A 72,089-nucleotide genomic window follows, 5' to 3' on the forward strand; every position below is an offset into this window, starting at 1 on the left:
CTGTAAATTAAAATTACCATGACCATTCTTTCTTTCTTTTTACTTTTTTTAACGGCTTTCAACGAAAATACGCTTCCTGAAAAGTCCGGCATTTCCTTTTTTACGAACATAACATTTTTGACGACCTACATTAACAACGGGCATCTGGGATGTCTTCTGTGAAAGAGAGTAGGACAAAATAAGCCAGATAAAAATGCCCGCCTGCTATACCGGGGGCACTTTTTTCCGGGAACGTTTTCTCCGGGGTCATTCTTTCCTATGCCCTTCTGGTTGCCACCCGTAAGGCACTGCAGAAAGGCTACTTTGCGATCATTGCAGCATGCCGATACAGGCAATTTTAGGGGAACATCTACACTCCCGTCACCACATTTACTACCATTCTTGAGCCCTTATGTGTCCTGCAGAGGGAAACCCATCAAAAGGTCAAAACACGAAAGGCCAAAAGATTAAAATGGCCAACAGACGAAGGGCCGAAAAATCAAAACACCGACCTATCTGAAGGCCGAAGAGACATTGTTCAATTTTTTCGCACAAGATTTCAACATAATGTCCGTCCAAGCGCGTGTAAACTGTAAACACTCTTTTTGAACTAACCATATAAAGAAAATCTAACCTAACCTTAGCCTTGAATTTTGACTTCCGGTTTGTTCGGGGATTCGATTTTTCGGCCTTATGGCTGCCACTCCCTGCAGAGGCAATGCCTGGAAATTATACTTTTCGCGGCGACCATCTAGAGACATGTATCGTGCATGGGATGGTTTCCCTTGGATGACATACTGAAACAACGCATTGCATGATTAATGCATAGTCTAGGTACTCGCAATTTTAGGTACTCGAAAAAAAAGAAAAGAAACAGTCACCGTTTTATGACTAAGAAGCCGAAGACCACCTTCCAGCGGTGTGGCCGTGTACCGAAAGGTCCATGTACCGAAATGTCCGTGTACCGAAATGTCCGTACCGAAAGGTCCTGTACCGAAATGTCCTGTACCGAAACGTCCTAGACCCCAAAGGGAGGCCTTCTGACCAAGATAAGGAAAAGCTCGGCGTCACTGGGGATTCTCCGCTGAACTAATGACTCTACGCTGAACGAAAGGTCTGGTGTAACGTGAAGTACCCAGTGAAAACCAGGGAGTGTCTAAAAATATAGTACTGCAGTTTCCGTGTAATAATCAGCGCATTATGAGACGGAATTTGTACTCCGAGACCTCCTCGCGCGTCAAGTTCCTTTCATTTTGATGAAAGATGAAAGTCACTGAAAAGGTTAGCCAGCTGTAGGGATCGAACCCACATCTTCTGGATTGCCGGTCCAGGGCTCTACCAATTGAGCTAAGCTAACACGCCTCTCCAGCGACTTTCGGGGTGCGTCATCTGAAGACGGAGTTCTGAAAGACGGAGTTCAAGGTCTTTTAGGAGCTTCCTTCTTCTCATTTTTTCTTTTTTTGAATAGCGATTGCTAAATGCAATGCATTTATTTAGGCTGATTGAGTGTAAGTATTGAGCCTATCAAAAGGCCGAAAATCATAACGCCGAACTGTCAGAAGGCTGAAAATGGAAAGGCCAAAGAGACACCGGGTGACCACTCCAGTGAATGACCACTGAATGGGATAGTGTAGATTACGAAAAAGTTTTGTGGCTATTGTATTAGAAATCAAATAACTGAAATGCATAGAATTTTGTGCTCGCAAATAGACTAGCCAGCGAGGATGAAAAACAATAATCAACAACATGTTTACTACGAAAAGAAAGTGGGTTGTGGGTAAAGTGCGGATAATTCTGCACTAAAAGCCCCTGAAATATAGGTGCAAGTAAGAACTGGAATCTATAGCCGATGAAGCCGACCGAGTTTTATCGTTCGCTTTGCGGATTTGTTAAAATTGGGGGACACAGGGTTCTTTTCTTTGCCTTTTTTTCGTGTGTTAATGAAAAATTAAATCTAAATTCCATTCAACGAACAACATAAAATGGATAGAGTTCACTGTATTAGTTCGCTAGCGATATCGTTCGCTGGATGCTAGTATTTCTCCACTGTCGGTCAGACACAGGTGTTACAGTTGTCCTTACATCTTTTTCTGGGCCGATGTTTATGAGGTTATAAAAGCTCTACACCCACTAATTCAGTTGTTTCATTGCGCTTACAATTCCACTTCTGCTGGAAATACGCTTCATCAACATAGAAAGTATTAGAGAACAACTACATCATCCTTGTCCCGGTTGAGTTGGGAACTACGTCCGACGATCCGACGATACCCACGTTCAGCGAGCGTGAAGTCAGAGCCTCAGGATAGTAGGCATATGCGTTTCATTTCATTGGTACGAATACAGAAGACAATGTGCCCATTGCGCTCAGTATTCTGTAGTACTCCCTTTTATAAAAGAACGCGACTACCATTTTTCCAACATATCTGCGGTCAAATGACGCATTCCAGACGTGCGCAAATTATGAAGGCATTGACGATATGGCTCCAGCGACACAACTACAGGCTGTGTGCACTTTAAAGGGCTGGTGTGCACGTATTTAGCAATTTCGTCTATGTCGCGCTGGGAACACAGCAAAACGTCCTGAGCTGAGTGAATTACTTGGTGATATGACTCCAGCGACCCAACTACCGGCTGTGTGCACTTTAAAGGGCTGGTGTGCACGTATTTAGCAATTTAGTCTACGTCGCGCGGCGAACACAGCAAAGCGTCCTGAGCTGACTGATTACTTGCTGATATGGTTCAGGCGACCGAAGTACCGGCTGTGTGCACTCTAAAGGGCTGGTGTGCACGTTTTTACCAATTTCGTGTATGACGCTCTGGGAACACCGCAAAGGGTCCTGATCTGACTATTACTTGGTGATATGGCTCCAGCGACCCAACTACCGGCTGTGTGCACTTTAAAGGGCTGGTGTGCACGTATTTAGCAATTTCGTCTACGTCGCGCTGCGAACACAGCAAAGCGTCCTGAGCTGACTGATTACTTGGTGAAATGGTTCCAGCGACCCAACTACCGGCAGGGTGCACTTTGCTACCGGCAGGGTGCACATTGAAGGGCAGGTGTGCCCGTTTTTAGCAATTTCGTCTACGTCGCGATGGGAACACAACAAAGTCTCCTGAGCTGACTGATTACTTCGTGATATGGTTCCAGCGACCCAACTAGCGGCAGGGTGTAATACCGGCACGAAGTAATCAGTCAGCTCAAGAGGCTTTGTTGTGTTCCCAGCGCGACGTAGACGAAATTGCTAAAAACCGGCACACTTACCCTTTAAAGTGCACCCTGCGGGTAGTAGTGCCACTGGAACCATATCACCAAGTAATCAGTCAGATCAGGACGCTTTGCTGTGTTCGCAGCGCAAGATAGACGAAATAGACGATTTTAAAAAGATGCGCGCGCCACCAAGCGCGTGGCGCAAGGCAGCATGGGAACTTTGAGGGACACTGCTCCGTCGTCTGCTTCGGATATGGTTTATATCGGCTGACGCTGATGCTGCGCACACCGGGAATGTTGTTGTTGTTCTTCTATACACTCTAAAATCTGTACCTGCTACGTACCCGACGAAATAAGGGGTTCGTAAGAAACAGAGGGTTCATAGACGGTGCGCCTTCGAGAATCGTCTCATTCATGAGGTTCGGGCTGCAGCGTGTATAGTTTTAAGCGGTACATAGCAGGTTCGTGAAGTCTCTGACAGCTTGAACCGCATAACAGCGCCGTGAACCACCTGTGAACCTCCTGCTCTCGGCCACGAAAACGAAAGAAAGAACAAGCCGATATGTGTACCTCTCGTCAACGGAAGACAATCTTTTGCTTTAGGACGCTGTTGGCAATGTTCCAGACAGCCGCTTGCTTGCGTCCGTGTTTTGTCATGTCGTCGTGCCGGCGCGGTCTGAATGGTATTGTTATACGCGTTTCATATTTCCAGACTGCAATGCGCTTATGTGAAATGGCACCGGTATGTACCTGGACATATTGTTATTTGCTACTTACTACACCCTCACCATTGAATTTTTTTGTCGCGGGGATCAAGGGAAACGATGTAGCCCTCGTTGATTTCCAGACTGCAATGTGCTTGTGAAGACATGCGTTGGTATGTAGCTGCATCTTTTTTACTCGTTGCTCGCTACACGGTCACCAGTCATATTCTTTATCGCAGAGATAAATGGAACTGATGCGGTTTTCGTTGAGTACAAGTACCACTGTTTAGGGTTGGTGTTAGGCAACAACTGTTTTGATACGTCGATAAAACTTCAGGTTATGGTATCTGGCATCAGGAGGAGCTTGGGAAACGGAATGCAGATAACAGGTGAGCGTGGAAGTCTCTCTAAGAGGCGAATTTGTTGATCGCACTTGTTTGTCCCTCCCATATAGATACTTAACGGTCTCTCCGTCGTTCGTCCTGCTAGGTTAAAGATAGAGGTCATTCATTAGCCCGTTACTCGAGCTTTGTGTCATGTACGCAAATAGATGTGAACGCTGCCTCATTGCTTGCTTTGAAAGAAATAAACGGTTTGAAATGATTCGTTTGCTTTGTCTTTGTGTCTATGGCGCCGAGGCGCCGACGGTTTAAAATTCAACGAGAGAGGAGGGAAAGGGTAACTTCTGGAAGACCTCTAAAATGAGAGGGTGATCTGTACCTTTTGATCTTAGCGGGTTTGTGGTACCCTCTAAATCAGGGGTTACATTATTGCAATTTTTTACCCTTTGAATAAGCGGTAGGCAGACGGTACCAGATTTAGAGTGTACCTCCGGCACTGGCCGTATCGTAATGCTTGAAGGCGCTCTGAGTTCCCATGAGCCCTTGCGTACCACAGGTGGCGCTTGCTTTTCTAAAATGGTCTATTGGTAAAAACGTGAACACCAGCCCTTTAAAGTGCACCCTGCAAGTAGTTGGGTCCCTGCAACCGTATCACCAAGTAAACAGTCAGCTCAGGGCGCTTTGCTGCGTTCCCAACGCGACTTATACGAAGTTGTTAAAAACGGGAACACCAGCCCTTTAAAGTGCGCCCTGCCGGTAGATGGGTCACTGGAACCATATGACCCACTAGTCCGTCAGCTCAGGACGCTTGGCTGTGTTCCCAACGCGACTTATACGAAATTGCTAAAAATGGGCACACCAGCCCTTTAAAGTGCACGCTGCGTGTAGTTGGGTCGCTGGAACCATATCTCCTTTCCATATCTGGAACCTTTCGTCCACGTCGCTGTCTGAGATTTGTCAGTCAATCGTAGCCATTGCAGGATCTTCCCAACGTTATGCCCCCTCCCCCGTACCAGCTCGCGTGGCAGTGGTTTATCCAGAAGCCCAAGCACGGAGGGGTGTTGAAAAAAATGGAGGGGGGAGTCATTATTATAGTTACGTCATTAGAGCTTAACATATCATTACCGATATGAGTCAAGCTGAAATCGCAAGGGCACCCCCTGTATGGGGTACACAGGTGAAAAAGTTAGGGGAGTGTCACTGAACATTTGGGGGGTGTTAGGGGGTGTAGGGGGGTCTGGATAAATCATTGTCGCGTGGCTCCAGTGGTTAGCGTGCCGGCCATGTCGCGTTGAGACTGGGAGGCACCCGTGCTCGAATCTTGGTGCCGGTCGTGCCCTCTGGGCTTTTTCCCGGGTTTTCTTCAGACAGCTTTCGGACATATGTCGGAACAGTTCCCTTCGAAGTCGGCCCAGGACGCACATTCATCAGGACGTCAGTCGTGACGTTGCCCACATCTGTGAGGCCGACAACGGCGAGCGCTTTCACCAGCACCACGACCCCTCCCCTTTTCGGTGTATAGTTACTTGTTAGTTTTCCTCCGTGGCATAATTCACTCTCTCATTACTTTTTCACTTTCGGACATCAAGCCTGACCTTCCTGTATTTTTTTTTTATTTCGGAGGATGCGTTTTGAGTGACGTTCTGCGTGACACCTCCGGAGAGCGAATGTTTATTCCGTGCGTTCAAAGAATATATGCCTTCCACGTTCCTTTAATACATCTTACATCGACTGCACGCGACACGGTTGTCTCCAGTTAGCGACCCGCTGTTTATCCCATCCTAAATCTCTAGGGGTTGAGAGACCATTCGTTTTGTTCAATAAACACGTACTGCATGAGGCCTACCTTTAACTACAATAGGGACACAGGATTTCGGAGAGCAACCTACAAAGCGCGGAGTGCGGACGATTTCAGAGAACCGAGTCGCGAGCAGCACGCTACTCTACTGTAATTACTTTCATTTTCAAGTATTTGCACTGCGTTTTAATCATGTTCCCTGCAGTAGTAAGCATTAGAAATGCTTCACATGTGTACTATACATAATTGGAATGTGTCGGCGAAGTTAATTCCGAGACCAACCATTGTGGCATCGCTCACGATCGATCGTATTCGGGAGAATTACCATTTCCACTGCCACAGGGTCGCCGAGGTTAACACATTTTTATTATTTCGTTATTGATTATGGCACGCTTACTGGTGCATAAAACGCACGCTAGTTAACGACACAAGCTCGTTCGAAGCTGTCTGAGCTAGCTTATGCAGATGATTCTCCCTTAGCATCATGTGCATACCATTTCCAACTAGGCTCGAACAAGCTGTCTTCGTCATTATAGCTTGCGGCAAAATCGACTTGCCTGGTATTATCATCAATACATCTGCTGACCTTCGCCTTTGCTGCTTCAGCATCTTGCAAGAGAAACATAACTGCCCTGTCCGTCTCGCTAACGGTTTCCAAACTGTCGTTCCTTCCGGGAGATCCATGGGCGGACATGTTTGGTGTGTGCAAAATAGCATAGTCATGTGTTACAGCTTCTGTGCGTAGATTGCCCACCCATTCGGATATGAGCCCTGTGCCACACAAAGCTCCACAGTCGCCTGTCATGCCCAGAGCGCCCTGGTTACTCGACCAATCGCCGCCAGTTTTCGGAGTGCTTGAAAAGGCATAACCGCCGCCTATGTCCTCCGCTATTTGACTGTTACACCAGTCGCTTGAGAACGCAGGCGAAGTACTCAGTACTTCGCCTGCTGAATATTCGCAGAGCTGGATATGCTGTGGCATATTGCTGGTCGTTTCGTGCACCGTACGGTTTATAATGAACTTGAGATCTTCGTCCGTAATGCCAAGCAATGCTTCTATGCTACTGGGTCTTCTGTCGACATTAACAGGCGAGCCCAGGCGATCGTTTTGTACGCGTCTATTTGTTCCGCTTGGAGAACGATCACCTAAACAAATATCGGCGACGTCGAAATAACCGGGGTTTTCCAGCGGTGACCTTGCTAGCCTTGTGTAGAAGTCATCTATCGTTGGAAAATCAACCGGTGTTGTAGATTTGCTTAAAGCCACTGGTGTATTTGCAGTAACGATGCTGCGAGAATGGTGAGAAGGTGAAACCATGCTCAACTTTTCTGGCGCAGGGTTGACGTTACTAGCCGTACATCCGCCAGGGTGAGCAGCGGCTGTGTCAACAACTGTGTCCGCAGCGCGACCAACACAAGAACCTTCCTCTCTTTCACTTAAACTCAGGCATTCATAGCCTTCTACCACATAGTCTCCAGAAGCTTTGGATGGTCGTTCAGATCCTGCTGTACTTCTAGCAGACGGTGCCCTAGAAACATCGACGAGATTCCTCCGTTTTTCTGGCACTTCGTTGTCTTGACCATTCAGGACGGTATCGTCGGCAGGACGTCTGCTGGTGGGAGCTGCCCTAGCACCTGCATCGTCCGGACTGTCGACGTTTTCCTCTTCAAGATTGTACAGTATGTCTTGGAAGATGTTATTCAACGGAGATTTTGGCAGCGATATATCTACAGGTGAAACGGAATAGCACCGTCTTGTATGGCGTAGACTGCAAACAGCAAGAGTAGGTCCGCTTATATCGAGCTGCGAAAAATGGCTAACTTCCAGATAGTAATTTCAATCAGTAGCGATAACTGTACCATATCGATAGATCTGCATTCTTTCGACATTGTGCCGCCACAACCTACTACATTATAGTGACCATGTGATATAATCGGCAAACCCAATGGGGAGCCGTCCGCACGATCCGCTACACTCTTATAAATGAACTTCACCGCATAGCACGCTCGTAGCCAACCATCATCTGGAATGATATCGTTATCTGCCCTGATTTGCTGAAAACGGGGGGCGTATGTGCCATTTTTGTGACAATTATGAACAGCATAAGTGTCACAAAAAAGGCGTACGCCTACTCGTTTGAGCAAATCAGGGCACATAGTGATATCATTCGAGTTGATGGCTGGTTAGGAGCGTGCTATGCGGTGAAGTTCATTTTTAAGAGTGTAGGGCGCTACTCATCGGCTCGCGAGATCTGCATCATGATTGGACGATGGAAATTGGACGAATTTTGAACGGGCAGAAGCGGACATACGACTACCATAGCAGACAACAGCAACAGCTCCTATGAAAACGCGTAGGATGAGGATGATGATAGCAACGCTAGAAAGAAGCATCTCTCTTGGGACATCAAAGATGCAAAATCAAAGAATTTGATCTTACGGGTTGTTTATATCGATGCCTTCCAGTCCATTCTTCCTGTACCGTGCCTTGAGCAGCTTGATTTGGGGATTTTGGTAAGCGTACACGGCAATGAAGCGAAGTTCTGGAAGGATAACGTTCACGGCAGTCGAATGTTTCATGCAGCGGAACTGAAGGACAGGTTGGTACATGCGACGCCGTTCCAATGCAACCTGAATGTAGATGAACAAAGATAATCGTAAGATGAGTAGAAACAGGGTCGATTCGTGTAAGGCTACACTCTTAGAAATGAACTTCACCGCATAGCACGCTCCTAGCCAGCCATCATATCGAATGATATCGTTGTCTGCCGTGATTTGTTGAAAACGGGAGGCGTACGCCTCCCGTTTTCAGCAAATCAGGGCAGCTAACGATATCATTGGTATGATGGTTGGCTAGGAGCGTGCTATGCGGTGAAGTTCATTTCTAAGAGTGTACTTGACAGCCCTACACTCTTAAAAATGAACTTCACCGCATAGCACGCTCCTAGCCAAACATAATCTCGAATGATATCGTTATCTGCCCTGATTTGTTCAAAGTGGTAGGCGGACGCCTTTTCTGTGACACTTATGCGGTTCATAATTGTCACAAAAATGGCGTACGCCTCCCGCTTTCAACAAATCAGGGCAGATAACGATATCATTCGAGATGATGGTTGGCTAGGAGCGTGCTATGCGGTGAAGTTCATTTTTAAGAGTGTAGCAGAAATCCAATATGTTATCATTTTTCCATTACAGAAAAGATTTTAACTTGCTGGCTGTGACACTTTTTGTATAGATGAATCCGATAGGTCCGTATCTTCACCACATATAGAGCACGCTGCTAGCCAACCATCACCCCCAATGACAACGTTCTCGTTCCTGATTTGTTGATAACGGGAGGCGTTGCCTATTATGTGGCGCTATTATGTACTGCATTATGACTACAAAATTATCTCCGCCTCCCGTTTTCAACAGATCAGCGACGAGAACGTTGTCATTCGGGATGATGATTGGATAGAAGCGTGCCATGTGGCGAAGTTCATTTTGAGTGTAAAGTAGAACGTTATGTGTACCTTCGCGTTGGCGTGTGATGGGGTGCTACAATTCTTCAGATGACGTAACAATGGATAGAGGTATCTGGATGGCGGTGTGTCTACACGCCCGTATCAAAAAAAAAAAAAAAACGTGCGTTTTTGTGTTAACGCTGCACACGTTATGAACGAGGAGAATCGAACAATAACTTGTAAGTAGAATTACGAATCCTAGAAGAATAACGCTGCATCTATTACAGCCGTAACTAAGTGCATGCAGATTGGAGTTTTTACCTCCTTTAATGGCTCGTTTAATGCTGAAGAATTTATGGATATCAATTCTTGGAACAACAAGACGAGAACCACGACAGGAGAGTCACCACGTGAATCGCCTAAGGTATTACACTCTTAGAAATGAACTTCACCGCATAGCACGCTCCTAGCGAACCATGATCTCGAATGATATCGTTATCTTCCACGATTTGTTGAAAACAGTAGGCGTACACCTTTTTCGTGACAATTATGAACAGCATATAAGTGTCACAAAAAAGGCGTATGCCTCCCGTTTTCAACAAATCAGGGAAGATAATGATATCATTTGAGATGATGGTTGGCTAGGAGCGTGCTATGCGGCGAAGCTTATTTTTAAGAGTGTATGTGAATCGTACCTTGCCTATGCTGTGTAATTGCATCCGACAGCACTCTGTCAGACCTGCGCTTTTAAAAATGAACTTCACCGCATAGCACGCTCCTAACCAACCATCATCTAGAATGATATCGTTATCGTTATCGTTGAAAACGGGAGGCGTACGCCTTCCGTTTTGAACAAATCAGGGCAGATAACGATATCATTCGAGATTATGGTTGGCGAGGAGCGTGCAATGCGGTGAAGTTCATTCTTAAGAGTGTGCTTTATATCTGACATGACATGAACGAGGTGAAATGTTAGGCCTTTCTCACGAAATCTGTCCCTTGGGATTTTCTAGTACAGCGTATGCAATCAAAAGCGCTAAACAGATACAGCACACGGACAAGACAGACAGAACATGAAGCGCACTTAAAAAAAAAATATTTCTTCGCATGCAGCTTGTGTCCCCTTCACCGAATTGCTGGCATGTTCGGCCAGGGTTGAACCGTCTACTTTTGGTTCAGTAGTAATGATGGTGGTAATAGTAGCAGGCAGCAGTATAGTATTTGTACTAATTGTAGTAGGTAGCTGCTCAAAGCTAGGGGTGGTGGCAGCAGTCCTTAGTAGTAGCAGAGGACAACAGGATGGAGTGGGGGACACGGGGGCAGTGTGTGTCCTAGGACGACTTCAGGGGGAACGAATGTCGGCGCAGTTTCCCCTGAAGTCGGCCCAGGACGCATACTAACCCCATGTCGCCCACTCCTTCCTGCTACACTCTCTCCACCTGTCGGCATCCTTATGCCGCTCATAGTCACATTTGCTTTGCGGCGCTAACACGGAACAAAAAGAGTTGGGGCAGCAGTAGTACACTCTTAAAAATGAACTTCACTGCATAGCACGCTCCTAGCCAACCATAATCTCGAATGATATCGTTATCTGCCGTGATTTGTTGAAAACGGGAGGCGTACGCCTTTTCTGTGACACTTATGCTGTTCATAATTGTCACAGAAAAGGCGTACACCTCCCGTTTTCAACAAATCAGGGCAGATAACGATATCATTCGACATTATGGTTGGCTAGGAGCGTGCTATGCGGTGAAGTTCATTTTTGAGAGTGTAGTAGCAGCAACAGTATAGTCTAGTGGTAGGTGGATGTGAGATCACCTACCAGCGGAGGCTGTTCAGACGTTTGGACTAGGGGACGGGAGCCTGGGCATGTCTCCTGTAATGCCATCAGACAATGGAATGGGAAACGGGAAATGTGAACAAAGGTTTGTTTAAAGTGCGACTCGAGTTCGGTTCTGCTTGTTCTTTTAGTGTGTTCTAGCTTTGTAATATGTGCCTCGAAATATTTACGGCTCTCGCTTTAGGGCTTCTGCTTAGATCGATCTACGAGGGGTGTTCAAGTCAAACCGGGCCTCTTCGTTTTTCGCAAAAGTAAAATGAACTTACAGGCGAGAAATTAGTTTTTTTTTAAAGATATTTTTCAACGTAATCTCCAGCTGCACTAATGCACTTGTCCCAGCGTTTCACGAGGGCTTGGATGCCAGCAGCGTACAAATTCTTGCCGGCGCGCAGCAGCCATGATCGGACGGCATTCTTGACCTCGTCGTCGCAGCTGAAGTGGCGGCTCCCAAGAAACGCCTTCAGTGGCCTCAAGAGATGGAAATCGCTGGGGGCGAGGTCTGGACTGTAAGGGGGGTGTGGAAGCAACTCCCAACCAACTGCCTGTAAGGTGCGTGTCGTGAGATGCGCGGTATGCAGGCGTGCATTGTCCTGTAGGAGGAGCACTCCTATGGTGATGAGGCTCGGCTGCGTTTGCTTCAGCGCCTTATGCACATCCCTGAGAACCTGGCAGTAATATGCACTATTGATGGTGGTACCGCTGGGCAGATAATCAACATGAACAACGCAGCCTTGTCCCAGAAAACCGTGGCCATGACCTTACCCGCAGACGGAGTGCTTGGAGACTGCTTGGCAGCTGGCGATCCCGGATGCTTCCACTGTTTTGATGCGCGTTTAGACTCAGGAGTGAAATGGTGCACCCACGTTTCATCGCACGTGATGATCCGATCAAGGAACGGCTGTCCTTCAGTGTTGAAACGGTACCTTAGCTCTTGGGAGATTTCCAGTCTTCCCTGGAGGTCAAACACGAAGAGCTGCCTCGGGACCCAACCGACACTGACTTTCCGAAACTCGAGGTGTACATGAATGATAGTGTTCAACGCTCCCAAACAAAGGTCCGTCTTTTGAGCCAGTTAGAGAAATGTTATCCGTTGGTCCTTGAGGATCAGGCGCTGCACAAGTTGGATGTTCTCAGGAACTCTGAGACTGGAGCTCTGAGCCGCCCCGGCCGGGACCGTCCTGTACTGATGTATGCCGTCTCGGAACCGTTTGCACCACTCAAACGCTTTGCCGCGGCTAAGTGTATCGCGGCCATACTGAGCCTGAAGTCGTCGGTGAATTTCAGATGACTTTACGCCTTCATTCACGAGAAACTTCATGACAATTCGCTGTTCGATATGCGCACTCACCTCGTTATCGGCTATCTTGTCCAGGACGTGTTTCTTGTTTTACACGGACTTTAGACCACCACGTGGTGAACGCGGAAGCTGTCACGTGTGAAAATGACGAAAAAGAAGTAGCGCGAGCTATTTCTAAACTTCGGAGGCAGACAGTCCGGGTTTGGCTTGAACACTCCTCGTACCTTCGACGGATCGCTGGATTGCTCACTTCTGGTGCTGAAGTGTCATTCGAATGCCTACAAAGTGCTCAGCTTTAATAGGGTTGTGGAGGAGATGGTATGGTTCTAACCTGCGGTGATGGAATGTCCCAGCGGACAGATGTTCGTGGCCTCACGCGAGGATGGTGCCGGTAGAACGGGCTGGCAGGTGCAGTGGCGCGCAGCAGCAGAGGCACGTCTTCATTGTCATCCACGGGCCGCCACATCACTCTCTCCCCTTCAGACGCGGAGCGGTGGAGAGCTAGTAGTTTAGGTTCGCGGATACATGAAGAGGAGAAAGAGGTGCGGCACGTGGAACAGGGACGGCTGGTGATGTGGCAGGGAGGTGGTGTTCCTCTACAGGGTTTTTGGGAACCGGTTGAACACGGCCAGTACGATCATTTAGGAGAGAAGGGAGGTATGCCGACACGATGGATCCCATCTATATTCAACAGCAGACAAGTATTCTGTGGATGGCGTAATGGCTCCTTACAAAGCTTTGTCCCTGGAAGACTTCGCCGAGCGTTAGTATTTCTTGCTCATCAGAGGCCACACAATCGCCATGGAAAATACAGGAGAAGTCTGTCGCCGCTGGTTCGAATGTCATTCCGTGGGGGAGGGGGGGGGGAGGGAGGGCTGCTGTGATGATTTGAACTGTTCAAAGGTTATATTTCGTATATTCTACAGTGTCCTGTCCGTGAACTACACAAATGGAAGTATGTTTGTTTCTGCGAACAATAATATCATGGGGAATGTCTCCTTCTGCTCTGGAAGAAAGATGGGACGACATGTGTCTTAACGGTGTTCCAGTCTGGTTCTCGCGGAAAATCTTTCTGGCGAGGACACGATCTGTTCCTTCCCTATCGCCCAGGCAGCGACCGTTATACACGCTGCTCTGGTAAGACTCTCTAATGACGACACATGGCAGCGATTAGGAACTCGTTGGCACTCCTGGTACTTTGTAATGTCAAGTTTGCAGGTTTCTTTGCAAGATTCGCTGCACTACACTCCAAACCTTTCGCATACCAAATGAAGTGCAAACGGCATACTAAATGTCTAAGGTTATAAAGCCGCAAAAACAACATTCCCTGAGGAAGGTAGCACCTCCTCCAGCCTGAAAAGTGCGGACGAAGACGAGGGCAACACGGCTTAGGACGACACTCCTCAGACTCAAGAAGACTCTACCTTCCTTACATATAAACGAGCTGGCATGCTCTTTCTGTGTTCAACGTTCCCTGTTATGTGTAAATTGTGTGAAAATCTGGGACTCATCGTGACCATACACAGGACGGCTTCGAAGAAGGCGGGACGGTCAGCTTTAAGCGATCGAAGTGTATGGGTTCACGCATCCATGATGATCCCGACCTCAGTCCCAAGTGATGCATGTACTCCGGAGCTGCGATATACAAGGAGAGAACGTGTATAAATGTTGAGGCTACCACTATCTATATTTACGATTCATTAACTTTTATGTACGCCGGTCACATAATTCATGCCCCTCAAAATTGGAAAGGGCTGGCTGTCGAAAAAAAAAACAACAAAAAAACAGCTACGTTTGGCGGAATGCGACGTGGCGTTGCCGAGCTCCGCTCCAGTAATTGTGCAAACATAGGCTACGCAATCTAGGTGCACCAGCCTACTCATACTCCACCCTTCATCCAGAGAGTGGCGTATGCCAGACTGCTCTGGGGCGTACGAGAGGGCGGCAGACGTGGAAGCAGATGGACATGTTTCGTAAGCGCCAATATGTTACATGTTTCCTTTAAAAGCACGCATTCTGGCAGGTGTTTTCGTAACATAACCAGTTCAGACGTCACACTCTGAAGCATGCGAGCGCATGCATTGTGACTCGGAAGCGTTAAGCGTCCGCCTGAGCCAGTCAGCACATCTTAAGATTTGTGGCCGGACTTGGCATGCAGGAGTTAACCTATCCCGAAGTATAGTTCACTTGATGTGCATGAATCCACATGAAGTCACAGCTTGTTTACTTGTTTGGTTCCACGTGCAGAATTCATGGAGTATCGAGACATTCAATGCATTTTATGTTTGTGTGTGATGGGCAGAACCGAGCTTTTTTTCGTATTTGTGGGCGACATAAACATCTGTTTGAAGAGCACAAACATTCTGCTTTGCTTAGTATTATTCAACCCCAAAGTGAACGTCATGCAAAGTCACGCGGTCGAGAGGATAATCGTGTTCAAGCCAGTACATGACATTCTCCGGTAGACATAAACAAGCCCCCACCACAACTTCCGATCCTTCCGCGACTAACGACGCTCGGAACCAGCCACCATGTAGAATTATATCTTCCGCTTTCCTGATTTGTTGAAAACTGGAGGAACTGGAGATAAACTGGAAGATCTTCCTGCGCTAAAGCTCTCAATGCAAGACGCACATAACTTTAGAAGTACAACTGTTGTGAATCTACGAAACACTCGTTAAACTGGGAAGCATCTGATCCACGCTGCTCAGTATAAACGCAACTACAACGCATTTCTAACGCCAGAAGAGGCAAAGGCGTCCGTTCTCTTTAGAGTCGAGACAAACATTACTTCATTCTAGAAAAACAGCTTATTTGCAGTGAGAGGGAGAGAGAGAGAAGGAAGAGTCTTCCTTCCCAGAAAGACAGGGAGCTACCTCACCTTCATGTCCCCCCTCATGGATGTCATTCTTCATGCTGTGTACATCCTCGGGGCGCGTATATTAAACACCAAGGGCTGCAACATTTCGTGGATCAATTCCGCAACACAGCGATTTCGAGCGTAAGGTCTCACGGGACTCGAATGCTCCTGCCACGTACATTTGTTTCAATTAGAATGAAAGTTTCGAACCACCAGGGGTTCAAACACACAGGTTCCGGTTACCGGTCACAGATATTGCAGGCTTTTTCCGGCCGCCAGTCCATCAACAACCATTCTTTATCCAGGTATACAACTATAGGCGCTGGGAAGCTTGAAGGGGCACTAAAGTGTAAAAATTCCTCCTGTCGAAACGCATGATGGCGTTGCCTTGACGGCAATACAAAAGGAACATGAACGTGACATCAAAGGAACGTGTTTGTGTCAAGGTAACATCGTCTTTCATTCCACGACCAGATAAGCGCTGTAGTGCCCTTTTTTACGTTCGTCCTTCTGTGTTTCCTTGACTCGGCTACAACTACAGCTGTATCTCAGAAATCTGTTGGGCATAGTGAACAAACCTCTACCCGAGAAACGTCACCATGACGTTGGTAGACAGACTAAAACCGAAACAAATCGGAAGGAGAGGGCTGGGTTCCACGAATGGGCACTTGTTCGCTGCCGTCACGCCGTGCCGCTGACGTTACTTGTTTACAAACGGGGAGAGGTCTATTGCGTCTTCCCTTATGTGGTAAAAGGCGTTCCTTTAACAGTGTATTTGTAAGTGCGGGTCGCCTGTCGCCTATGTATACACCGCGATGCGGAGAGGTGGCTCCAGAACGTCGGCTCGCACTCATTAGAAAGACTCTAAATCCCCATCGCACGAGGGAAGTATAATAGGGAAGGAATTCCTCTTGTCCCTGAAGGCAGGGATTCAAGGGCGCCAACCACGGAACTGGTGTTGGCCAGTTGAGCCGCCAAGGACAACCGAGGTTTGGCGGAAGCCAGCGCGAGTTCGCTGGGCAGTTTTGGCTGGAGAGTTGGAGTAGACGGGTAAATTGCATCCCTCATCGGCTGAGTGGATGAACCCTCCTACCTCCGCAGCCCCTACTCCGACGCTTTGGTAGCGCCGTTATTGTCATGTCGCGTAACAAGTGATTTTGCTATATGCTGGTACAATAAACTTGTGCCTCCATCGCTACCGACCAAGTCGTCCCCTGGTTAGTTCATCCCTGCTGCGGAGAGCACGGCGCGGGAAAGTGTATGAACGGGCTCGGATCATGAGGAGCAACTTATTACTGGCGCAGTCGACTGGATCCTGCCCCGAGTTCTTCTCAGCAAGTGCGCTCCATCATCTGCGGAAGCTCGAAGACATCGACATTGTGGTGTAAGGCTTCAAGCGGTTCCCTCTGGCAACGTGAACTTCGGCACCGGCACATACAGGGTCACTGGGTGTGACAAAGCATCGGTGGAGTGCTGAAGGCTGCTACGGCGACCACAGGAAGAGGAGGCAAAGCAGTGATTGGAGGTGAGCTCTTTCTCTTCGTTCGTTTTGCGGGCGACGGCACGCTAGCACTGCAATGGCAGGTCCCAAAACGCGAAGCGCGAAAGACGGGGAGACGGGTGATGGGTACCGAAAGTATACCCGATGGCGGAGATGTGAGCGACACGGAGACTGAAGCGTCGGACCTCCGTACGAAATTGGCAATAGAAAAAGAGAAGACGCAACAACTTATGTTGCAGGTCCAACTGGAGGAGTTGAGGCGAGCAGCTGATGCGCGAGAAGATGACAGAATGTCTCTGTCGAGAGGACAAACTTACGGGAACGACCCGTTGCGATATTTCTCTAAAATGCTTCAGGGAGCTATACCAAAATTTCCGGCAGACGCGGAAACGCCGGTTTGGTTCGATACGGTAGAGCGAGTCTTCGAGAAATACGCGGTACCTGCAGACGTCAGGGCACATTTAATGTACCCAGTAATCGCTAGTAAAATGGGCTATCTTTGCTCCAGGCTGGACGGCGAACAGTTCACGTTTGAGTCCCTTAAGTCGACAGTACTCAAAGAATTAAGACTTTCGCCTAGTGAATACCGGAGGAGGTTTCTCAGTGCCACGAAAGAAAAGAAGGAGACCTGGAAACAGTTCGCAAGGCGTCTCGGTAGTTACCTGACGTACTACATCGAGGCCAGAGAGATTAAGGACATAGACAAACTAGTGGAATTGCTAGTTGCAGATCAGCTGAAAACAACGATCGGCACAAACGCAATAAAGTACGTAACGCTTCGAGAGGGTGACGGATGGCTAGACGCCTTCAAAATTGCCGAGCTCTCGCCGTACACGACGAAGCGGAGAGGAAACTCCCCAACCCCGCGGCTACTCAAGTGTCGCATTCGCTCGAGGACCTCGACGCGGCGACTCCGAGACCCCAGCGTAACGAACAAGCCGGAGCATCGCAAGTGCGCGAGCAACCAAACGCGAGAACCCAAGGCCGGTTTCGCGGGCATAACAATCAGAGGGCATGCTTCGAATGCGGCGGCACTGGCCACCGAAGGGCCGATTGCCCACGTCTGCGTCGCGCAGGTGCGGCCAGCTACGGAACGCCGAACACTTCGAATGGGCTAATGGGGGCAGGGGCCGCAGCTCCGCTAACAGCTCGTGTGGCAATATTTGGAACGACCGGCGTCCCACTTTCGCCTCTTCAGCAAACCCAAATTCTCTGCGGAAATCGGACCATCGACGCAACTGTCGACACGGGCAGCGAAATCACCGTCGTGAGAGAGAGCGTGATTCCGAGCGGGATAGGCGAAAGGGGTGGATCCATTGTCCTAGAGTCCGCGTTCGACAACAAGGTCAAAGCTAAGCTGGCCACCCTCCCGCTTAGGCTACTTGCGGTAAACAATAACCCCAGCGAGATCGACGACAGCGTGTCGATACTGTGCGCCATAACCGACGAGCTCTCTCCCAGGACCGATTGTTTATTATCAGCCGACGATTGGGAGACATTGCGAAAGGCCTGTCACAGCGACTCGGTTTACGGTAGTCGTGCGAAGAGTGAACTGTTTGGGGTACCGAGTGATAGCACGCCGACCACTGGTAACGGGGAAGGGCGCGAACAGCTGAACGCTCCGAAGTGGGGAGCGACGTCCCGAGCGCAGACGCCAACAGAGTCGCACCCGGGCAATCGGGCTGAGGATATGCACGACTTTTTGACCCCCGAAGTTTGGATGACGCTATGGGGGAACGACACAACTAGTGGCGGCACCAACGAGATCCCGGTACACGCGGCGCGAGTGAATGAGGTCAGTTTGACGAGCGCAGGCCACAGCGGTAGTACAGGAGAGGACGAGGGGTATGATAAACCCGTAGCTAGGGCCGACGAGTTTAAGAGAGCGCAAATAGCAGACGCTACACTCACGGAAGCGTTCCAAGACGCGACCAAGGGAAGGAACGGAATGTATCTGCAAGACGGGATTCTCTACCACAGCGACAAGGTAACCCGTAGCTAGGGCCGACGAGTTTAAGAGAGCGCAAATAGCAGACGCTACACTCACGGAAGCGTTCCAAGACGCGACCAAGGGAAGGAACGGAATGTATCTGCAAGACGGGATTCTCTACCACAGCGACAAGGTAATGGGAAGGGCCGAAGGGCCGCAAGGGGAAGGGCCGTTGCGCAGCTGGTGTTGCCGCAGGCGCGACGGGGTGAAGTGTTGCAACTCGCACACGAGTCCCCGTGGGGCGGACATCTGGGCGCTCGCAAAACTACCGCACGCATAAAATACAGCTTTTATTGGCCCTGTATCGAGGCTGATGTTAGGCGACACTGTGCATCTTGTCATGGGTGCCAAGTTAGGGCAGATAAACGCAAGGATGACCGCATCCCGATAACGCCACTCACGCGCCCTGAGAGACCGTTTCAGTGCATAAATGTAGACATCATAGGCCCCATCGAACCACCGTCGTCCCGCGGCCATAGATACGCGTTGTGCGCGGTGGACCTACACACAAGGTGGCCCGAGGTCATATGTATGTGGTCACTGACAGCGAAAGCAACGTGTGATGCACTGCTCGAGGTTTTCAGTCGTACGGGCATCCCAGAAATAATCTGTAGCGGGGACCAATTTTACTGCTGCGTTGACCCAGGAGATGCTCAAGAAACTAGGATGCACTCCTAGATTTTCAACCCCGGAGCATCCAGAGAGTAATGGGTCAGTGGAGCGCTGGAACAGGAACATGCTTTACCACGTGATCCAGCGTGAGGGACGAGGTTGGGACAAGTTCGTCCCGTACCTACTTTGGGCCTATAGGGAAGTGCCACACGACACTACCAGCGTGGCCCCGTTCGAGTTGCTGTACGGTAGGTCACCGACGGGGCCCTTAACGATTCTGAAGCGTTCGTGGACGGACGAAATCGACGTCCCGGATGTGCTACGCGAAGCGCCCGCCGAGTACCTACGTCAGCTGAGAGACGACCTCTCTAGAGCAGCAGAAATGGCAGAAACGGTTAGTGAAAAGAGGCAGCGAAACTATACGGGATATTACAACCGCGCTGCTAAGGACAAGCAATTCGCGGAAGGGCAACAGGTCCTACTTCACGACGCCGCCCCCCCGAACAAAATGCACCCGCGTTGGAGCGGTCCCTATACCGTATTAAAGCAGGAGCGCCAGCACTCGTACGTCATAGAGGATGCCGACGGAAAGCGACGAACCGTTCACGCTAATAAGCTGCGCGGATACAATGCGAGAGTGGGACAGGTAGGAGTCCTCTTCGAATGCGAGGAAGATTTCGGCGAAATTAGTTATGCGCCTTCTGGGCCAGATAAGGAGGGAGATGTCAGTGGCGTCCCGGACCAGAAATTGGACCACCTCGCATCGGCACAAAAAAGGGAAATGAGTGCTCTCCTCCGCGAATTCCGGGAGCTGTTCCGAACCCAAACAAAGATCGCGAAGGTTGGGGAACACCGCATAGAGCTGAAGGGAGGCGAGACGCCTAGAAGGCCACACCACTACCGCATTCCGGACACACTAAAGGGAGAGGTCACGAGACAGGTGAATGAGCTGCTGGCCCAGGGGCTTATATACCCGGTAGAAAGTGAACACGCGCACCCCATTGTATGTGTCTCAAAGAAAAATGGGGAAACCCGTATCTGCGCGGATTACCGCGCTCTGAACGCAGCGACTAAGGAGGACGCGTTCCCGATGGCACTGACACGGGAGCTGATATACAAAGTAGGTCGCGCTGCTTATATAACACTGGTAGATCTTCGGCGAGGGTATTGGCAGGTGCCGTTGGCCGAGGACTCTCAAAAATTGTCGTCATTTGTCACGCACGAAGGTCAATTTGCATGGCGCGTAATGCCCTTCGGGCTGAGGAATGCCGCTGCTACATTCCAGCGCATTGTGAACGTGTTGTTGCGCCGTCATCGAGAATATTCCACGGCGTACTTAGACGATATCGCGATCTTTTCGGAGTCGTGGGAGGACCACGCGAGACACGTGCGCGCAGTTTTCAGCGAATTGCTGTCGGCCGGGTTCACAATTGCGGGAGACAAATGTCAGATAGCACAGCCATCGGTACCGTACCTCGGGCATGTAATTGGTTCGGGCAGACACGCGCCCGACCCGTCGAAGCTGGCTACAATTAGGGGGTTAAAGCGGCCCATATCCAAGCGTGACGTACGAAGTGCGTTAGGCCTTTTCGGATACTACAGGGAATATATACCCAAGTATGCAGAACTGGCGTTACCCCTCACAGAGTTGACCGGCAAGGGGACACTAAACGTGGTACCGTGGTCAGAAAGCGCACAAAATGCATTGGACGCGCTGAAAAACGCATTGTGTTCAGTTACCGCTCTCGCGACCCCTGACCTATCGAAACCATACTGGTTGTATACCGACGCGTCCGATTATGCCGTCGGAGCCTGTTTAGCCCAGATGGAAGGGGATACAGAGGTACCAATAGAGTTCGCCAGCTGCAAGCTCACTCCTACCCAAAGACGATGGTCAACAATCGAAAAGGAAGCGTTCGCCATAGTGTGGGCGCTAAAGCGTTTCGACAACTGGCAGTTCGGCGCTGAAGTGTTCGTGATTTCGGATCACAACCCGCTATCGTACCTCACCGCGAGCATGCCCCGCAGTTCTAAGTTGATCAGATGGGCTCTCGCTCTTCAACGGTACCGCGTTACTGTAAAGTACAGAAAAGGGAAATCGCACGGCAACGCCGACGCACTCTCTCGGTTAGATAATGAAATCTGGGATCAACACGTCACAGACGGGGACCTCGCGTATGGCGGCCATGCAGATGCATGACGGCGCACTCGCGGGCGCGGAAGAGACTGAGCTGCTCTTGTGTGTGAAGTGCTTGTAAGTCAGTGAGGCACTCCTTGTATTCAAGAACACTGAACGAACCTTTTTTTGTGTGTGTGGGCGTTTCCTGTGTGTGAACTGAACTACCTATATTCATTTATCGAACTATATTTGTGGAACTTGTGGTAGCACTTGCGACCAGCACTATTTCGTCATGTACGTTGGTCGACCCTTCGGAGGTCGGACCAACGATCTTCGGCCGGAGGTGTAAGTGTGAGTCGCCTGTCGCCTATGTATACACCGCGATGCGGAGAGGTGGCTCCAGAACGTCGGCTCGCACTCATTAGAAAGACTCTAAATCCCCATCGCACGAGGGAAGTATAATAGGGAAGGAATTCCTCTTGTCCCTGAAGGCAGGGATTCAAGGGCGCCAACCACGGAACCGGTGTTGGCCAGTTGAGCCGCCAAGGACAACCGAGGTTTGGCGGAAGCCAGCGCGAGTTCGCTGGGCAGTTTTGGCTGGAGAGTTGGAGTAGACGTGTAAATTGCATCCCTCATCGGCTGAGTGGATGAACCCTCCTACCTCCGCAGCCCCTACTCCGACGCTTTGGTAGCGCCGTTATTGTCATGTCGCGTAACAAGTGATTTTGCTATATGCTGGTACAATAAACTTGTGCCTCCATCGCTACCGACCAAGTCGTCCCCTGGTTAGTTCATCCCTGCTGCGGAGAGCACGGCGCGGGAAAGTGTATGAACGGGCTCGGATCATGAGGAGCAACTTATTACTGTATTTGTTGAAATGAATATGATAGCTACTGATATGACACTCTACTGGCGTTCCTCTTAAACGTTTCGTCCATGGCAGGAAAAAAGTTATAGCAGGTGAAGCGGCCCTTGCAAGTATATGATCTCATGCAACGCCGCTTCTGTAAACAAAGCTTTACACGACCGCATTTTAACTTTCATAGATTCAGTTCATTACATCATGCACGTATTATACTGCACGCCGAAATACTCAGGAAAAAAAATCTTCTACACGCCATACTTAGCGAGATACAAGCCCTCGAACACACTCCCGAGCAAAGTGCAGACGTCACAGAGCTCTGAGCTGCGTACACTCCCATTGGCAGCCGCGTATACACGTCACTTCTCGTGCACTGCCTCACTGGCGGCGGCGAGTGCTGTGATGTCAGAGCTGCACGAGTTTCGGCATTCGTAGTGCCCATTTTCTCCGGCTCTGGTACCCTCGCCGCTGTGGGACTTTCGATGCAGGTTTACATGTGTGCAAATAACCGTCCTTTGCGTTTATCTGGCATGACCTAGCTGTTGCAACCACTATCGCATCCATTTCGGTCGACTCCGAAAATTCAGTACCACAATATTCCTCGACGATCTCGGACAATGGCAGCGAAAGCACCAAGTGAATAGGCCGCGTATATGCAGAGCAATCTGATGAAATACGTCGAAAAGGTCTTCCCGCACAGCTAATCGGTGGGCGACGGAATGGCGAGCGCCGGTTATGTCGGGACCGGCGGAATCCGAAACTTACGAAATCGCGAACGTGATTTCAGTGGCTGTAGCTGTGGCGACGAGCTAGTACCAGCCGTATAGGCAGTCACTGGTAGCCAGGGATTTTCCCAGCACTCCCCAAAAAATGTTGCAACACCCCTCCAAGATACCGTCCAGAAGGGCATTAAAACGTCGCAAAATCAGCGGATATGGGCGGCACCCCTTCTCTACGACACCTCACAGCCCCCTAAATCAAAATCCCGGGAATATCCCTGCCGGTACCCAGTAAACCACTCATATCCATAGGACATTCCTACAAGGTCGCGCACGTTCTGGATATCTATGGGATGACCCAGAACGACATTCGCGTTTCGGTTTCACCCAGTAGATAACAGATGTCCTAGGTAAGTCTGCAGACTATCGCGCTTTGGATATTTGAATGGAGGAAGCAGACTGGAGAGCCCTGGGGTATCCATGCAAGATCCAGAACACGGGATTTTGGGCAGTCGTTGAATGTACCATTTGTATTTTCGAGGTGCGATAATATACCATCACAACAGGGGAGCTGCAAACGTTATCGTTATAAGCTTAGAAGCAGTTGCAGTACGCGAAATGCAGTCACGTTAAATGTGTACACGTAGGAACACCAGACAGATCTACACCAGCTTTCGTGTTTAGGGTAAGGTGGGGCAAGGTGAGACACAGGGCAAGACGCGACATTTGTTTTGTTCGACGCCGCCCGTCTCAAATTCGCTTTGCTGCATGCGCTTGAAACTTTACTCATAGGTGGCTCTGCATGCGCGCTTTATTGCACGTGAGAGTTGTCCGGATTGCTGTGTGCCTTGCAGAGAAAAAATAAAATAAAAAAATGTAAAGACCCGCCAAAAAGGCGCGATTTTCTGTAGTCCTTTTTTTGTCATCTGTGCGGCAGCGTTTCGTAGACTTATTCTGAAATATAAGTTCACTTCCTATTTCTTTATTCATTCATCCAGATATATCCAAAATATGCGCACTCTTGGTTATCCGGTGTTAAACAGAAAAATTCGTGCATCCGATTATATGCACGGCGCAAGATGGGGCAATTTACTGTAATTAATGCAAGCTTAATGCAATTTCAATTTAACATAATTTAGAAACGGATAGGTCAACTATTAGGTGATGTAATGCTTGTCCCTCAGAGATTTCTTTTTTGCATTTTCCAGCAAATTTTCCTGCTTCCTAAGACATTTCCAGCAAAGCAAAAGCGCGCGCAAAAGCGAGCGACGAGCGACACATCCCACTGGCAGTGCCTTGTTTGCAAATGACGGTGGAGCAAAATAGCACCGGGTTCTGTGTGGTTTTATTGCACACCAGGTGTGCGGTGGGCTCGGGGGATTTGCGTTGGGGCTCGCGTGCTTCACTTTGTCTGCTTGCACTGCGAAAAACTAATTTGTATAGTTCATTACCACCGCGTGCCTCGCCTTGCCCCACGCGAAGTCTGATCTTGCCCCGAGGGTTGGGACAAGATAAGACGATCTGCATTTTTGAATTTTTATTATGTGTTTATTTTAGACTGGCTACATCCGTTATGCATTTACAGGTCTGAACCTCTAGACCCCTGTGAATGTGCCAATGGCTTTTTTCCCCCCGAAAACACGAAAAATAAAAATTTCATATTCAATTGCAAATTTCTGTCTCATTTTGCCCCACCTTGCCCTATAACGTTTACTCCTCTTGATGCCAAGGTCGCTGGTTCGAACCCGGTCGAGAAGGCGCGATTACGTTCTAAGTCGATGCTGTGATCCGAATTTGCCCATAGCTACCGATTAAACAATAACTTCAGTACAGATTTGCGGACCTCGCCGAAGTTGTAGGGTGATTTTGAAACGCTGTTGTGGAACCTACCAATCTGATGTTTGCTGATGACGTCGTTCGACTCCGACCACAGACTTCCGATGTTTCCACTTTTTAAATAATGAACCCCAAGTGGGAGGAAGATAAGAGCCACAGTATAGAAGGATCTTCTATCCAACCCAGTCACCTGGATGGACAGCGGTGGCGAGAGCTTCCTGCACGTACAAGACAGGCATGTTATTATAGAGGAATGCAGTCACATGGAGTAATGCGGTACGGTAGGCTATAAGCAGCATACTATGGGTTCGTGTTTCCGGCTTTAACCGAAAGCACTCCGAAACACATACGCTTGACAGGGTTCGTTTTCCTTTCGTGTCGATGTTTGCTATAGCATTACGGGTTACCTGCCCTCACGAGGAGCCTTTCACTTAACGGAGCAGCGCAACAGCTGGAGTCATTGAACAGGGTACCCTATTTAGGGACCACCTGACACGAGCATTTTAGTGTTATTTTGGCAATCTTCCAGGTGCGAAGGGACAGCTAGTCGCTGGAACGCAGACACAAAAAGATGGGATGCAAGCACGGAAGCTGCATTGCGGCTATGTCAAGGAATACCCGGATGTCGAGATGTCCACGTCGCCTGGTGACGTTCGGATGTCGTTATCTGAAAATTGGGCCGCATAACGCGAAGCTGTTTGCAGGGCTTCGCAATAGTTTTATGAGCATGTGATGTTTAACGCACCCTTTGATTAATGTCAGTACACTCTAAAAGCACAACTTCATCGCAATGCGTGCTGTGCGCCGTTGCCACGAATGATAAGGTTATGGCTTCTGGTCCGAAGAGGGGGTGCACGCCTTTTTCTGTCAATTTGAATATGATAATTGCACAAAAAGGCGTACGCCCTCCTGTATGCCTTCCTGCAGCGGCTGGTTTTAAGCGTGCCATGCCGTGAAAATCTGCTTTTTGGGATGAGGGCACCGGGAAAGGAGGGGGGGAGGGGGCAGTTCTCGCAACACTCTTAAAAATGAACTTCACTGCATAACACGTTCCTAGCCAACCATCATCTCGAATGATACCGTTATCTGCCCTGATTTGCTGAAAACGGGAGGCGAACGCCTTTTCTGTGACACTTATGCTGTTCATAATTGCCACAGAAAAGGCGTACGCCCCCCGTTTTCAGTGAATCAGGGCAGATAACGATATCATTTGAGAGTACAGTCTTAAAAATGAACTTCACCGCATAGCACGCTCCAAGCCAACCATCATCTCGAATGATACCGTTATCTGCCCTGATTTGTTGAAAACGGTAGGCGTACGCCTTATTTGTGACAATTATGAACCGCATAAGTGTCACAAAAAAGGCGTACGCCTCCAGTTTTCAACAAATCAGGGAAGATGACGATATCATTCGAGATGATGGTTGGCTAGGAGCATGCTATGCGGTGAAGTTCATTTTTAACAGTGTATGGTTGACTAGGAGCGTGCTGTGCAGTGAAATTCATTTTTAAGAGTGTACTGGATATTATCGCGCTACTGTTTTCTTCACTTCTGGTGACGTGTGGAGGCGTAACACAAAGTTGACTTGACTGCAAATCGCACCTTCATTATACTCGGGGAAAATTTACCATAGAGTGCACTCATAAAAATGAACTTCATCGCATAGCACGCTCCTAGCCAACAATCATCTCGTATGGTATCGTTATCTGCCCCGATTTGTTAAAAACGGGAGGCGTACGCCTTTTTTGTGACACTTATGCTGTTCATAATTGTCACAAAAATGGCGTACGCCTCCCATTTTCAACAAATCAGGGCAGGTAACGATATCATGCGAGATGATGGTTGGCTTGGAGCGTGCTATGGGGTGAAGTTCATTTTTAAGAGTTTGGTATCTCAACGACCAACACTGAAATAAAACGAACGGGACAGCAAACAAAGACATAGAAAGGCATAGCACCAATTAAGCGTAGCGAAAAGACGCGTAACGCCCTATTAAGAGGAATTACATGTTGAGATCACGTGTAAAGCAAATGTACCAAGGGCAGCTCAATCATGTGGCAACGTTCTACCTTGCTGCGCAGCCGACTACCATTTCGTGCGGACCCGCGGCGAGGGTGGACCATTCCTCCCGGTTCATCAACTTGACGTCGATACGCCTAGTGCAGTGAAGGTACTCCTTGTGAAGCGGGCATAACGTCATCTCGGGTCCGCTGATAATGGGTCCTCGTACAATGAGTGCCCCGTTCCGCATCATCACCTCTCTTGCACGGCAGACGGCCACGTTCAACAGTAGAGGATAACGCAGTCCTTCTGAAAAACAAATGATGACAATTCGTAATTTGACGTCGCGAGACAACAATGATAAAGAGCTACGCTACAGTGTGAAAAACAGAGCCGTTACAAGAGTATTCCAGTTATCCCTGAGTGCGGGAGAACAGTGCACAAGGCATCAGACACTTTCTCGAATCGAACTGCCGCGAAGAATATATTACTCAAGACCCTGAGCAGAAGTCACGATGATATTGATGGAACCATTTCGATTGATACCTCTTCCAAACGACGTTTCAAAACAACCCTATTTTCCCAACATGGGCATCGGCATAAACATGCATGTTTTGTAAATTTCTGCTCTGATGATAATATAAATGAATGTAGACGAAAGCGCGATACTTTTCCGAGGAACATCGATACAGCATCAATGAAGTATCGATATCTGGTCGGTATTTGCCTATTATTTTGTTTCAGAAACCGACAGGTCCAGGTGGACGTGAATGTTGTGGAAAAGGTGGAGAGTTAATCTTCTGTGAAGACAACCCTCTTACGCACGTTACGCACGCGAAGTTCCTTTTTCTAACGCAATGTAAAAGAAATAACGAAATCGTAAATAGGCGACACCATATTCAGATAGAATCATAGACATATCGAGCAAAAACTGGAAAACTTTCATGGATAACTGACACCATATACAAATAGAATGATCATGGCTAGAGGTCAGCGCGGGTCCGGGTATAGCCGCAGTTACCCGCACATCGTCACGAATTCCGGGTAGGAATTCGCGATTGCTGCGGGTAAAATGCGGGTGTACCCGCAATACGACCGCGGGCAATGCGGGTATACCCGCATTACATGCACTCCATGGCCAACTAAGTGGTCCCTCTCTGTCACACGCGAGTTCAGCACTGCCCTATGTCGTTGGCCGTATAAATCCATGTGCCAGACTGCAGCAGGCAAGTGCTGGTGCGAGTTCGATTATTTATGCAGACATACAGCGTGTTTCACAAAACGTGTCATTCGGACTTTATAAAAAAAACGGGACGGCGGCAAAATATGGGGTAAACGGCATTTCTGTGGCAACTAAATTTGCCCACCTTCCAAAAATATTTTTATTTCATTTTAATTATTATAATTAATTGTTTTTAATTAATAATATATTACTTAATTAATCTTTCTTGTTTTTTTTACAGAATTAGAGAACCCGTAGCGAGCTTAGTCAGATCCACGAAGAAATCTGCTCGATATTGCAAATGGAACTGCCCAAAAAAGTCCCGAAATTGGGGCTTCACAGTTTCAGGTATTGAACGGCGCACCAAATCAGTCGCAAAGATGCGCGGAGAGGAGGACATGCTCCTGCCCCCATGAAAGATAGGTCGAAAAAAAAAGGCGGGAAAAAAGAGGCGGCATCATTTTTGTTTGCCGCTTATCAACGTATGCTGGAATGTCACCCGCCTTGTTATCAACGGGTCTTGTGCTGCATGCCGGTCCGACAATAAATTGTTCTACACTCTTAAAAATGAACTTCACCGCGTGGCACGTTCCTAGCCATCCATCATCTCGAATGATACCGTTATCTGCCCTGATTTGCTCAAAACGGGAGGCGAACGCCTTTTCTGTGGCACTTATGCTGTTCATTATTGTCACAGAAAAGGCGTACGCCCCCCGTTTTCAGCAAATCAGGGCAGATAACGATATCATTTGAGAGTATGGTTGACTAGGAGCGTGCTGTGCGGTGAAGTTCATTTTTAAGAGTGTAGCTTAATGGCGACAGGAGCATGTCTTCCTCGCCGCGCATCTTTGCGATTGATTTGATGCGCCGTTGAACACCCGAAACTTTGAAGCCTCAATTTCGACACTTTTTTGGGCAGTTCCTTTTGCAATATCGAGCGGATTTCTTGGTGGATCTGACTAAGTTCGCTACGGGCTCCCTAATTGTGTAAAACACAAAAACAAAAAAAGAAGAACGTTAGGTCAACTTGGGAAATTTTGGAGTTCAATTAAAGAAATTAAATTTCTTTTAATTAGTGTCAAATGAAAATATTTTTGCAAAGTGGAAAATTTAGTTGCCACACAAATGCCGTTTACCCCGTATTTTTCCGTCGCCCCGCTATTTTATAAAGTCCGAATGACACGTTTTGTTGCAGTTTTATTGGCATACGATTGAAGCCTTCCGAGACACGTCGCCAACACTACGAATTTCCAGGAAATTGTAATTCAGTCGGATATTCAATCCCAAACACCGATGTCAATAACGAACAGAAGGAATGCATCCATGTATTTGGGGAAAGCCTGGTGTATCGTGCCCGCATCGTCATCTTCATCACCCAGCGGGTGAACAAGAAAACGGGGGTTCGAGCTGGCGGCCGAGCGCGTGTATACCGCTCACGTCCCCCTGCGGGTCCCAATGCGAGTATGCGGGTATACAGACAGCAGTGCGGGTGCGTGTGCGGGTCGCCCAGATTAAATTCTTGCGGGTGCGGGTCACACACGCGCGGGTACTGTACGGGTACGGGTCCAAGTTTGCTTACCCGCACTCAGCTCTAATCATGGCCATATCGAGCAAAAACCTCGGGAGTTTTAGCATGGTGTTCCACTGCATTCAAACATGAAAGGCCGTATTACCTTTCAGACGACAAGCAACAGTCAGGGCAAGACAGTTTCTTCGTTGCCCTCCTACGGAAGACGTTGGCAGCTCAGAATCGTCGTATTCTTCATCGTACTGCTGACGAAAGGTTTCTATTGCCGGTGTGGCAGACACTCCGTCTGACAACTTTTCTTGGCTTGCGGAAGCAGACTGTACGGAAACCCAACTTTTATCTAATATGGTTTCTCCGGTACCTCGTTCGCTGATGTCTGCCGTGCCCGGAGTGTCTTTACAAACGCTGGCGATGCTGCTGGTTGACGGGTAGCTAGCAACCGTCCTGCGTGCTGCTTTCAGGCTGTATGCAGTACTGCTGCATGACGTGCAGTTCTCTGTCCTACTGCTGATAGACGTGCAGATGTCTGTTATACCGCTGTTTGGTATGCAGGTATAATCTACGTTATCGGTTGGTAAGAAGCCGTTCATTTTCCTGCTGTTTGACCCACAGCTGGCGGGGCTCGATGCTCCCTGTATTGTATTTCGGCACCCTGAAGTAGCTTCAAGTTTCTCAACGTACGCGTGACGGTAGTCGATATCTTTCAGCGCAGTTATATGGTTTGGATATCCGATAATCATTCCAATGTAGTTATCAGTTTCTTGGATCGCCTTATTCTCCATCTTTTCGCGTCTGCCCTGCGAGTCATTGTATTTTTTAACCTTCACTGCTCTTATGTCCAGCTCGGCGGCTGACGTCTTTTCAGCGGGTCTCCGATAGCCTTTTCCTGGCTTTTGTATTATGAAGAGTTTAGCACCTCCTTCCCGAAGCCTTTGCAGTACGCGAGCGTCCTCTGCGCGCGATGTACCTGAAGACTGAGTAGCCCGTACCGTTGCGAGCTGCGCAACCGCCGCCGCTTCATAGATTGCCTGTGAGGCCGGAGGGGCGTTGAGCTTGTGAATTGTGGGTCGGCTTGTTTGCCACTTCATCGGTGGGCTCGAGATGCTAAGCTGTCGGCGTGCTCGGAGGTTATGACGACGTGCCCCATCTAGGTTTTGATCTTCAACCAGTGTATCGCCCACAGACGTTTCGGGTTCGTTAAATTGCACGGAACCTTCTAGCCGTGTAGTGTCCGTCACCCTCCAGTTATTTCCGTGATTCGCACGGGTGTCTCCACTCATGGACGAGCGTCCAGAAAGCATTTGTTGCTGAGCGTCCGTAGGATCCTTGAGTGGTACAGCGCTGGTGTCCAAGATTACACGCTTATGCATACGCGGTACCAGAAACGTCCGGCGGCGCTTGGAGCCATTCAGATACGTCAGCGAGTAAACTCCAAGAGTGGGCAGCCCGGTGTCGTTCATGGCTCACCAAGAAGTCCCTGAGAGCTCTCGCATAGGATGACGTGTCTGGATTGTCGGGGGGCTGGTGGACTTCGGAGGGAACCCCAGGACGGCTTCTTCAGCGCGTTTCCGCTGCGAACCAGGGCGACACTCCTGGTCACCAGACAACCTTCCGAACCAAGTGGCGCGCGTCGACTTTGTCTTCCAATCCGGCCGTAGGGGCGCATGATGCCGCGGTGTTCCACGGAATTAAGCTATATGGTATCAGTTTTGTCCCCTGTTTGCAACTCAGTGATAGGCAATGCGCTAAACTCGCTGTGAACAGGTTCCCCTTCGGGTGAACGGATGAATCTCCCGATTTTGTCTTAAACACCAGATCATCGAACCATCTCTACAAGGCTACAAGGCATTTTCTCTCATGTGTATTACTTGAGTAACCGTAGGCGGGTAACTATTAAGAAGTCGTCACTGGGTTCAAACTATGACAAACCTCGCTCACGCGAGGTCCTACGCTGTGAAAGCATAACTTCACCACATAACACCCTCCTAGCTGATAGCGTTCTCGCTTCTGATTTGTGCAAGAAACGGAAGCGCACCTCTTTTTGGGACACTGTACGTCTACTGTACACGAATTGTACACGTCGAGACTGGGAAGTACCCGGGTTAAAATCTCGGTGCCGGCTGCGCTGTCTGGGGATTTTCCTGGGTTTTCCATAGACGCTTTCGGGCATATGTCGGCACAGTTCCCGTAGAAGTCGGCCCAGGACGCACATTCCCCCAGGGCGCAAGTCTTGACGTTGCCCATCTCTGTGAGGCCGACAACGGCAATGGCCCTTTCACCACCATACGATAAAAGTGCGAACTTCCCCCTCCCTCCTCGAATCAGGAATGATAACAGGATCATTCTGTGAAGTGTTCGGCCTTGAGTGTGTTATGCGGAGAAGTTCTGCTTTTAGTGTGCACAGCTCAGCGACGAGTAGACTCACGAAGCACGCTCGATTGATCGGTCTGCATGCCGATATGTTGCTCGGGAATCATGCGTCCAGTGCCGACTTCACAAGGAATGACGTGAAGGAAGTGCAAAATCAATTGCCTCGGATTGCGTGGTTGTCTTTGCCCTCTTTATATGCCACAGGTATTCGCACTTTCCGTACACAATGACTGCTCTTATAGTCTGCTCTACAATCTTTATTCGTCCGTAACTGCTCGCCGCATGGCTGTCATTAGGGCTGGGGGAACTCGGGTTTTTAGCTTTTCTTTCCAACGTCAGATTGGTTCGAAAAGTCAGGGTCAGGGTTGCAGACAAACCACTACACGTACGCAAAGCGGCAGCGATAGCCTTATATATTGTATACTCTTCGTACGACGTTCCAGGAATACAGAACCTCTGTTTGACACTACTCACGAGTTCATATGGCCTGGATGTACTAGCTGGGCTCTTGAAGTAAAATAAGTGAAATGAAATGGTACGGTTAGGAAACTAGTTGAAACGTGGTGACGAGACTGAAGGATCTTTTCATCTGCACGCTTGTGTGATTTCTTACGAGCCGCAGAACCCGTAGAACCCGTGTTCGACTCTGAATTAATTACCGTGAAGCAGGGGCTGCCATCCTTTGGGTCAGTCCACTTAAAGGTGGTGTCCGCGAGGAATCTGGAATCCTAAAGTTCATGTGATACCCACAGATGACTTCCAGGAAGAAAACACCAAAAAATGTTTTTTTTCTTCATAAAACATCGAAAACATCGAATTTGAAACCAATTGTCAGCTTTCGGTTCACACGTGATTCGCATCGGCGAGATTCCCGATCGCTCAGCTGATGGCGTCGCCAGGCTTGTTATGGTCCGACACCACCGAAAGCATCAACGCAGATGTTTCTATAGCGACTGTTCGGCAGCAAATTACGAGGTGGAAGACCGCTTTTTGTGACGAACAGCCTGCCTTCATGACCAACTCCGGTGACGTCAGTCAGCACACGGTTGCTTGAATTCAGCCGTGAGCGGACAGCCGGCTGCAAAATCCGATTAAATTCATTTTCTGATGCTTCCGACTGTTACAAAAGAAATATTCCCGTTACATGTATTTTAGGCACCCACTATTCCTTCTGTTCAACTGCGATTTTTGTCAGAGCAACGAGAAAACGACGAAGTCTCGCGCCCTTCTCCAAGCCTTTTGTTTGGGTTCGGTGCGTCGCGTTCGGTGATCCCAAACAACGCAGCAGAATGGGTAAGCTCATTTTGAGCACATTAGCAGCATCTCTCTTTTGGAGTTCAATGTGAGGGCCACTTGCTTTTGAGAAATTGCGTACGTGCTTAGAAAATAAGTGGTAGTAGTAGTATAAGTGAGACAGATAATTGAAGGGAGCGGCAACATACCGACCCGAAGTACGTAAACGTTACGGGAAACCCGCAATGGAGGTGCCCTAGAGCCCTCCGAAATGTGCCCCTTAAACTGCAATAGTGCAACTCCTGCGATAGCCTTGCCAAGCCCAACCAACTGTGGATGCCGCTATATTGTGAAAGAAGCGTCGGAGGCTGTGATGACATCGAATGGTGGGCGCTCGGAGCCTCGCACCCCCAAGGCCGACCCGTCGCTTCGCTGGCTATATTATAAGAGTGGTTCGGGAAGGTGCATGGGTATTACATGCGACAGAGACGTCTGACTATAGGTACTCCCAGAGGTACTAGGCATATCCTCCAGGTAGAAAGTTTTTTTTTTTTAAATTTCAACTCCCGATACATGTCCCTAATGTCTTGAGACGCGTCCCGCATACGTCTGCAACTACGGGGCTACATAATCTCCGTCCAATTAAAGGAGGTTAGAACTCCAATCTGCATGGATTTAGTTACGGGTTTAATAGATGTAGCGTTGTTGTTGTACGATTCGTAATTGTATTTACAATTTATTGTTCAATTCTCCTCGCTCATAACGTGTGCAACGTTAACACAAAAACGCACTTTTTTTTTTATACGGGCGAGTAGACGCACCGCCATCCAGATACCTCTATCCATTGTTACGTCATCTGAAGAATTGTAGCACCCAATCAGACGACAACGCGAAGGTACACATAACGTTCTACTTTACACTCTTAAAAATGAACTTCGCCACATGGCACGCCCCTATCCAATCATCATCCCGAATGACAACGTTCTCGTCGCTGATTTGTTGAAAACGGGAGGCGGGACCCATTTTGTAGCCATAATACGGTACATGATGGCTCCACATAATAGGCTCCGCCTCCCGTTGTCAACAAATCAGGAGCGAGAACGTTGTCATTGGGGGGGGGGGGATGGTTGGCTAGCAGCTTGCTCTATGTGGTGAAGATACGGACCTTTCGGATTCAACTATACAAAAGGTGTCACAGCCAGCAAGTTAAAATCGCCGTTTGGAGCCGACACAGTCGGCGGGCTAGCTTGGTAGAGTTCATAGCCCCTTTAAAGGTATTGTAAAGCAGCAGGCAAGCTGTTAATATTGGCAGCGGCGTTTGAAAGCTTGTTCCGAAAGAAATCCATAGCAAATTTTATGTGCGACAGAAAACTCGGTGAAAAGACGAGGGGCTACTCCTGGTGGGAAACAATCGCCTATTCGTCGAGCAACAGTGTTACATGTCCCCAACCTTCTATCGGCTAAGTCATGGGCTAAGCAGCCGGCTTCATGAACTTTCTTTCAAAAGTTTGTTCAAACGAGATAGTAGTTCCTGACATATATTATCTCGAAATGCAAGACCATTGGTACATCGTGGAAATGAGTGACAAACTGTCAGCAGAAACACCACGAGAGTCACTCACGCAAAAATGCACCACGTCAGGCAAGCCGACGTGGTGATGGCAGCGGTCCACAGATGCCGCTGTACACTCCCATTGTTATTGGCATGTTTATGTTCGCCGCCCTACAAGGGGGAACTGCAGAATTCGTGTCCGGTCTTAGACACAGGGTTGCCCGTAACATTAAATATGAATTTTCTAATAAACTACGAGGTGGATTTGAACGAAATGTGTGGCGTTTGTATACTGAGCACCTAGGCTGCCATATGAGCCAGCAGTATAAAATACCTCATATGAACGGTTTTGACACCTGACTTTGCCAATGCTAGCTATAGAGGCCTCCAAGGGGATTGTCTGCGGGCTGCCCCTCGTGTGTGGATGAAAGTAATTTTATTTGATCAACCTAATTATTACTACCTGTTACATGCTCGAATCCCTTTCAGTGAAACGCCGTTTTCCACAACCAGTTGTGACTATCGATTTTTCCTCCGCGTTTTTCGAATATGCGATACTAAAGTTACCTGTCATACGTCACCTGCCTTGCTGACAGATTCGTGCAGTTGAAGCCAGTGCACTGACACCGATTGGTCCATTATCCCCGACGTTTTCCCCTCAACCTCTTTCGATATCAAAGTCTGCTGATTTCGCTCTCCGTTACCTTTATCGTCTTTATTCGACTGTTGCAAGGGGGTCATTTTAGCGTTCTCAATAGTTCGCTGCTGACGTTCCCCTGGTTCTGAGAGAAACGAAAACATCTTGTAATCTGGTTTAAACATCTTGTAACAAAAACATTCTGCCTGTAATGTATCATATAGTTCTAAAGCGCGTGTGCGGGAGTGTTCGTCCGCTTGGCGCTGCTCTGTAACACTTCTGGATCGCGTCACAAAAATTTTCGAGATATCTTACGTTATCTTCGATGGTCAATTTCGCACCCATTTCTTTTCTTATTATTTTGGGTAGGAGCGGAAGGTTATGTTCGCGTGTATTTACTCTCATTTGTTTTTTTTTCAGCCAGTGCCCTCGATACTGAAATACAGGTGCCATATACTTAACGCTAACGTGGTGAAAAAAAAAGTGCCTGCGTAATGTGTTTGGTTGCTTATCATTGCCATGTGTTCCAGCGGTGTCCGAAATATCAACGGTATCGGGTAAGTAACTTTCAGAGAAAGTAAGGCTGCATAAAGAATAGAAGAAAAGCTTATCTTTATGACTGCAGCAGCAATAAACAGAGACAATCTAATGGTCGTCTGCAGAGGGCCCTTTTGCCTAGCTACACTAAAAAAAATAAACTTCACCGCATAGCACGCTCCTAGCCAGCCATCATCTCGAATGATATCGTTATCTGGCCTGATTTCTTGAAAACGGGAGGCCTACGTCTTTTTTGTCACACTTATGCTGTTCATAATTGTTACAGAAAATGTGCACACCTCCTCTTTTCAACAAATCAGGCCAGATAACGATATCATTCGAGATTATGGCTGGCTAGGAGTGTGCTATGCGGTGAAATTCATTTCTAAGGGTGTATATTGCTCTGCAGAAATAAATAGGCGCAAAGCAGCATAAATATACGAAAACTGTCCGTTTGGTAGCTTGCCATGAAATCGTATTCTTTCATGCTTAATGTTAATTCTTTATAGAGGTGTTCACCACCATCGAGCCCGTGCCTGGAAGACGTAAGAACACATGAAGTAGTATAGATAACTCTTCGGTACTACCACACTATTGTATGAGCTGCATACTCACGTTTTCATGTAATTTGCAGCTAACAGGTAAGATGTATACTATGCCTCGAGCGTAGAACATGCGTACAATGGTAATGATTATAACTTTCGTGGTAACAACGTGCTCTACGAGATCGCGTACAGTGCGGACATGGCTCCATTTAGACGATGTGCGAAAACTGGCAGTTATGGTACGCTGCAGTTCACTACTTAAAAAAAAAAAAAAAAAAACAGCTTCACCGCAGAATAGGCTCCAGATATCTTTGATATCATCGATATCATACTGTCCAACAAGCTGTTGAACAAGGTGGCTCCCAGCCTAGACAGATCATGCGTTATGGTTGCCTTCACTCTTAGGAATTAACGGGAGGTGTACGCCTTCTGTTTTCAGCAAATCAGGCCAGATAACGATATCATTACAGATGATGGTTGGCTAGGAGCGTGCTATGCGGTGAAGTTCATTTCTAAGAGTGTAGGAGCGTCTTATGTCGTAAAGTTCCGTTTTAACAGTGTAACCTTATCACTCTGGCACTCTTGCTCTCCGCAAACAGGACTTCACCGCATAGCGCACGCTCTGCGCCAAACATGGCCACGAACGATAGGGTTATCGCTTCTGATTCGAAGAGAGAAGAAGGCGTACGCCTTTTTGTCATAAATCATATATCCAAATTGACACAAAAAGGCGTACGCCCTCCTGTGTCCTCGAATCAGAAGCGACAAACCCCATCATTCGCGGCAATCGTTGGCGCACAGCGTGCTATGCGGTGAAGTTCTGTTTGTTGTCGCTATTGTTGTCGCGGCTGGTCGCAGTGAAGCACGAAATGACGCTCTTCCACAACCTTTCCCACCAATTAATTACGTCTGCTTGAGCTCACTTCGCAACGGTTAGTGCTGAAGAAAACGTGGAATAAGCATGCGATATCAAGGTACGATGTGATTAACTGTGTTTCGTCCTTGCGATCATAACAGAGAAAGGGCGCATATCACCCAGATAAGCGGGGTGTGGGGTCTGGCGAAGCCTGCCTGGCGCTGTTACCTTTTCTTCAGCACTCCCAATTGCGAAGTAAACTCAAGAACACGTTATTCATTGGTGGATACGAGAGTGGAAGAGCGTGCGTTTGCACTTCACCGCGACTAGCTGCGAGAAAAATATGTAAACCGAAACCAATTAATAAGTGCAAACAACAAATGACCCTCTTCGCTGGCGGATTTTTCTCTAAAAGGGGTCTACTGAAGGTCCACAATGGGGTAGTGCCCATTTTGATGCCAACGGTGCCCTGCCTCAGAAGTTGTTTTTCAGGAAACTCATTTGAATTTTCATTTAACTAATGAGCGCCTCCCACTCATTTACACAGTGCGTCACTTGTAGATGGTACTGGACAGATACTTCTAAAAACGAACGTTCTTCGACTGGTGCACCCGTTCCCGAATTATTTAGCCTGGGGATCTCCCTGTATAATGTGAAATAAAATAAACGTCTTTTTTGTTAGTCCATGATGGTGGCACTTAAGGAACTGAACTTAATGTACGCTTGACTTTCAGGAGAAAGCGTCGTACCATCATCACCGTAATAGTGACGATCATCTTCGCTGTGGTCATCGGTGCAGTCCTGCTCTGTACGTATGCCACAATATCTCACCTGACACATGCGTCCTCTTTTGCGATGACAACGACACAATTAGGGTAAGGTGGGGCAAGATGAGACAGAATTGTGCAATTCAATATGAAATCTTTATTTTTTGTGTTAAAAAAAACAGCCATAGGCACATTCTCAGGTGTCTAGAGCTTCTGACAAGGTATATCTAAACAGGTAGCGCAACTCCCATAGGCCCCCGTGTCTTCAGAATGACGCCATGATGGAGACGGTCAGCGACATCCATCCGTTGTGCGGACTACGATTGTAAATAAATGACGTCAGAGATGACGTCAGCGGTATGAATAATCAGTAGTGCATAATTAGCCATAGCAGGTTTACATTCGCGCACTTCGTTTGCGTTGTATTCGCTTTTCCTCACCCAGTCAACAATACCAGACGAGAACACAGAAAAATAAATAATGTCAGGTTTACTTAAACATATCAATTCGAAATACATAGTTATCACAAATTTTGACAACTCCAAACAGAAGGGCATCGTGATGACCACACAGAAATTAGGAAGGTTCATTTGAGGTCCATTTCTCATTGGAGCTATACGTACACGTAGTGATTAGACGTTCGCATTTATTCAATGAGTGGCCATTATAGGTACATTGCAACAAAACACGTCATCGTTGGTGCACAGCTGATTCCTGCTAACACTCACGCTATCATGGCCGCTTGTCCCATGACGATTTTTTTTTTCGCGGGGCCAGCAACATGGGATGCATTCTATTCATCTGTTCACACGTGTTAATCTTGGTCAACAACTCCGAGATGTGAACGACGCTTCCTGTTTAACCCAAAAAGTGTACGAACTCCATATTACAATGCACGGGCACACGGCACGGATACAGAGATGCACGGATAAACACGCCCACTGTGACACATGCGCAAAGGGAGCAGGACACTGAAATGTACTCAAGTGGTAGATGATTTCGTATATGTGCACGAGTGGGGCAACACAGTTTTCTCTACATTGGAATTACGAATAACCTATTAGTACACACAAAAGCCATGCCCATATAGTAAAGTTTTTTTGTTGTTTACATCGTACCTCTACTAGCAACACCAGGATCGCTCGCGCCTCATGCTGGTAGCTTTGCCGATAGGTCTGATTTGGTATTTTCGCCCGTTTTCGCTACAAGGTTAGATATACCTTGCTTCTGACCTGTAAATGCAGAACGGGATGTAGCCGGTCCAAAATAAGCACAGACCAGGAAATTCAAAAAAGCAGATTGTCTCATCTTGCCCGAATCCTCGGGGCAAGACGAGGCATCGCGTTGGGCAAGATGAGGCACGCCGTGGTGATGTTATACGAATTAGGTTTTGCAATCCAAGCAGACAAAGTAAAGCCCGTAGGCCCCTACGCAGCCCCCATGAGCCCACTGCCCACATGATGTGCAATAAAGCCACACAGGACCCGGTACTCTTTTGCTCCACCGTTCTTTGCAAACAAGGCACCGCCAGTCTGATGTGTCGCTGATCGCTCGCATTTGCGTGCGCTTCTGCTTTGCTGGAAATACCATAGGAAACAGGAAAACTGTTGTGGCGCACAAACAAAATTGTGGCTTCTTGCCCGGTGTCTCATCTTGATAACTAGTTTAGGCTGCCAAGGGGTCGACGGACAAAGAAGGCGACACACAACAGAAACAGCTTACTCACAACTGACGAATTTAATCCAAGGAAACAAAAAACAACCTGACCTACAAGATATGATGACGTCAACAGCAATGACGGCAGGTTTAGCACAGTCAAACGACAATATCAGCTATCTGTTCAACTATCAGTAAGATAATCAAATTCTGCAGAAGACAAGGCAATTGACGAGGAGCCGACACAATCGGGGCCTTGCTGAAAAATATTGCCTCGTGTATCTCCCTCACTGTCTGATTAGGATGCTTGGCAAGCGTGCCCGTTCGTTCAAATAACGGTGTACAACCGCAATTCATAACATGTACTGCGAGGTGACTTCTGTGCGTGTTTTTCATCGCAGCCGCATGTTCAAGTAATCTAACATTAAGGCACCTTCCATTCTGCCCAATATAGCACTTGTCACAGCTCAAAGGGATTTTATAAACTAAAGACTTCTCAAGAGGGGTGTGGTTTGAACTACGTTGCGCTCTGCGCTCAACAAGTCCTGTGAACATGAGATGCAGCACAGCTGGAGAAGTTGGCAGACGGTGGATACCCTGACACCCTCATCCACTCCGTGTCGGAAACCGTCATCACTGAGATGCGGCAGGCCTCGACCACAGAGAGGCGGCGGCCCGAAGGAAGACCAGTCTGCATTCCTTATGTACATAAAATATCGCACATCATCAACAAAGTAGCCGAAAGACACAGTGTCCCAGTGGTACTGTCCGCTCCGGTCAAGCTACAACAGCTATGCTCTAGAATCAATAACCCCAAGCCACGCCAGGGTTGTGAAATCCAGCATAAGAGGCCTTTCGTTGAATGTGACAAGTCTTCAGTTTAAAAAAATCCCTTTGAGCTGTGACAAGTGCTATATTGGGTAGAGTGGAAGGTGCCTTATTGTTAGATTACTTGAACATGCGGCTGCGATGAAAAACAAGCCCAGTGGTCACCTTGCAGTACATGTTAGGAATTGCGGTTGTACACGGGCCCGCTTGCCAAGCATCCCAATCAGACAGCGAGGGAGATACATGAGGCCGTCAACATTTTTCAGCAAGGCCCTGATTGCGTCAGATCCCCGTTAATTGCCTTGTCTTCTGCGGAATTTAATTATCTTTTCTGAGAGTTGAACAGATAGTTGATATTGTCGTTTGAGTGTGCTAAACCTGCCGTCATTGTTGTTGACGTCATCATGTCTTGTAGGTCAGGTTGTTTTTTTGTTTCCTTGTATTAAATTCTCCAGTTGTGAGTAAGCTGTTTCTGTTGTGTGTCGCCTTCTTTGTCCGTCGTCCCCTTGCCAGCCTAAATTAGTTATGTTACACGAACTACCCCAATTTTGCACTTTGGTCTCATCTTGCTCCACCTTATCCTATATGGACATTTCAAGCTGGACACCACACTCTCCAAACAGAACTTCACCGCGGAGCCACAAAACAGGACAGGCTCCTATCAAACTGGTACCGATGTTATCCTGGTTGGCTTTAACGATGTTATGCAGTGAAGTTCTATTTCAAGAGTGTAACAGAGGAACAGATTAGATTAGAATTAGAGGAAAGAAAACATGAAGATGGCAGTCAAACACGTTTCGGTTCAGCTCTATAATCACTTAAAAGCTTCGCTCAGAGTATTACATTCCTTTTCCCCGGAACTATGCCGACAGCCGTCTGCCAGCATTGAGAGCACCGCTCTCCCATTGGACAAAATCAGCAATTCCCTCCTTTCTAGTGCTCAAAAGGCTCACAAATGCACGTTGTTAATTCCGTGTTAAAAAATTACACATATGTCTGCATTGACGTTAGAGATCTTGATGCTGTGTAACGGAAGTCTTGTTATTGGTAGTAGGTTATCAAGTAATTTATTATGTTTTATGCCGATTGCAGTCGGACCGCTAAGAAATAGATCAAGCGCTGAGGAGAGTGGTGAGGCGTGGGACACCGAACCAACTGAAGACACGGCGGAGGTAACTGATGAAGCCATGCTTTAGCATGGTCGTGTACCGGAAAAACAAGTTCTTTTGAGAGAGAGAGAGACAAAAAAGAACAAGAAAACGAATTTATGGAAAAAAGGTTAAGAACAAAATCCTCGTTTCGACAAGCCCTGCTCCACATCCTACTCATGCCAAAAAAAAAAAAAAGAGAGAAAAAACTCCCCCGTGTGTGCTGTACATGACATTCTCGGGTAAACATAAACGAGACCCCGCCACAACTTCCGGTGCCACGACGACTTCCGGTCCTTCCGCGACCAGCCGTCATGCAGAATTATGTCTTTCGCTTTCCTGATTTGTCGAAAACGGGAGGGTACGCGCCTTTTTGTGGCAATTTCAATTGCTACAAAAAGGCGTATACAACGCCCTCTTTCTTCAAATCAGAAGCAAAAACTGTATCAATCGGCACACTGATTGGCGCAGAGCGTGTTTGCTGTGAAACCGGATGTCGTCCTGGCACCAAACCGGAAGAGGTGAAAACGGCATGTGTACCTGCACTCTTAAAAATGAACTTCACCACATAGCACGCTCCTAGCCAACCACCATCCCGAATGACAACGTTCTCGCCCCTGATTTGTTGAAAACGGGAGGAGGAGCCTATTTTGTGCCGCGCATAATGGACACAAAATAGGCTCCTCCTCCCGTTTTCAACAAATCTAGGGCGAGAACGTTGTCATTCGGGGTGATGGTTGGCTAGGAGCGTGCTATGTGGTGAAGTTCATTTTTAAGAGTGTGTTGGAACACTTCAAAAACAGAACTGAACCTATTCTGTGGCGTGCATACCATTATGCCATCACGAAATAGGCTCCGCCTCCCGTTTTCAACAAATCAGGAGCGAGAACGTTGTCTTTCGGAATGATGGTTGGCTATGAGCGTGCTATGTGGTGAAGTTCATTTTTAAGAGTGTCCGTGTCATTTGTCACGAACTTCAGTAAATTCGTCATGCCCTCCACATTGGTGGTGGGGAAAAAAAGCTACGTTTACTTCGCAAATTCCCGAGCTCGGTTCGTAAAAACTAACATAATAAAGTTAGATAGATTACATTCACATCAGGAGATGGCAAAAAGCTAGTAAGAACGAATGCCGTTGACCGCGTTGTTTTTTAATCATAATTTAATGACACGTTTTCTGGGACACCCTGGGACATATAGGTGAGGGAGCTCTCGGCGCTCGGCTAACAACTTTTGGCTGCAACAACAACAACAATGCACGAAACAATCACCCCCCTCCGTGTCTTTCATAGTTCGTTTTATTTCTGTTAAGTAGCTACCAATGATTCTCAAATACTTCCACTACTGATATACTACCTAGACACGAGACTTCCATACACGTTCAATATGTGAAATCTAGGCGTTGTATAAATTGTATAGAATGCCTGGCTGCTTTTGGGTAAGCATGGAATTTCGCTGTTTTGGAAATGTCGTACTTATTAGGTAAAGTATACAAAGCACTTATTTGAAAAAGGCTACGTTATTTATGAATAGCAAAGTCTGTTAGTGAGTTAAATATTTAGGGACGAAAAGTACTTCTTTTTCCTTCTTTTGATAGACTCTATTTTGAGTGAGAAAAGTTTGACAAGGACAGAAGCTATCTGAATATTTGTTTAATCCTTGATAAAGAGTACAATGTAAGAACGGATAAGTAAAAGGATCAACAGTTATATTGATCTGTTGCAGCACGGAAGGCTAGAGTGTCATTTAGAATTACACTACTTATTTTTTACACAAGAGCATTGCGTATATCGGCATTTGTTTTTGCACACAAGCTTTGGAATTCCTCGCCCGCATCCTGTAGACTGAGAGATTGGTTGATTGGAGTGTAATTTCGTGGTTAGTGAGGTCTTCGATTCGCACAAGACCCTTAAGAATGAACGTCACCACATAGCACGCCTCTACACTCTAAACACAGAGCTTCACCGCATAGCACGCTGTGCGCCAACCATTGCCACAAACAATAGGGTTATCGCTTTTGATTCGAGGAGAGAGGGAGGCGTACGCCTTTTTGTGGCAATTACCAATTATATCCAAATTCCCACAAGAAGGCGTACGCCCCTCTCTCTCCTCGAATCAGAAGTGATAACCCTATCACTCATGGCAATGGTTGGCGCACGGCGTGCTATGCGGTGAAGCTCTATTTTTAGATTGCACACTCTTAAAAATGAACTTTACCTCATAGCACGCTCCTAGCCAACCATCGTCTCGAATGATATCGTTATTTGACCTGAGTCGTCGAAAACGGGAGGCGTACGCCTTTTGCTGTGACAATTATGACCAGCATAAGTGTCACAAAAAAGGCGTACGCCTCCCGTTTCCATCAAATCAGGGCAGATAACGATATCATTCGAGATGATGGTTGGCTAAGAGCGTGCTATGCGGTGAAGTTCATTTTTAAGAGTGTAGCCAACCGTCATGCCGAGTGAGATCGTTCTTTCTACTGATGTGCTGAAAAAAAAAAAAAAGGGGGGGCGTACGCCATTTTTGTGGCACTATGCAGTTCTTGCAAAAATGGCGTATCTCCCCCCCCCCCCTTTTTTTTTCAATAGACCGAGATAGAGAACGTTGTCATTTGGGATGGATGTTAGCTATGCGGTGAAGCCGTGTTTTAGACTGTAGCAGCTTCGGACACACAGTGAGATGCCACCTCGCGTAAAACTGCTTCAGTGTTGTGTTAATAGTTCCAAGTTGGTACGAGCCATCTCTTGTCCCCTTCATCACAACTGCAGGCACAACGCGGAGATCACTCCGATGTCGGCGTCAGAAATAGGAACTCGAACAGATAGCTCTCTTTCCGGGGCGCGAGGAAATTTCATGTCAGAGTCTATTTTCATTTGCTTCGCTTTACGTTGAATATTCAATTTACATTGTTTCCTTCCTTCAACAGCTTGCTCCATTTTGAATGAAAGATTTCGCAAAACCTGCAACGTATAAAGTTGCAATATTTAATACAAAAATAGAACATTGATTGGAAGAGACGCTGACTAAAAGAGGGACTGTCTGTCATTTCCCTTTGCCTCGTAACGGTCTGCTTCGTCGCCTATTTGGAAGTGCGTTTCACCAGAATATATTCAACGGGTACCCTTCCTGATGAATGGAAAGTAGCAAAAGTTATCCCGTGCCAAAAAAGAAGAATGCAACATTATTAGAGGACTGCCGCCCCATCTCGTTGCTTTGCACTTGTTCAAAGGTGTTTGAGCACATCTTGCACTCTCACATATCAACCTTTTTGGAACACCATAACTTAATCACTGTTAATCAATACGGTTTCAGAAAGAAGTCTTCTACGACCCTGCTATTACTTATCTAAGTGTATTGATAAAAAGAAACAGGTTCATGTAATATTCTTGGATCTCGAGAAAGCTTGTGATAAAGTGTCACATGCGAAATTATTGGTAAAGTTTAGAGTTCTACTAAAGACCTCGCGTCTGCTAACGTGTTTACCTTCATATATAAGCAACATATACCAATTTGTTGCCTATGATGCAATTAACTCCGATCTTTCACCAGTGACCTCAGGAGTACCGCAGGGGTCAGTTCTCGGCCCCCTATTGTTTCTCATTTTTATCAATGACATAACTGAGAATACTAGTGTCAATGTCAAACTTTTGATTACAAGATTAATGAATCAGTATTAACCTCTGTTAAAGAACACAAGTATTTAGGACGTATATTTCAGGATAGTCTAAGATGGGACAAAGAAATTGAGACAGTGATGAATAAAGCAAATTTTAAACTATACAACTTGAGAAGGCCGTTGCGAGACGCTGACGTTAATACCAAGTTGACAGCTTACAGAACATTTGTTCGATCAGTATTATAGTGTGCTTCAGTAGTATGGTTTCCTGAGACTGCTTCAACCATAGAGAAGCTTGCGCAAATTCAGAGGAGGGCCATTCCCTTCGCATTTAACAAATACTCCTTTGGAGTGTCTGTCTCGGGGCTTCTGTATGGGTCTGGCCTTCCCACACTTGCAGTCAGGAATAGCCTTTGTCGCCTAAAGTTATTCTGGGCTATTCTTCGCAACAAAACATGTATCCCACGGGATGATTACATTACATTTGGCAGAGCGCGTTTTAAGCACCCTAAGTATATAGAACAGTTTAGATTTGGAACAAACTGTTTTAAGCACTTTTTTTTTCCTATTTGTATCCGTGATGGGAATTCTCTGCCAGCTGAGGCCATAGCATGTGACACTTTGTCTTCATTTAATGCAGCCTGTTTTGATAACCTGGCAGGTCAGGACGCGTGATTGGTTTCGCTTCTTTGTGCTTTAAGATTTCTTTTCCATTTCCATTGCAATTGCACTAATATTGTACTTGTGTACTTGCATGTTTCTGTACTTGCCCCTCCTTCTATGGCAATCGCCAGAAGTATTATAAATAAATAAATAAAGAAAAAGAAAAAGTGGAGACGTTAGTCCCAAAACACTCGGGACTAGCCAGTCCCGAGTGTTATGCGACTAACATTGATACGATACGTGGATTCAATTCGACAACTGGACATGTACGATAGGCTTGCGTCGCATTCATGCAAATAGATAGGTGGTCCAGGTGCACGTTAGGCACGATATCCATGCGGAAAAGTAAGACATGACCCGTGAACATGCTCAAGACCGAAGACAGCGTGATACCGTTACCAGGGCGTAAACAGTCTCCTGCCTGGTTCCTTCATCCCGTGCTCTTCGTTGCTGCATATCTAGGGTTCTTCGTCTTCGGGTTAAACCCGATTTTTCACGATAGTTCCACGCGTTCAAGAATAGTTCCACGCGATAGTTCAAGAATTCGGGTAAAACCCGATATCTACCCGAAATCCCTGCGGTCCTTCCACTTGCCGTTCTCGGTAAACCTTTGGCAAAGCGAATCATAATATTAGCAAAGAGAGGTATCTGTGACAACATATTTGTCCTCCTTTTACGATTCCCTCCTGCAGGAGTCAAAGACGAGCTTTTGCGGAGCTTTTGCAAGTGTTTGAATGCCGCGGGCATTCACTGTCCCAGTTCCGAGCGGAAATATAAAGGCTCTTGTTTCTCACCCCAGCGTCACGGCAGTGGATTGTTTCATAGGCCTTTCGTTTCACCCGGAAATTCCCCGGTGACATATCAAGCAGGGATCATAGCGTCCGATTTCTCCCCGAATTCCCGTGTGTAAACAGCACCCGATTTTTCCCTCCCGAATCTAAAAAAATCATAAAACCCGAAAACTAGGGGCCCTATGCGCAGTGGCGTAGCCACGGGGGGGGGGGGAGGGGGGGGGCTCGAGCCCCCCCTACCTGCCACGGGCCGACCCACACAAATCGTGCAAATCCGAGGAGAACATATGAGGGGATTAGTGTGACGATCGCGAAAGTTCTTGCCGTTCATGGCGTCTATCTAAGCGGCACTCTCGAACGGTTTTCAAAGTATGAGCTTTTCAAAATACTTCCAACCTCGTGACACCACCTCATTGGTCATGACAGCCTATACATGTAATCGTATTGTGAACGTCCAAATCATTTTTTTTTTCATCTGCAGTTTGCAGTGTGCACAAGTATGTGTGTGTTGTCGCACACAGGATCAGCGGGGGGGGGGCGAGTTTTAGTATCGAGCCCCCCCTACCTTGGAGGTCTGGCTACGCCACTGCCTATGCGTATCTAGTACGCTGGCTATCGCTTCTAATTCGCTTTCTTTGTTCGCCTCCCATGTAGCTTGGCGCATTTAGCGGCGATACCACAGCTCTTAACATCTCCACCGAAGCTTCTACTCCCGCCCCGACGTACGATGAGACACGCCTTTCTGAGCCTAAAGCCACTGTCCGGATAGCGGAGCCCAAGCTGAAGACGGGTTCCACAGAAACTGAAGCGACGAGCTCCAATGCTGCGGTCGCCACAACGGCCGATCACACACCAGAGGCAGTACTGAAGGGTGAGAGACTAGATTCTACAGAGAATGCAAAGGACGATAAGGAAAAGGAAAGAAATTAAAGTTAAAACGTGTTCTTCTTAAAATGCGGTTCCACGCAACCTACAAAATATTGGGACAGAATAGCTCTTACTGCATCGTATCGGACTCACTCTAAAAACAGAACTTCACCGCATAGCACGCTCTGCGCCGACTATGGCCATGAACGATAGGGTTATCGCTTCGAAGAGAGAGGAAGGTGTACGCCTTTTTGTGTAATTATCGTATATCCAAATTGACACAAAAAGGCGTACGCCCCCCTCTGTCCTCGAATCAGACTCGACAACCATATCATTCGCGGCAATGGTTGTCGCAAAGCGTGCTATGCGATGAAGCTCTGTTTTCAGAGTGCTGGAAGTAGCGTACACTCTTAAAAATGAACTTGACCGCAAAGCACGCTCCTAGCCAACCATAATCTCTAATGATACCGTTATCTGCCGTGATTTGCTGAAAACGGGAGGCGTACGCCTTTTTTGTGACAACTATGAACAGCATAAGTGTCACAGAAAAGGCGTACGCCTCCCGTTTTCAACAAATCAGGGCAGATAACGGTATCATGCGTGCTATGCGGTGAAGTTCATTTTTAAGAGTGTATATCACTGCGAAGCAACAGAACATCGCCTTCATGTTTCTACATCATGGTTGGTTCGTCATTGTTGCTGGAAACTGTGAAATAGCTGCCATGTGCTTGCCCAGGCCTCTGTGTACTACGCCAGGCCAGAAAGCTCCCTGATTTATCCGCAGGGCACTTGTGCCGAACACAGTTCATTTAAACACAGTGTGCTGATGATAAATGCATCCATTGCACTGAATCGTAACACTGTCACTAAATTATATCTGAAACGGGCAAGGCGAACGCTCTTTTTGTGAAAATTAACGAAACTACATAATTGTCACAAGAAGGCGTGCGCATCTCGCGTTCAACGAATAAAAGGAGAGCATGATGCCATTCGGGATGATGGTTGGCCGATAGCCTGTTGTGCACATGCATAGCGATATCCGTATTATTTAGTATGGCGCAGAGTGTGATCATGTGGGAAACTCCTGTTTTCACAGTGTACGGGGCTGTCAGAATCCTAGCCAAAGAATATATTCTGAAGAGAATTTGTCTTCATTCAAAAACAGGAGTCCTAGGCCAGGTTTCACGAACGCCGGTTAACATATGAACAGAGATCAATGGTGCCTTAGCCTGAATTTAACGGTTAAAGGGGCACTAAAATGCAAAAACAAGTTCACTCCAACGCTATGTTAATTTTGTACTTGTTATCATGATTGAAAACGATTCCGTTACGAAGCTACAATCAGTTATACCGGACTCCTCCTCACTTCGGCGCTAAGCAGGGAACGTCGATTCAGGTCCTGCATGGGCGTTGTTAGTCCATGCTGCGCGTGCATGCGCGTGCCACGCCACAGAGCGGTTCCCGTGAAAAATATCGTTCGCGTTGCGAAGCGGACTGGCGTCGCTGTGCGAAGGACGTGAAGATAACTGTTGTCAGTGGAACGTTCTTAAGAACTGTTGCGCGCTACAATTAAGTGAATTGGTATTGAAAAATGCAGCAGTGCGCGTGATGCCGAGCATATACGGAACACTACACTCTTAAAAATGAACTTTACCGCCTAGCCCGCTCCTAGCCAACCATAATCTCGAATGATATCGTTATCTGCCCTGATTTGCTGAAAACGGGAGGCGTACGCCTTTCTGTGACGCTTATGCTGTTCATAATTGTCACAAAAAAGGCGTACGCCTCCCGTTTTTAACAAAACACAGCAGATGATATCATTCGAGATGATGGTTGGCTAGGAGCGTGCTATGCGGTGAAGTTCATTTTTAAGAGTGTAGGATCCCCAATGAGACAGCAGGAGAAGCGCACGCATACCTATCGCTGACGTGTGGATTTGAACCGGGTCCGATCATATATGATGATATGATAATACCCTGCTGTCTCTTTGGGAATCCTACACTCTTAAAAATGCACTTCACCAAGTAGTACGCTCCTAGCCAACCATCATCCCGAATGACAACGTTCTCGCCCCCGATTTGTTCAAAAGGAGAGGCGGAGCTTATGGTTGTGCCCACGATGTACGGCACAAAATAGGCTTCGCCTTTCGTTTTCAACAAATCGGGGGCGAGAACGTTGTCATTCGGGATGATGGTTGGCTAGGAGCGTGCTACTTGGTGAAGTGCATTTTTAAGGGTGTATTCGTTGCTGCCAAACACGGCTCTGTTTTTAATTGCGATTTTCTTTTAAACGGTAGCGTTGTGTGAACTAATTTTGTTTAAATTGTACTAATTGAAACACGGACTTTTATTTGAGGGCATGTTGTTTTTGCATTTGAGTGCCCCTTTAACTTTTTTGTAAAAAAGAATTGAGTGTTAACTTCCAAGTTTTAGTAACCCTTGATCTCGGTTTAAAGTTAACCAGCGTTGGTAAAACCGGGCTCTAGAGCCGAAGTCGATATTTCGTGACATGCAACGAAGCCTATCTTGCGAGTCAACGAAGTCACCAGTCCCTCCGAAACGAGTGTGTTCGTCTGCGTGAATGTGAGAGTGACTGGTAACAATGTTAGAGAGAATGTGTTGGGTGACTGTGCGTGTCCCCGTGTTTCCTAGCGTGTCTTTGTACGTTCAAGAGGGGGTAGCTAGCATACGATGTAATTGGTATCACCTCCGACGGGCAATCAATGAGTATGGGTTCGAATCCCACTGCTGGCGCCTTTGACTGACTGACCATTATTCGACAGAATGCACGACAAGAGGGGATGCCGGATGTTGAGAGCATGCCGGAATTCCCTTTCCGGAAAAACGAGAAAACGTCACTGCCTAAGAACCAATGAGGGCGCGGCCTTGAGAGAAGGAATGCCCGTGGCCGTGCGGGCGTCTAAGAGTTACGACGTGTCCGGACGGCGCCTTCCTCCTCTGAGCGCCACTCTCTCACTCCTCAGCTTAGGGAGCGACGTCACGCCGCCGGAGCGTTTATTTTTTACCTAACCATTTTCCGGCGAAAAAGTTAGCCAGTCGATGTTGACGGACGGTGACGAACGTTGTGGTGTCGGTTTCCTACATTCTAAGAAAAAAAAAAGACGGTAGAATTTCCTCCCAAGCCGGTAGAACGACAGTGTCTCTACCATTTTGGGCCAATCCACGCGCGCCTTCTCCTCGCGGGTCTAAGCGGCGGCGTCCCTCTCCCTTGCTTCTCTCTCTCACGTTTGTTCTTAGAAAAAAAAAAGGTAGAATGTCATACACAGGCTGGTAGAACGACAGTTTCTACTCTGCAGTTTTACCCAAAAGGCAAAATTGGTTTGAGTAGAAATGTGGTTGAAATACAGCTCTACCGAAACCGTAGAAAATTCTACCCTTTTTTTTCTTAGTGTAGATGGTTTTCCGGACGCGAACGTCTCTTAATTACCGTCTCATGTGAACTGCGGAAAAATACGCATTGTTGTTTGCATCAAGTTAGAAGCGTTCATGCACTCTGCAATGACTCTTTTCGGAACATCTATTCTCGTTCAGGTGCAGAGGCCTACTGCAACAAGACTTTGACAGGCAACCATGGCGTATTCACGTCGTTGAACTTCTCAGTGGGTTATCCCCATAAGACCAACCAGACGTGGTGCATCGAGGTACCGCCTAACTGCAAAGTTCACCTGGTGAGCTTAGAAATGTTCGGAATTTGTTGGTCAAACGTTGTTTTGTATAGAATACGTTCCAAGCCGATGTGCTTCACGTGAAGATCCACATGCGTATATGGATCATGCCTTTCTAAACAAAGTTGTTCATTGTTGACGAATTTAAACAACGCAGGGGAAAGAGGTGCTGACAGCAGCAATCGATCCCGGGTCTCCAGCACTTCTTTTCCCGGAGCTGTGTGAATTCGTTAATTTCTGGGCGTTTGAGGCTTACGTGCCTGTGTCATCCCTAATTGTGGTCTGCCTCTGCCAATTCTCGTTGCTTACGTTGTTGATAGTTGTCCATGTTTTAGCACATAATTCATTCAAGTAGGTGTAGGTTTGATGTTGCTAACGTTTGCCTGACTCTCGGGGAAACATGTTGAGTTATCTTGTCCCTTGCAATTGCGCAGTGCCTAACAGGCACAAAGAAACGTTGCAGGCGAACAGATTTTGTTTTGCTGCTTATTCTGTAAAATTATGCCTGCTTCTGGGTACGCTCCTTTCTTTCGCGTTCACTATGTTCTTCATATAATTATTATAAAATGGTGATGATGATAATAATACAGTCGATACTCGTTTATCCGGGCTTGACCATTCCCTGCGAAAATGCCCGGATAGCGGGAAATCCGGATAAGTGAAACGGGATACTTTGAGCTATCCACGACGGCCGTATTTACTTCTTAATGCGTATCAAACTGCCCGTGCTCGTTCGCGCAAGATTACTATAAGCACAAAGTTCTCCATTTACTTGGGGACCATTATTCTTTTGCTCACCTCGTGGTTCTGCGTGCATTTCGGGCCTCTTGGAGGAAGTGGCACTACACGCGCATCTTCAGTGTCGTCATATGATTCACGGCTGTCGTCGTTGCAACTGGCCGAAATCAACAACCTACGGAGCAACGACGTCTTCATTAGAAATAATGGCGCACATTTCATCATAATCGTCCGCATCGAGGTACTCCAAATCTGATGGTGGACCTTTTGACTGACTTTCAGAGGTCCTTGACTTGTTCTGCAGCTTCACTGTACTAGTGATCACCCCGCATCAATTCAATGAGAAGGGGGTAAATCGTTGAAGGAGAGCACGGAATCGTTCACTCTACTGTCAAGGTTGTCGCCCCCCCGCTGACGCAAATATAGGTCGCACACTGACTCTGACCTAATACTGGTTAAGTGAGGCAGGTTGTTGGGTACTTTCCTGTAGTTCTTCATGGAGATTCAAGCTGAAGCCCCCATAAATGAAGCTAAAATGTCACAACGATTTTTGTCCGCATAACGCAGTATCAGGAAGTGAAGCCCGGATAAACGGCGTTCGTCTGAACATTATTTTTTCTTGTTATTGTCATTATTATTACAATACCACGTTGTATGAGTGCATTCGCGGATATAGGAGCGGATCCAGACCCTTGTTTCTTTCTTTTTTTTGGGGGGGGGGGAGGGGCGGTTTCTTTGTCGAGCGGGTCGTGGGGGAGGGTTCAGATGTGAAATCCAATGTATACACTAACGTTTGGGAGGGTCGACCGCCCCTCCCCCCCGGATCCGCCACTGCATGGATATAACCTCATACCTCGATGAGAGGCTCCAGTATATTTTCCCAGAAGCGTTCTTAGCTTTTCTTCTCCCCGCCCTACAATGGTTAGTTCCCATGATGTTCTCCAGGTGCCGCCTGCTTCCTGGCGTGTTGCTAGCGTGTTCGAAGAAAGCAGAAGAAATGAGAGTAGGGAGTGAATAAGGTTGGGTGCGTTAAAAAAAAGAAAAGACATACAAGAATACACGAAGAAACCAGCAGCAACAGTATGGAGTGAATAAGGTGGGTGCGAGTGGTGTGGGGTGCCTTGTTGATCCGGTTGAGGCACACGTTGTCCGGGACCAGAGTCCTGTGAGCCAGGTGTAATTGTTAGCTCACTCGAACGGTTACTTCGTTTTGACTTCTGTCGGCAGTCACGCCGAAAAATTTATTGGCACTTTAACGGCACTTTGCGACTAGTCCTAACAGTTGCGCTGCACAAATCCCGTGGTTGCCCAGCCTGTCGCTGCTCCGACCCATTTGCACCGTCCGGTTACATCTGTGATCACGTGATCCGATCATATTTTGTCCCCGTGGGAAGACGTCGTTGATGTCACTTAGTGACACGCGTACGGTACTGAGAATAACGCTACGTTGCATTGATGCAGAAACTTCTGGTGCTGCACGTTCCGTACGCAAAGGGTTGCAAGTACGACTTTCTCGCCATGTATGACGGGATCACTCCTGGATCTCCCAGGCTAGGGCGTTACTGCCGCCTACTGCGCAAGATGGGATCTGCCGAACTCACAGCGTCCTCGAACAGGATGTTCGTTGTAAGTGGAAGGATGTTCTACTTTTAAAGGTACTGTAAAGCAGCAGGCAAGCTATTAATATTAGCAGCAGCATTTGAAAGCTTGTTCTGAAAGAAAGCCACGCTGCAAATTTTATGTGAGGCAGAAAACTCTAAATATTTTTAATCACGACTGAAATCGCGGTGAAAAGACGTGGGGTGACGCTTGGTGGGAAACAATCGCCTATTCGTCGAGGAACAGTGTTACATGTCCCCAACACCCTATCGGCTAAATCATGGGCTAAGTAACCAGCTTCATGAACTTTCTTTGAAAAGTTCATGAAAAGTTTGTTCAAACGAGATAGTTCCTGACAAAATGCAATCACGTTGGTACATCGTGGAAATGAGTAACAAACTGTCAGCAGAATCAGCATATGAGAGTCACCTACTCAAAAGTGCACCACGTCCGGCAAGCCGGAGTGGTAATGGTAGCAGCCCACAGATGTCTCTGTACGTTCTCATTGTTACTCGCATGTTTATGTTCGCCGACCTGCATGGCGGGAACTGTGGAGTTCCTGTCCGGTTTTAGACGCAGGGTTGCGAGTAATATTAAATCTCTATTTCGCAGAAAATAACGAGGTGAATCTGAACGAAATTTGTGGCGTTTCGATACTCAGCACCCGGACTGTCAAATGAGCCACCAGTATAATTTGTATGCCTGCTTCTTTACAGTACCTGTAAGACTGTTCTAGTAGAGCCAGAATCCTGGCGGGAAGAATTAAGTGTAGCCATATTAGTTTAACAGTCGTTTGAGTTACAACGTTGCCATCCGAGTAGTAGTTAGTGGTCTTTGGTTGTAGACCTTCGGTGAAGACAAATATAGCAAAGGACGGAGGGTCTTCGAGTTGTCTCCTCGGTTATGCCTCAAGAGGAGTGACAGAATGCGAATGTTTCTCCTGAGTCTGTAACGCCTGTATTCGACACGAATGCCTACACGAAGCCTATGATATCGAAAGAAAACACCTCATTTTACTTTAGACTACTATGCACTCCTTCGGTCTCATGTTGTAACTTATCTGCTTACCTGTGTTCATAGTTCAGCGGGTTATGTTACGACGCCTCCATTTTATGGACGAAACGTTACACTCTCTTGGGCAACCCCAACTGAAACCAATGTCATTCCCTCTTCTAATTTGTTGAAAATTGTGTCAGATGAGATGGGTGCACATTTCTGCTGCATTTATGATGACGTCACAGCAGGCGTGCGCCTCTTCCTATGAGAAACAGCATCATTCTATGCATTGGTTGGGCCTGAGTGTCGTATGTGCTGCCGATTGCTTTTATGAGTGCAGAAGATTAAATGTGTTGCGATACTTCCTCACACGTTATTCTGGATAGAGTTCGTTGTTGGGCTAGTTGGTGCATATCAGTAATCGCGTCTTCGATATACTGCACCGGTGTTGCATCCCACACTGTAAAAACAGAGCTTTACCGCATAGCACGCTGTGCGCCAACCATAGCCATGAATGATAGGGCTATTGCTTCTGATACGAGGAGAGGGAGGGCCGTACGTCTTTTTGTGGCAATTTCGATATATGGTAACTGCCCCAAAAAGGCGTACGCCTCGCTTTTTCATTGAATGAAAAGTGATAACCCTATCATTCGCGGCAGTGGTTGGCGCACAGCGTACTATGCCGTGCAGTTGTGTTTTCAGAGTGCATCTTAGAGAAACCAACCGGTGCGCACTGGACGTCTTCGATTAACGAGGTCCACTAGGGTACCTCAATACTAGCTCCCTCTGCATAGGGTGAAGACAACCGGTCAACCGAGTCGTCTGCTATGAATTTCCGCCATACTGACTCCAACGCACAGCTCGTGATACGCTTACAAAAGTGTAACGATATGCTTAGTGACACACTGCATTTTAGAGTTGAGTAAATTTGTAGCAAAGGAGGCTTGAAAAAGTTGGTGTAATCCGTACAGAGTATTCATGCATGGCAAGCGTGGGAGTCAATATGGTCGCTTTGTGGCATTCGCTTGTAGAAAGGCACCAGCACCAGACACCGTAGCACACGTACGTTATGGCATCCGTAGGTAATTACGTGCTGCTTGGTGTAGGAGTTTCTTTCCAGCTCATCAGACGGCGATGACGACGAGCACTTGGCGATAATTCACAAGGGTAATTGTGGGGAGGACCAACTTTGCAGTGATAAATATCGCAAAAAGCGCACTCACCATTCATTAGCTATTTGCTATGCTTTTGTCATCGTTAGCCAATCTTTTCTTCCGTCTACAATAATGTCTGCCGCGATCATATTTGCATTGTCACCACGTGTTGCTATGCGGAACTGGGCGCGCTATACGCTAATCGAAAAGTCATAACCGAAAAGCAGGAATTTTCAAATTCCTCGCGAAACGCCAAGTGCCTCTTGCCACGAGCAACGCCAACACGCAAGTTAATCTATGATATTGCCCTTGCTATGGATGCGATCGGTGTGGAGCACTCCACACCCTGCTGGTTCCGGGGCAACCACGGTGCAGTTTTATCGAAGACGCTATAAGGTATTGAGCGCAAAACACTAAAGACCAACACGAGAGAAGTGGGCGGGACGAGCTATTCCGCATAAATGTCAAATGCAATTGTTTGCATCACTGTAAACTTGCATTCCAAGTTTCACAGTAAAGGGTGTAATAGACGCCCAGAGAACACTGCAAGTACTGAAACGCTTGCGGGTCTGACGTCACGGCAGCCGTCTCCGCCAGTGAGGATGTGCGAGAGAGGTCACGTGCTTCCGACCACCAATGAGAATGGCTGGAGCTATGATGTCAGAGGTCGACCAGTTCGTGCGTTCAAGGGTTTATATTTCGCAAAGGGCGACACGTAGAAAAATAATTCGTTGTTTTAATATTGTATAATGCAATGTGTACATGATGTAATGAACCACATCTACCAAAGTATCGAAAGCTTTAGGGCCGAACAGCACGCATATAATCCGCAGCTCTGTTTGAGGCATTAATAAATCTAAAACAGAGTTGTAGCGATAGCAAATATGGGAAGGCTTTACGGGAACTTCCCGTGAAAGCATATGAAAGGTGTAGCGAAGGCCCCATCTATAACTGTTTCTTCTTTGTTTGCGTCGTATTGCGCAACACATAACATGTGGCCTTGTAGCGTCTTGTGCACCCGACCCCGCAATATTTCGCGCTGCTGTGGAGTTGAACCTGAACCAAACCAATAAATAAATAAATGAATGAATAAATGAATAACTAAATAATCAAATAATGGTTCAGATCCCTGCTAAAAAGACTCTAAATAGGCAGGCATTTGGGCCCCCAAAAGCACCAAATAGGCAGTGAAACGGGAATATAAGGACGTTCTCCTGAGGACGTATATTGACTTTCTCGTAAAGCCTTTCGCTTGCCGGGCTTGGGCTGGTTTAAATATTATGATACTATGCTCTAACTTCTCGTACAAGAATGCCTGAAGCCGTTTCCAAGACGCCACCACCACTTTTACAGTGACATTTCAGCCGCTCGTTGTCCTGAAAGTACACAATGACGAATCATGTTTCGAGTACCCCATCTACAGCCTCGAATGTTTGGAAACGCCAACAAAGGCTGCGCGTCTTCTCTATGAACATCTTGTAGCTGTCAAAAGTGCCAGACAAACCAAAATTGCCTCCAGCTGCCGGAATGAAAGAATAATAACAATAATAACGAAGAAATTATATAATTCTATAATATGGCACACTTGCATACTCTTCTACCGTGCTCAACGTACCCTGGTCGTCGGAGGAAGCGTAGAGAGTGTCGTACGAAAAATGAACCATAGTTAGAACCCTCGTGCTTAGTTTTTGTGTGTGAATATACATTACAAGTGTGAAGGTGTTAGACAACGAGGGCATGGCAGAGTAAAAAAAAAGCAGTTATGAAAGTAGGTCGAGAAGAAAGACACACTGGATAATGTCGCGTTTAGGCACATTTAGCACTTGATAGGCAAATGCCTGAACATCCGTATCCTATACTCATGACTGGTGAACCTGCAGTGGTTGCGAACTGGAGCAGGTGGAAACCTGTCAAAAGGAGTGAAAGCAAAGTACTCCGCCGTCAACTGTCCTAATCGAAAGCTGAGTCAGAAGCTTCTGGAAGGGAAGATCGACATCCGCTCACTGGCAACCTCCACATCGAGCATCGGGGATAGCACCCACGAACCGCGGATCTCAAAAGCGAAGCTTAGCGAGGGAAGTAGCGTACATGGGTCAACGGCAGATTCGAGCTCAACGAATGCTACGACTGCGACTCACTCCAAGTCCGAGGCGAAAACAACAAGTCATCACCACTCTTTGACAAGCTCTACGTAGAAAAGGTATTATGGATTATAATGGAGACACCAATAGCGCTTCTTGCATATCGGAGTGTACCTCCAACGTGCGCTTGAAACTTTATGTTCCTTGTGTGCATTGCTAAGGGTTTTCTGAGCTTGTAACGCTGCAGTGCTAAAAGCAGAACTTCACCACAAAAGAAGCTCATGACCAACCACAATTCCCAATGATTTGTTCAATTGTCTTTTTATTTCCCATTAAGCGATAGGTGGGGCCTGGGAAAAAACCGCACGACCCCAACGATTGTATAGGTGACAGCCGCACGGAAACAAAGTAAAACACGACCCGGGAACTTAACTAATAATAAGAGAAAGAAAACAAAAAGACTAAACACAAAAGTAGACGCTACTAAGTTCGCAGAAAGTACACACGTAAAATCCATACTGGTAGAAAAGATAAGTAAATACTTATACATAGCTTAACTTGGAGTAACTATGGCTGGTAGCATTCTTCCAAGAGACCCGTGAAAAGTCCATACCTCTTATATTCAGGTTAATCACGTTAGCGGCATTTATTGCAGTCTCTTTTATGTCGTTCAAGTAACGTTATATCATAGAAATAAAAGATACTTATAATGTTAAATCTGCGATATCGTTATCTTTCCTGATTTTTGGGGGATACGGAAGGCACAGCCTCTTACACCGTCAGACGGCAAACATAAGTTCGTTAGCGGAACGGCGGTTAATTCACCTGTTGTCCAACCATCATTTCGAATTACATCGTTCTCTGCCTTGCTTTGTTGAAAATGGAAGGCGTGCACCTTTTTTGTGACAATTATGCCGTTCATAGTTGCCACACACAGACACACACACAAAGCATATGCCTCCTGAACAAATCAAGGCAGAGAACAGTGTCATTCAAAATGATTGTTGGACAACAGGTGGAGTAACCGCCTTTCCGCTAAGGGATCAGGGTTTGTCGTCTGACTACACTCTTAAAAATGAACTTCACCGCATAGCACTCTCCTATCCAACCATCATCTCGAATGATATCGCTATTTGCCCTGAGTTGTTCAAAACGGAAGGTGTACGCCTTTTTTGTGACACTTTTGCTGTTCATAATTGTCACAAAAATGGCGTACGCCTCCCGCTTTCTGCAAATCAGGGCAGATAACGATATCATTCGAGATGATTGTTGGCTATGAGCGTGCTATGCGGTGAAGTTCATTTTTAAGAGTGTAGGGTATACGTGACACTTTGCATTCATGTCGATGCTCCGAGAAAGGCGTACACCGCGGTCTTTCCTTAAATCGGATGCGATAGCGTTCTCATTCTGTGCAGTGGTTGATCTTCAGCTTGCTACGTGCAGAAGTGTTGTTCATGTCCCTAAATGGTAGGTCACTCCTGATGTGCGAAAAGCACGCCTTGCCGTGGTACTTAACATAGCTGCATAAGTGCCATAAAAAGGGGTACGCTTCTAGTTTTCAACAAATCAGGAAAGGAGACGATGTCATTCGGGCTGGTGGTTGGTCCTCGGTGTGTTATGAGGTGAAGTTATGTTTTTAGCGTTCAGTGCAAACGCCACCTAGAAAGAAAGCCTGATTGCTTGGACGACGTGACGTAGCGCTTACTAGTCCACCAATCATGGCAGGAGCTATCGAGAGGAGTCGCCATGAGCCGCATGGGGAGCCACTACGAGCCACAGAAAGCCTTCGTTTGAAACTGTTAGCGATTAGCTCTCTTCGGTCCGCGAAAAAAAGTGCAAGAGGCAGTGTAAAGGAGGGTAAACGAAGCGCACGACAGATGCTGCTCTCGTGCAAAGTACATTGAGCCCAATGGAATAGAAAAGTGTAAGCTTCAGATGCATGGTTTCTCACGTCTGCGCTGCATCGCAAACTTCTGAGCGATTATTGTCTACAAATCGACTCGAGGAGTAAAAACAGGCCCATCTTTAAAAAAATTGATTGCCAATATATGCTCCATATCGATGATAAAACATCGCCAAGAACGACCGCTACCCTATTAACTTAGTCTGCTCCACGGTGCACGAAACGTTGCACGGACGTCGGAGATGTGCAGCATTTTCGTGAACTCGTGCTACACTCCCGCTGCACTTTTCCAAAGGAATGGTCGAGTGTAGTGCAAAGGCTGCACCTCCGCTGAATCGAATGCGGGAACTTGCACCGTTTGCACTAGATCAAAAAGTGCAGCCCAATCGAAGACAGCGATATCCCCACTTGCGAAAGAGTGAGAAGAAGCGTTAAGCAGGCATCCTATATCAGTCTGACCTAGTGCGTTGATGTTTCTCCATACGGCATTCCATATTCAACGTCTCTATCGCGAAAGATGACCTGTCTAAGCAGCAGCTGTCTCGCCACCGAGTTGCTGGAATCTCCAGCAGGGTTCGACCCCGCAACTTTGGGATATATAGACGTGCACCCTACCAACTGGCCCATCGAGCCTTTTTACTCGGCGAGTGTAACGTAATGTGACCATCCTGCAAATATCATTTGAAATCGTGTGACTGAGTTCACACTGATGGTAACAACAATTCCTTCCTTACAGTCTCTTTGCAGGTTCCGTCAAGCATAACGTCACCGTCGAATTCTTGGCATCTGAATTATAAATGAATAAATTTTCGCTTGCCAGCACCTTCCGTTGTAGTGCTATTTACCTGCTGGACATATGATGGAAGTTTTCTGGAACTTTTTCTTCTCATGCACATAGCGCATGACAATAGAGGCTAGCCGCTGGAAATCTTTGTATATGCACAATATTTTTGAATGGTTAGAAACACAAGGGTTGCTAACGAAATAAATGCGGTTTGAAGACTGTTTCGCGAAGGTAAAACATCTCGAATTCGGTGACTTCGATGTAATTGGCAGAGGAGAAACTGGAAGCTACTAGCAGTGACAAAATTGGTGCCATTTTTTTTTGAAATTCCGAGTTCGCACATTGACTACACGCGCTGCTACATGCGCTTTTGTTTGGGACCGTACTGTAGAAAGAAACAAAAGGACATGGGCGCCATGGCATGCCTTGACGCTCTTGGGCACGCAGTGCAAAATGCGGTAAGCTACTGCCCCACACACTAAACATAAACAAGGCCATCTACCACAGGATAAGCAGCGCGTGGATTTCGCAACTAACCCTCGTCCGCATGCTTCAGCAACTGGAGACACGCATGACCATATTTATTCTATCAGCTTACAATTATTATCGGGCCCTGCGACATGAGTCAGATGCGAAGCTTCTCGATTACAAGATGGTTTGTCTCATCATGTGTTACCCATGCTGTCCGCGTGCCATTGACAACTGCCATTTTCTGTTTTTCTGTTCGGGACCTGCTGTTCTTTTTCTTGGTATGGTGCTCTCAACTAACGACTTCTGCTACCTTCTGCAGATTTTCTGTTTTGTTAATTGTATTTCTTCAACCCAACCGCAACTGCACAACTTTTCAGAACGTCCTATAAAAACCAGAAAAATATTGCAAGTATAGTGTATTGTTCGCGATAACGCAGCGAAACGGAATTGCACGTCGGCAAACCTTGGCGTAAGCAATTTATAACGACTGCCGCCGCTAAGGACAACGACACATAAAATGTTTGTATCGTTTTCTTCGCCTCATGTGAAGTACTCAAGGGTGCGGCAGCCCTCTTTGCGGCATGGTAAAACCGAAACCGGTGGCTAGTCTCTCTTCTTTGCTTGCAAAAACTACACGAGGTTCTGTTCAAGTGATTCAAGACGTGTCGAAGAGCAAGTTCGCCTCCTGACATGGATTAAACGGAAGGAACATTTGATCCCAAACATCACTTTCGCGAGCCCTATCGCTCGAAAGTGATTGATTTCCAGAGTCATACGTATTTTGCTGTGACAGTGGGCAGCGGACGCGCGCCTATACTATAAGAAAAAAAGGTGTGAAAAGGTAGTAACTTCTATAGTTATCACGTATCAACATACGGTTTGATAAAGGGAGTAATACGGTGGTAAAAGCAATGGTCATATATTCAAATTGCTACAAAAAGGCGTACGCCCCCTCTCTCACCGAATAAGACGCGGTAACCCAATCATTCGTAGGCAGCCAGAAGAACTTTGCAACCTTTTAGGCACAACGTATGCGATAACTATTACCTCCTAAAAGTCATAACTGCTCCAGCCTTTTTTCTGAGAGTGTACTTGGAGGAGTAATCGGAGAATCTTCATCGACACGTCACGTCAGCGTCCTCGTCCTCCTCACGTATACTCTGCAGCTGGACGCAAAGAATTCTGTTGAAGAAAGTCGCGCCACGCTTATATTTCCTCTCTGACGTCGCCCACGCGCCCGAATTTCGAACCGCGTGAATTCCAATAATTTACAAAGAGAGTTCCGAGTCGGCGAGAAGCGCAGCAGGGATTCGCTAAATCAGGATATACGCGATCAATGGAAACATGCTACGCATGATGCTACGTTCTGTTGCTTGGTCCTTTTAAAAGAGAAATCAACAGGGCATGCAATGTGGAGTGACCACCTAAATCCGCCTCCAGGAGCGAAAAAAAAAAAAAAAAGAGAATCGTACTGCGTGTGTTTGTTGCTCGGGCAGTGCTTTTCCACCTGAATGCAAACTTTCTCGGCATCGCAAGAAAGAGTGCTCTCAAACGAACAGTGAGACATACCCCATACAATCCCTGAAATCCAGATAGATCCGTAAGACAAGACTTAGACTACTGAGTTAAAACAGTCGCTTCGCAGAGACGAGTCGAACCCGCCACAAGCGAAGTTGAGCTATGCCCGCAAGAGCACGGCGCCGACTACGAGTATATCTAATCTGTGCATTCGAGGAACGGCGAGGAAAAGAAACATTTATTGCCAGAAAAGATTAAGAAACTATCATCCTAAACATATGTTCATTGCCGACTGTGTGTCAGCTTTATATCAGCTCAACTTGTCGCTGTCTCCAACGAGCGACACCCAAACTCCGAGCGTTCGGACCGGGCCTCCCACGTCCATTGATGAGCCAGAATTTTTTTCTACGCTTCTTGATGCGCTCTTGACGAAGCGATCGGCTAGCCACCGCGAGGAGCTTGTGGCAGTTAACTGCGATGTATTGGGCTCGAAAACCCCGGAACTGTCTCTTGCTATCGGTCTGGAACCACTGCAATAAACAAAGCGTCTCCGTGTTCGACCGGAGAACTCAACGTCCGAAGACATGAGACACTTACCACGTACATGAGGTTCCCCGTGCTAGTGACTTCGAATGGCTTCTCGTTGCACAGACAGGCGATCCTGGTAGCGTTATCGCTTCCACCGTCGTAAACGGTGACGTTGTCGTATTGACATTCTGGGTGGTCCTCCAGCTGGAAGTCCAGGAATTTCTATAACGGAATAAAAGAATTTCCGGTATAATTTTTCTCCCACATATACAGTTACATACTGGAAGGGCCGCATCCAGATGTACAGCCGGGCATTGAATGTTTCGTGGTATGCTAAACGGAACGTTGAGCGTGGTACGCACCATTGCGTTCAAACGCGTGCGTCAGTCAGCGTGCGACACCTGCATTCGTTCCTCATTTTTGTCCGCGCCTTTGCGAGATTAGTTTGCGCTTGGTTCCTCTGTGCGCGGAGCCAATCTTACGCACTCCTGTCGCCCAGAGGCTCACATAACCAATGTGATGCACTGGAAATTCGTAGGAATAAGCTACTACGACGAGAAGGCAATACCGTGTTACAACAGTAAAATGCCCATCTCAGCACTGCTAACGATGGCCTCAATGAGGCCGAAATAGCTATCCAGTGCTGGTATGGTACGTTGATGTAATGGCTTTATGCTGACAACGAGATGTTTGCCGGAACTAAAATGTCCTCTCATACTTTCCTACATGGGTACGTAGGACTCACTACAGTCGAGGCTAGTGGTTTATTGCCATTTTGCCTTCCATAGTGTCATATTCCTTGTACACTCTTCGAAAAAAGGATGGAGTAGTTACACCTTTTAGGAGGTAATAGTTGTCGCATATGTTGTGCCTAAAAGTTTGCAAAGTTCTACCACCTACCTAGGAATGATAGGGTTACCGCTTCTGATTCGGTGAGCGAGGGGGGCGTACGCCTTTTTGTAGCAATTTGGATGTATGGTAGTTGCTTTAACCACCCTTTTACACCTTTTATCAGGCGCTATGTTGACCTAGGTGGTAACTATTGAAGTTACCACCTTTTCACATCCTTTTTCCTTAGAGTGTACACCCAACAGAACGTAACTTTGTTCGCGTCTAGATCGCGTCTGAGGTCATGATCAAAGGGAGAAATATTGAATTGAATTGGATATGAAAGGATATGAAATTGGATTGAGAGGTTAGTTCCGACCCAGGCACGACTTCCTAGCTACTCCGAAAAATATTTGTTAGTTTATAATAAGCTTCGTAGAAACCATGCAGAGTTGTTTCTCGACTCCTGTTTTTGCAGTAAAGTGAAGTGTTGTGAAAGCAGCGTGTCCCCGAACCCTAAATGGGCAGAAATCCATTAATGGTGTCCACATGGCTAAAGCATGGTTCACACTGTTGCGTTTCATTGCGTGCAGACACCCGCGTGCATACACGTGTGACATAAGCAATCCGCTGGACTGTTCACATACATACGGGCACCGCAAGTATCAGACAATGTGCGCGTTTCACCAGTCGTTGTGGCAGAAGGTTCGAGGTCCACGTTTGAGTGCAGCGTGACACAAACTACTGTTAGTTTGAGCGTAATTAAATTGCTGAAGGGTAATTAATACTATATCTTTCTTCCTTGCAACCTCCATGTTCACTGCCGGCCATCCTCAGGTGAAGCGCCTCAACACGTATGCGTGACGGCGGTGATTGATTCCCCCTTGCGACTGGGTGCGCGTGTCGGAAAAACTTCATCTGAGGCGAGCTCCTTACGTTCTGCCGCGGAAAGCTCCGCAAGCATATGTTGCCGCGGTGGCCAACGTTCGCCCGCGTACGTACGCAATAAAACGCAGTAGTATAAACCATGCTACCTTCGTGTTTGAGATATTCTAAAGGAATCTCGTATGAATTGGCATTTTTCACAATGCTACTGCGCATGCTCTGTGATCCTGACAGTTCCAAAGAGGGTTCCCTGCATATTCAATAGATGGCGCCAAGATGGTGCCGGCTGTGTGTGCCGGCGCGCACCGAGAGTGTTTCGCTGGACAGCTGCTTGGATACGACGCGAGTGTGAAAAAGGTCCATTGCAGGTCCTGGCAAACGGCGCGGTTACTCAAGACTTTGTAAATGCCTGTAGGACATTCTCCGCACTATTATACCATGATTAGATTACACAAGTGCACGAAATCCCGTGGGCCCGACCGGCTTTACGGTGGAGCAATAGATAACGAAAAAGCACGCCGCGAGGCCTGCCAATCTTCGAACGATATTCCAGTGCCGCCAATAAGGTTTTCAACAATGATGCGACCTTCAGAAAATATATGCAGACTCTTCGGCATCAAGAATCTTCAGTGTGGTATCAGTTTTTCCGCCATCTACCATCCTGTGAGAGTATAAGAAAACTCCCCCCAGTATGTTTTTTTATATACTGCAGAAAGATGTGGCATGAAGAGCGCTCTGACCAGGAAATCGACCGCGTGTCCTCGATCGGATTTGAGTTTTCTTAGACCAATTCATTGCCAGCGAAGATCCTCCTGACGTGGCATACATGCAAGCGTAGGGCATGACGCGGTTGTCTTGCTCGTCGATCCCGTTGCCCATGAATGAGAGGAGTTTTCCAGATCATTTCTATATCCTCAAACTTCTAAAACTGAGTCCAGAAAAGGAACGATAATTACCAGATGAACTTGACAATAGGCCGATGTCTTAATGCACCAGGTCTGGTTTAGGTTGCTGGCGTAGAACCCAGGGTAGTTGAGGGACACGAATTCGCCGCTTCTTCCGCTTAGCGTTGTATTGCAAGGCGACACGAATGCTAAAACAAGGGCTAGATGAGACAGTATACGCAGCGAAAAGTCAGCATGGCTCACTACAAGAAACGTAGTGTCTATTGCTGCTCAGTTCGATCGAAGAGTTCGCGATCTGATCACTCAGGGTCACTCTGTACCATTGCCGAAGACAGAGTGTTGAGTTGAGAGACGGAGTTACCATTGGCATTGCTACTTCCAAAAAACATACGTACCCTCCTCAGTGGCCGTGACTGTGGCGCCTTCAGTGGTGGTGGCGGTAGTTGTCACAAAGACTAATGTTGTCGCTCTCGTTGACCTATTTGCCCCACCAGAGGCGTTGCTCTCCCTGTCGACGTCATACCGCCCCTCTTGACCTTCCGCAGAAGGGTCCAACGGGTCCACGTCCGCTACTTTACTTCCACCTGATCCTACCACTGCATAAAGGCATATAAAATTGGCAACGCCGTAGCATACTATGAGGCGGGTTGTTAAATATGTGATGCACCGCTCGGAGGAGAAGCAGTAGAAGCAGAGCGGAGGATTACTTCTGTGTATGTGTGTATGAGTGCGCAAAAATGTAAGAGTGAAAGGAGGATGAGTGAGAAAGAGTGACTGGTCTGTCCCTTCAGATGACGCGCCCTGGAAGTCGCTGAGAAGGCATGTTAGCTTAGCTCAATTGGCAGAGCCCTGGAACGGTAATCCAGAAGGTGTGGGTTCGAGTCCTACAGCTGGCTAACCTTTTCAGTGACTTTCACCTTTCATCGTTAATTTCTTAGGCAACTTGAGGCCTTGTATGTGATTGTCCCTTCTATGTTGTTCCAGCATCAGAACATCAGTTCTCTCATGCTAATCCATTCATGGATCTTCCCAGCACACTCCACACACAACCCTAACAGCCTTCCGAAGAATTGACCTCTACCTGTTCGTAAACAAGTGACGTCATAGTATTCGACAGCGCCACCAATTTGGTAGAGTTGAACTACGATCGAAGCTAGGGGCGAACAAGGTCGTGCCCGAAATAGACCGTCTAGAGGGGACTACCATGGTCCCTGAATAGGACGCGACCTTCCTACTATTCTTTCAGCAGGAGGCAGCCATGAAGAAGAGAAGAAAAGGAGGCGCCTCAACGGAGAAGAAGCCCCAGAAGACAGACGCGTGGGGCAAGTGACGCAAGACAGGAGATGAGCTGTAGCTTCTTTGGACCCATGCGGGAGTCACGTTCAGTGATTTCCCCAGAAATTCACTGCTGGGGGGGGTGCCGAGTTTTCAAGGGGGGTGGAATAATAGACACGGAAATAATCGTGGCACAACGCGGACATATCTGGACAGCTTTCCCGTATTATTTGTACATGTTATTACGTTAGAACACAGTACATTAGAATACAGGTTCATTATGAACGGCATTTCAACATTAAGATGTATAATCGCAGGACCGACAAAGAAAAAAGACTAGCGCCTTGTCTCACGAAGATCAATCAATACCTAGCAACCAGCGGGAAAACCTTCGACGAAAAAAGCAGAATATCTCGCTTGATTGAGTTTGGTGCAAATGGTTCTTGATGATCCACATTGAGTTTGCGTGCCCGCACGCGTTTTTGCTCGTATATGCGCGCAATATATGCATTGAACAGTCACTTTCAAATGATTTTGGACAAATGCATGGTACGATCATCTGTATGTCTGTGGTCCTACAGCCCAAGTTTGACAGTACAGGATGTAATTCGCTGCGCCGGACTCACTACCAGAACGTTTTGGTGGCCAGCTGGTTGGGGTCACCTGAGAAATTGCAGGGGGGGGGGGGGGTGTTGAAAAAATGCAGGGAGGGTGTACACCCCCTTGGAGGGGGGTGTAGGGAAATCCCTGGTCACGTTACCTGAATAGCCCAATGACGCCGGTTTGCACGCGCCACTTTGGGGGCCACATCTGTGCGCTACCACCACACCTCTCCGTGTATTCTGAAACTATGCGTTGGGAGCTCCCATAGAGATGTTATGTAACCGGAACCGGGGGGAAAGCCAGCGGTGATGTCACTGCACATTCCCCAGTTCGGCTACACTTCAGTTTCAGTTCAGTTTCAGTTTATTTCTCCTTTGCGGATGGAAGTCGGGATAAAAAGCCATTAGGCTTGACAGAGATCCCGCTCCCATAACAACGTACAGCAGCAGTCACATGCTAACAAACAAAATGTTATACATATCAAGAACAAAGGCACAAAAAAAAAAAACGAGCACACTATTCCATATCTAGGAAAAAGGAAACAAGTCTATTTTTAGACATTAGCAGGAAATCGGAAGAGATACGAATATATTTATTAAGAACAGTAGGTAGCAGATATTGCAATGATTGTTTGCCATAATTTGTTCGACATCGCCGTGTATAAAACTGTTCGGCACGAAACAGATAAGGAGAGGGGCGTTTTGAATGTTACAAAGTTGCAAAAACGCTGTGTTGTGTTGCCGGGTGCTCACCGAGTATGTCAGTGCAAGTCTGTAATGGAGGAACTTCTGTATAGGGATATTGTTGTAGTATCGAAATAAATCTGGAATCTGGGAGAAACGGCGAGTTCCAGCAATAACCCTAAGTGCTCTCGTTTGCAAACGGAATAACATATTTATATTACCTAGTGTAGTCGTGCCCCATATAAGAAAGCAGTAACTATATTTCGAGACGAACAATGCATTGTAAACTTGTAATTTTACCTTTTCCGGCAAGAAATATCGGTACCTACTTAACATACCATTTATGGCAGCTAGTTTTTTTGCAACATCCCTAATATGTATATTCCAGTTTAGACACTCTGAGAAAACAACGCCTAGGCTTTTAAAGGAGGGTACTAATTGGAGCTTTCTATTCGTGAAATAGATATTAATATCTGTAAGAACAGTCTTGTTCCGTGGTCGAAACAACATCATTTTAGTTTTATCTGTGTTAACACTTAAAGAGTTACAGTCCGACCATACCTGTAGTTTTTGCATTACGTAGTTTGCAAACCTTTCTATTTCCGTTATCGAAAATGCAGAAAAAAGAAGTGTGGTGTCGTCGGCATATATTATAAAATCTAATTTGACTGACCTGTTTACTGCAGAGGACACATTAACAATATCATTTATATAAATGTTAAAGAGTAGAGGTCCTAATATGCTACCTTGAGGCACTCCTGATTTTACATATCCGAGGTCAGATGAAATGTTAAGAATTACGGCTTGCTTTCTGGACGACAGGTAAGATTTTAGAAGCTTTGATGCAGTGCCCCGAATTCCATACCACTCCAACTTATCAATTAGTATGTTATGATTTATGCAATCGAATGCCTTCCGGAAATCTATGAAGACCCCTAATGTTAGTCGCTTTTCCTCAAGATTTTTCAATAGTATCTCTTTTTGTTTCAGTAATGCCGTTTCAGTAGACTTATTTTTTTGAAAGCCAAACTGTTCATTAATGGTAACGTTGTGTTTGCTTAAAAATTTTGTAAGGCGAGTGCAAATAATTTTTTCAAGACCTTTAGAAAAAATAGGCAGAACGGAAATGGGTCGGTAGTTAGAAAAGTCATTTTTATCACCTTTTTTATGTAATACCGATACTTTCGCATTTTTGAGTCGCAAGGCTTCTCGGCGCAATATGGCTCCTCCTCCTCCTCTCTTTCCTTCCTCCATGGAGGCAGCGAACAACTGCCCATTCGTGTAACCCAGCCCTCCCCTTGAGATTTGTTTCGGTTTCAGTCTATCTACCAACGTCATGATAACGTTTCCCGGGTAGAGGTGTATTTGAACCATCTCCTTCTCTCTCCCCCCCCTCCCCCCCCCAAAGAAAAGAACTGAAACAGGCCCAAACAGCCTGCCAAGAAAGGAAAAAGTCCTGAAAAGCCAACGGATACTGGTGCCACACCAGCTTACGGAGTTCTAATACCCCGATGAGATGAAAATCTGCACAAATCCCTGCATCGAATGACGTTCATGCATACGAAACACTCACTCAAAAAGATAGCGGCCGCTATCATCCCCAAGAAGAGGGCCACCAGGATCACAGTAATGCTCGTTTTCTTGGGCCTCGGATACCTGCGTGATATGGACATACGCAAATATGTCATTCTCTGCGCAGTCATCAACAAGGAATTCGCACTCGTCCAGTTACTTACTGCGGGGCTGTAACTTTAAAGAATTCGCAGTGGTTAGAATTCGTGCGAATATTCCTTCCTATACCTTTCAGAAACCTATAGGCGAAGTTCGCATCGATATCTCACATGCTTTACAGATTGCGATTGCTTACCGGCTTTACAGCTTGAGACGGAAGACATCGCAGTCTGATGTACTGAGATGCTCATCTCATGCAATTTAGCAATAACCAACGTATCTGAATAACTCGATGCCCAGCACTGTGCGTTCAGCCGAACACAAGCAGCACAACATCTTGGTCCGATATTGGACTAATATTGGCAATACTGGGCCAATACGGGTTCAATATTGGTAGAATATTGGGCCAAGATATTGCGCCGCTTGGGAAACTACACCAACGGTGCGAGTCTTGATTCACCTAATTTGGTAAAAATATTCGGGCCCTTCCCGTGCCAAACACGTAGGCGTAGTGCATGTAAGAAACGATGCGGAACCAGCATGTAGGGTTGATTTCATAAGGACATTACTTTTCCGCAGCGGGTCGTGCGTGGAGCAACTCGCTTGCATCTCTGCAACAACGAACGTCAGCTGCTAATATCATTTTTACAAAGAACAACGCGTCACTTCGGAGGTGCATCCGAAAACACTCTTTAGTCAGATACACCGTACCGGCACTGATGATAATCTAAACGGTCTGTGTACTGAACTTCTCGGAAGACAGAGCAATCAAAGAAGAGTGGTGAGATATATTTTCCTCCACCACGACCAACAAGGGAGAAAGAAAAGGAACGAAAAGAAATGAGTCATGAAACGAACCAGATATGCTTAAGAAAGTTATGCGTTATATCTAGATACTGAGCAATACTAACGCTTCACATTTTCCCGAGGAGCAATGAGTAATGTAATGCAGTTACATCACATTAGATGTCGTTGCATTTTGGCCGGGTAATGCTTAATGATATTACTTGGGTTGAAAATTCAGGCATTGTCCAAAGCCAGTATAGTTACGAATTGTCCTTGATACAAGCAAGGACAATCCTGAAGCTGGCTTTCAACAGTCACCTTTGTGACCGACCAGAAGGAGGACACAGTCCTAGTCTGTGAACACCAACTCTTTCTGCGCTGCAATTAATTAATCTTATTAATTTAATCTGTGGTTGCTCGTTCATATTATGCATATTGCCTCCATCTCTCGATGAAATAATTGTAAGCAACTATTTTCAAGAGGCTAATTGCTATCAGCGGTAACGTGCAAAAGTTCAAACCCGTCTCTCTCCATTATGCGCTTCAAACGTCAAGGAGAACTGTGATAGAGGCTTCGGGGAAAATGTGATGCTCATGTAATGTCACTACTTGATGAAAGTAATCGCATCAGCAATCCATTACTAAGGAAGCAAAACAAAAGTAATAAACGTATACAGGATTAAGTAATTCCCCAACTCTGAAACGCTTCGTATCATACTGGTCATGCCCATCTCACGGAGAATCGACATATGTAGTTGCGAGCAACGTCCCATCCTTGAAGGGATGCTTCTGACAACACAACCCACGATGCAGAGCGGACAGATTGAAGTAATTCCACCTACTGAACGTTTTACGGCCTTCTAGACCAGCGTCCAAAGCAGAAACGCTTGCAGCTGATATAGTAACACCCGCCGAAAAAACTTTCATTTTCGATCATTCATCGCTAATGGTACTTGCGGGCAAGTAATGCCGTGGATAATATTTTCAATTTCACGTCTCCATGATCACACTGGCAGGGTGCATCTGACAAGGAGATGTTTTCATTGCGTTGTGGTTCAAACACGTAC

General features: G+C 47.0%; 2 protein-coding genes across 2 annotated transcripts in view; both read right to left on the reverse strand.

Moving 5' to 3' along the window:
* Window positions 1-6,374: 6,374 nt before the first annotated feature.
* On the reverse strand, window positions 6,375-31,509 carry LOC135391680 (uncharacterized). Its single transcript, XM_064622018.1, has 6 exons — window positions 30,007-31,509; window positions 27,180-27,420; window positions 25,164-25,327; window positions 14,133-14,245; window positions 8,471-8,661; window positions 6,375-7,799 (listed from the first exon to the last, which is right to left on the reverse strand). The coding sequence occupies exons 1-6, from the start codon at window positions 31,319-31,321 to the stop codon at window positions 6,488-6,490; spliced, it is 3,336 nt and encodes a 1,111-aa protein (XP_064478088.1). The 5' UTR covers window positions 31,322-31,509; the 3' UTR covers window positions 6,375-6,487.
* A 31,570-nt stretch (window positions 31,510-63,079) lies between these two features.
* LOC135393314 (zinc metalloproteinase nas-39-like) overlaps window positions 63,080-72,089 on the reverse strand; it is a 9,306-nt gene continuing 296 nt past the window's right edge. The window contains exons 3-9 of the mRNA XM_064623786.1: window positions 70,806-70,847; window positions 70,302-70,314; window positions 70,139-70,221; window positions 66,400-66,600; window positions 66,056-66,192; window positions 63,456-63,608; window positions 63,080-63,388 (exon numbers count right to left, since the gene is read on the reverse strand). Of these exons, the coding sequence (XP_064479856.1) occupies window positions 63,164-63,388; window positions 63,456-63,608; window positions 66,056-66,192; window positions 66,400-66,600; window positions 70,139-70,221; window positions 70,302-70,314; window positions 70,806-70,847 (854 nt within the window). The 3' untranslated portion in view covers window positions 63,080-63,163. The remainder of the gene's footprint in view (window positions 63,389-63,455; window positions 63,609-66,055; window positions 66,193-66,399; window positions 66,601-70,138; window positions 70,222-70,301; window positions 70,315-70,805; window positions 70,848-72,089) is intronic.

The sequence above is a fragment of the Ornithodoros turicata genome, chromosome 4 (genome assembly GCF_037126465.1).
Source record: "Ornithodoros turicata isolate Travis chromosome 4, ASM3712646v1, whole genome shotgun sequence".
Lineage (NCBI taxonomy): Eukaryota > Metazoa > Arthropoda > Arachnida > Ixodida > Argasidae > Ornithodoros > Ornithodoros turicata.

Bases quoted from the DNA above. Each gene is read 5' to 3' on its own strand.
- LOC135391680 (XM_064622018.1), bottom strand. From the start codon at position 31,321: ATGAACGACACCGGGCTGCCCACTCTTGGAGTTTACTCGCTGACGTAT. The intron at 27,421-30,006 runs GTAATACGGCCT...TTTGTTTTTCAG, and splicing joins TGTTGCTTGTCGTCTGAAAG to AAGGACTGCGTTATCCTCTA. The intron at 25,328-27,179 runs GTAGAACGTTGC...TTGTACGTGCAG, and splicing joins GTAGTCGGCTGCGCAGCAAG to GAAGCTCTCGCCACCGCTGT.